Here is a 71,876-nt window from a genome sequence, read left to right as displayed (position 1 = left end):
GTGATTTCAGAATTTTCTAAGCAATCACTGCTGCCAGAGAAGAGAGAGCTGACCCCAGAAGACCCTCCGTTCTACCCTTTTCTCGAAGTATCTCCCATGGAAGCTTCATGGTGAATGAAAGCCTTTCAGCAAGCTGGTTAGAGGATTCAGGTATGCAAGGAGGTTTGTTTCAAGCCAGGGCAGAATGTGTGGTTGTTCTTCATGACCTTCACGTGTAACCTCCAAAAACATGCTACCTACACCATCTCCTGGGTCCCCAAGAACTTCTTTGTCCCTCGTGGGCTCCCCCTCGGTCCTGCCAATGGAGAAGCCAACTCCTGCTCCAAGAAGGATTTTGCACGATGCAAACGTGGTGAGATCACGTAGGGAGGGAAGACGATTTGTCGGACTGAACTAAAACAAATCAAAACAAAAACCTACACGAACGCTCTGGCATTTCGACGCTCCAATAAACTCAACAGCTTTACAGGGCTCTTTGATGTGTCTGCCATCCCTCACATACCCAAATTACCCATTTGCTTTTATTTTCCTTTGAAAGAGAAAAACAGTAACTTCAATCCCTCTGCAACTTCGCATCTAGATCTTAAGGTGATGAGCTTTTGCTCCTCCCCACAATTTTATGATGGCTCAGGAGGAGAATGAGCATGAAAGGGGAGACAAAGGCCAATAAGGATATAAAAATAAGTGACCTGCTTCCTACCGTGTCCCCTCTCTCAGTGGCATCTGCAAACTGCCTTGTAGGTCGTTTTATGGCTGCTTCAAAGCTGTCTAAGCTGAGCCACAGGTAAAAAGCCGAAAGGGACTGGGCTGGAAACCACAGCAATTTCCTGGGAAGAGAGTGCCCCTGGGTGGTCCGCTGAGCTTCATTGTTTCCTACAAGACACGTAGAGCTCTCTACCTCCAATAAAATTTAGCGCCACAAAGGTCTTTTCGGGAGGATGCTTTGTGAGTATTTCTTTATTCCTTTTCAATATTGACTGCCGCTTTTGAGCATATGGGCCAAGATTTTGCAAGCACAGAGAAAGAGCATTCTGGCTCTCCGCCCTCGAGGTCCTGGGGGAAAAAAAAATCTGAGAAACACAAAACATGTTTGCATAAAGCTGAACAGCGCGGAGTAGCTAAACTGGTTGAGTCTCCACATACTTTGTAAAGGGCCGTGCTACTAATTTGACTTAAATGCTCAGCATGATAAACCTAAACCAAATTCTTTTGCACCAAGTATGCTCTCGACAATCAATTAAGCATGGGAAAATTCAATTCTTACCTCTGTGACCATAGCAATCCTGCGTGGTTAGCAAAAACCAAGAGCGCACACAAAGAAATCACAAAGCTGATCATCTCAAAGCCACGGAACAAAGGGGTTCATGGTGTCGTCTAGCATTGCAGGCCACTCTCTTAGAGAGTTGACTTGTTTGTCACTACCTACAGCTGGATTGATTTATCTCTGGGTCTGTCACCCTGTTGGAAATAACCCCATGGGAAGACGTTTGCCAGTACCTGTCTTGAAGTGAGAGATAGCAGATCTGTGGGGCTTGGCACTGGGTGGAGGGTGGAGTTAGCTTCTAGAATCGTCCTAGTAGCTTGTGTGACAGGCTCTAACTTCAGGCTGCCAACAAAGCCAAGGGGGTGGGGGGGGATTGTTGGTGAACTTTGATCATTTGATTATTTTAAAATAAATTTTTTTGATTAGGAAAGTACTGTAACTTCATCTTGGAAAAATTAGAAAATACAGATGAAAACAGAGTAAGAGCTTTTTTAATAATCCCATTATCAAAAATCATGCTGCCGACTTTCTCACATACAGGATATCCATTTAAATCTTCTTTTTTAATGTCAATATGCTGACTAGCAAGTGATTCAAGCTTTACCTCTAAAGTCAGCTTAAAAAGGGGGGAAACTTGCAAATTATCCCTGAGCTGCCCCCAAATCACTCATAAATTAAGACTGTACACGGTTTTAAGTTTCCAAGCCTAGAAAATGCTTCTTAGGCATACTGAAGTCAGAGAATGGCTCAGCTAGACTAAAGAAAGAAAGAAAAGCAGTATCTTAAAATAACCTGGGGAGGGGGGGCGGTAGGTGGAGAATTCTAAAGTTTGCCTGCTTACTGGAAGTTTCTACTCAGTTACATTTTAATACTAAGCAACTGTAACCTTGATACATATTAATAGATTGGCTATTATGTAGATTAAACATGATCATGGAGACACACCTTCCTGGAGATTAAATTCTAAACTTAGTACCCAAGATGAACATATAATGCAAAGCTTCCATGTCTCTCGCTCTGTATTTGAGAAAACTGTCTACGCATCCTGATTTGGAGCCCACTTCTCCCATTTAGCAAGATATTTTAAGCATTTTCCCAAGATAAATATTCTACAACACATTTCCTATTTATAGATATTGTTCAAGGCTTGTTTTATGATAATCATATTTCTGTTGCTTGTTGTGGAGAGGTGTGACCTATTTGAGCTTTGCAGATAATTGGCACCAGAAATTATTGGTGTGGGCTTTCTTGGTACCTGGGAACCTAAAGGAGCTCTGTGCCTCTCTGACAGGGGCCTAGAGAGCTGAGGGGGAAGGACCTCTGTGTTTGAAGATGGAGCTCTCAGCAGTAAATGAGGGGACATCTCCACCCCAGCTTTAGGATGAATGTTTCCATTACCAATTTCTCACCACCATGTAAGACAGCCCAACTTCTCGCCATTTACTTATTATGCTATTTCTCTCTGAAAGCAATATTTTAGTTTTTATAGGTATTGGGCAACAGCTAGATAAACAACAAGCTACAAAAACATGAACTAGAAAGAGAAAAAGTGAAGGCGGAGAAACAAGGCAAGTGATGGAAAGTTCCAGAATGGCATGCAAGACATTAGATTTGACCTTAAAGAAGAGACTGTGTGAAAGCGGCAAATTTGAAGACCGGAGAGAAGAATAATTAGTAGGAATTGGTGATTCACTAGGGGCTAATACAACTCAGACATCAGTCATGAGATCTAATTGTTGCGATTGCCCTGCCCCTCAAATCCACAGCCTGTGAGCTCTCACCATGATTTCTGCTTCTTCTGGAAGGCTGCATTCTCCTGATCTTCCTTGCTTTGTGACCTCTCATGACTGCTTTTGTTCACATCGAATCAATTCCCAGGATGAAACTCATCGCCTTCTTTCACACAGCCAACCTTCACGAGTTCAGCAGAGGAGGCAAATGGTGGAGCTTGGCTGGCCCAGCACCATGCCTTCCCCTTTGCCTGCCTCTGTTATAGAGGATATAAAGGCTAATTATTTCCTTTCTCCCCTTGAGCTCAGGGAGACCACATGTAAGTAGTAAGAGTTTCCACAAAAGACTTCACTTTTTTAAAAGAAGAACGTGGCCAGGGGCGCCTGGGTGGCTCAGTGGGTTGGAACCTCTGCCTTCAACGCGGGTCATGATCTCATGGGTCCTGGGATCGAGCCCCAGGCTCTCTGCCTGGCGGGGAGCCTGCTTTCCCCCCTCTCTCTGCCTGGCTCTCTGCCTACTTGTGATCTCTGTCTGTCAGATAAATAAATAAAATCTTAAAAAGAAGAAGAAGAATGTGGCCATCATTGGTAGCTTTTTCCCTCTTTTTCCTTCTTTCTGCCTTAAATACTAACTCAGAGTGCGAGCCCACAGCAGCTCCCTGAGACCACACCTGGTAAGCAGGAGCAAAAAGCCAACAGGATAAGGATGATAACATGGAAATACAGAAAGCATGTAGATCCCTGTGGGTATCACCGAGCAACTGAATCCACGCCAAGAATTACGTATCTCTGATTTTAAATGAACTCCTATTTATTTAAGCCACCAGGAGTCTGGTCTCATACTACCTGCAGGCTCATAGATCCCTAAGAAGAGAGGAGATTTTTACTTTGGGGAACTAGGGAGGGTGAAAATTGTACAACCTTTTCCCAGCTTGCTTATCCCTCCTCCTTTCTATTTCTCCCTTCCCCTGTCCCTTCTATTTCACTCTCTCCTCCAAAAGGCAAAGCAGAATCATCCCTTTGCTTCACAGAAAGCATTGGTAAACATGATCACCCTTTTCACAAAATGCAGCAAACACTTCTTCCTTCATTCTACGTATCCATCAAATGTTTGTTTTTCCAACATCAGCTCTCCCTAAAAGGAACTCTGATGCCAAATATTCAGATTAAAATATCCTCCACTTTCATACATAAAATATAATGCATTTCCTAAAAGGCTACCAATGCTTACATCCCTAGAGATCGAGAAGAGAACATTGCCAGTGTCAATGAGGTAATTCTCCCTAGTAGCGAGAATCAAACCCCGTGTTGAGCCCGTCTGTCCGGAGAGCACCGCCCATCAAAAGCTGAACAATTTGGTTTGCTCTCTCTACACAGGGAAGGTTATTTCCGTGGGGCTTAGTCACCTGGTGTGTTCCCCATATCTTGCACAGTCGCTTTATTTTATCTATTTATTCTTTTCTTAAGTAATCTCTATGCCCAATATGGGGCTGGAGCTCATGACCCCAAGATCAAGCGTCATATGCTCTGCTGACTGAGTCAGCCAGGCGCTCCTTGCTCATCCACTTGGAGAGAAAGGTGTAAACGCTGGGGAGAGACCATCTGCCCCAACCAGCTTCACCTTAGCCCCTGCCCTGAGATTGGTAAGTCATGAAATACTCATCAGATAAAAGCGTGAGTGTCTGGGGGTGCCTGAGTGGCTCAGTGGGTTAAAGCCTCTGCTTTTGGCTCAGGTCATGATCCCGGGGTCCTGGGATCAAGCCCCACATTGAGCCCCACATCGGGCTCTCTGCTCAGCGGAGAGCCTGCTTCCCCCTCTCTCTCTGCCTGCCTCTCTGCCTACTTGTGATCTCTCTCTGTCAAGTGGACAAATAAAATCTTAAAAAATAAATAAATAAATAAATAAATAAAAAGCGTGAGTGTCTGTCCCAGACTAGGCCCAGAAGGTTCCTGCTCTCAGCCAGCAGAGGTCAGCTGCCAAGAACATCCAAACCTTGGTTTGGAGAGCTCAAGACAGCCGGTGGCTTTTTTCAGAAATAATATTGTGTGTTTTCTACCAGAAAGAGTCAAGACTTCTAGGAATAAATGAGAGCATAATTCCTTGAATAAATGTTTTTAACTGTCTTTATTTCTTTCTTTTCTCACTATGCCAACCCCATACTCTACCAACCACATGTTTAATCCTTTGTTAAACCTATTTAGGACTTCAAAAAATTTTTTATCTAAATTAGGGTTCTCAGGAGGAGTGATTTTTGCCCTCCAGATGTCATTTGCCAAGGTCTGCGACATTTTTGGTTGTCACACTTGGGGGGATGGGGAGGAATGCTATTGACATCCAATAGGTAAAGAACAGAGATGTTGCTAGATAGCTAGAATAGCACAGGACAGCCCTCAACATCAGGGAATTATCCTGCCCCAAATCTCAGTAGCACTGATGTTGAGAAACCCCAGTCAAATGCAAGGACTAGTAAAACCTAAAAGAGATAAAGAGTTTAATTCCTAGATGTATTGATGTATTTTTAATTTATTTCTTTTATTATATGTTGTCAGTGCCTCTGGTTATACCTATTGTATCCTAATGTAATAAATACATTTTTATAATCCAGTGGCAATAACCGGATATTTAGAATCGCTTGCCAATATTGATTTTCTTGCCTTACCTTCTTTTGTATTATGTTTCTGCTTTTTTTTTTAAGATTTTTTAAAATTTATTTATTTACTTGACAGAGAGAGAGAGGGTGAGAAAGAGATCACAAGTAGGCAGAGAGGCAGGCAGACAGAGAGGGAGAAGCAGGTTCCCCGCTGAGCAGAAAGCCAGATGTGGGGCCCGATCCCAGCACCCTAGGATCATGACCTGAGCCAAAGGCAGAGGCTTAACCCACTGAGCCACCCAGGTGCCCCCATGTTTCTGCTTTGTAGTGTTGAAGCAAAACTATCCCTTAACATCCTTGCCAAAGTGAAATCATTTATCCGGCTTTTTCCCCTTCATCACGCCCTGAGCATTTCACCTAGGGAAGTCTACAGACAAGCAATTGGTGCATATAATTGCTTGGCCTGCAACAGAAGGCCCGCCATTGTGCTACCACAGGTGAAGTTGTTTCCATGGGGCTAAGTAGTTACCAGTTCCATGCTTGCCGGAGAAATCAAGTTGGTGGGGGGGTGGTCTGTAACAATTCTCCAGGAACCTTCCCTCCCATCATTTCCTCCCCTGAACCTTGTTATTTCAAATTCTACCAATCTCATCTCCTTCTCCTTTCTAGAAGCTTCTCTGAATTATCTTCAGTCAGCTCTCTTCCTTCAGAATTCTAAATGTATATTCTCTCTTCCACTCAAATCGCACCTAAATGTTCCTTGCGATGGCTGCCGTATTTGGGTCTGTAGAATTATTCAACATTTGGTTTCTCTCCAACTACAAAAGCTTTTTGGAGGGATGGACCATGTCTCACCTTTTATTAAATCCCTGAAATACCAGACTATTTCGGAGCCTGATTAAAAAACAATCCCATAAACAGTGAATTCATGAATAAAATATAGATCACAGATGTATATGCTTACCACAACATGGATATCCTATTTTATATCCTCAGGCTCCTAATTTGGCCATAATGAGGCAAAAGAAAAGCATCTTGTCTCCCTGAGAACATTTTTCCTACAATAAAAGCCATAGGTAGGAGCACCTGGGTAGCCCAGTGAGTTGAGCATCCAACTTCGGCTCAGGTCATGATCTTGGGGTCCTGGCATGGAGCCCTAAGTCTGCTTCTCCCTCTCCCCCTCCCCTCACTCGTGCATGCTTTTCTCTCTCTCAAATAAATTAATAAAACCTTTTTTTTTAAGATTTTATTTATTTGACAGACAGAGATCACAAGTAGGCAGAGAGGCAGGGAGAAAGAGAGAGGGGGCAAGCAGGCTCCCTGCCGAGCAGAGAGCCCGATGCAGGGCTTGATCCCAGGACCCTGGGATCATGACCTGAGCTGAAGGCAGAGGCTTTAACCCACTGAGCCACCCAGGCACCCAAATTAATAAAATCTTAAAAAAAAAAGTCATAGGTAAACTTGGCCAAAGTTCATGTGACTAAGTCATGACAGAAAAGAAACTTGGTCCATGACCTTCAATGAAATGCTCGAAGTAGAAAATGCAAATAAGCTTAATGATTAGTGATGCTTGTTAAAAATTAATGCTTTTAAAAAATCTATTTATCTGAATTTTAAGCCTGCACATACCTGGAGGTAATAGGTGATTCCCTTCTGACCAAATTTCTGTTTCTAATGTTTCTTTAAACAGTCTTCATTCAAAGCAAACAGAACAACTTCACCAATCGGAAAAGCGACAGGAACATATTTTCCATATACCTATTGTCTAATTTCCTTTTAGATGAATCCTTGGTCCTCAGACAAAGGGTTTGCTCCAAAACAGCTCGATTTAAAATACCTCCTTCCTCTAAGTTCCATAATAAAACTATGTCTACTATTCTTAAGGTCTGAGGGTTTATAACTTCCTTAAAAAGTTTTTCTTTTGCCAGGAAATGCATATCCTATTATTATGCACTATTTGTGTTTAAAATATTTTTCTGAACCCAAAATGGAAAAAACAAACCAAGACATCATATGAAACAGTACCCCACTAAGGAAAGAAGTACGACAGAGTCTAGAGTACATCCCTGCTACGGTCCATGGGAACCCCCCATCAGGCTCCCACTCAGCGGGGAGCCTGCTTCTCCCTCTCCCTCTGCCCTCTCCTAATGCCCCCTGCTCCTACTCTCCCTCTCTCTCAAATAAATAAATAAAATACAATATTTTTTAAAATGCCTATTTTACTACAGCGAAAGAGCTAGTGAGGATAAAAGGTCAAGGAAATGTAAGATGAGGAGTTCCAGCCACTTGGGCATTGGCGAAAGCCCTTGACCTGGTGAAGGGCTTCAGAATCAGCACCACAGCCTTGTAAGGCTGACCTACGCCAGAGGACGAGGTGGCCACAGGCAAGGAGTGACCTCAAGGGAGGAGAGCAAGTGCCAGCGCATGAGGAAGGATGGCTCTTAAGGACAGGGGTGCCATGCGCTCGTGAAGAACTGACCGGCCCTTTTAGCTCGACCCTTCATTTCCAGGAGGGAGTTTCATTGTCCCAAGGGCAAATTAAGAATATCAAAGCCTGGGGCGCCTGAGTGGCTCAGTGGGTTAAAGCCTCTGCCTTCTGCTCAGGTCGTGGTCCCAGGGTCCTGGGATCAAGCCCTGCATCGGGCTCTCCGCTCAGCGGGGAGCCTGCTTCCCCCTCTCTCTCTGCCTGCCTCTCTGCCTTCTTGTGATCTCTCTCTCTGTCAAATAAATAAATAAAATCTTAAAAAAAAAAAAAAGAATATCAAAGCCTAATGTGTTTTTCCTCACATTTAAATGCAAGCATCTTTGGGGCGCCTGGGTGGCTCAGTCCACTGAGCATCTGACTCTTGATTTCAGCTGGGGTCACAACCTCAGGGTTGTGAGATCAAGCCCCATGTGGGATTCCATGCTGGGTGTGGAGCCTGCTTGGGATTCTCTCTCTCCCTCTCCCCCTCCCCTGCCCCTTGCATGCTCTCTCTCTCTCTCTCTGTCTCTCTCTCTCAAAAAAAATTAATTAAATAAATAAATGCAAGCATCTTTGTTCTCCATATTTCTGTGTTCAACTAACATCTGTTTAAAGTGTCCTTTGCTGAGCACTAAGGGTGTAAAGGCAATAAGATTTCTCATAAGAAGCTCACAGCCTTACGGGGCCAGGGACTGAATCTTCTCCTTTGCACCTGGAGATCCACACTCTACCCTGCCCAGTACCCCTGTGGGCTGACTTTTATGGACCTTTTTACGACTAGGCTCCTTTGCTCCCTGGCTCAGATAGGCTTAGTCAATGGGAGGTACAGTAGGAAAAGGGTGGGGGAGACAAGAGTAAAGTTTTGTTTTGCTTTTTTATTGGCCCTGGCTCCATGGGCCACGCCGTGGCTTGACAGGGGTTGCACTCCCTTCCAGCCGCAGCTAGAGAGGGGCCGCCTTCTCCCCGAGCCCCAGCTGGCACCAGATTCCAGTAACCGTCCCATCTCATTGGCTCTGGCAGGCCCAGGGCCCACAGTGGCTTCCCCCTGAGGCAGAGTGGGAGTGTCTCATTACCCCCTGGGGCTCTCCTTGACCTGGAAACATCCTGCCTAAACTCTCTTTCATCTATTTCCTCTAGGCCCATAGAGCAGGCAAGCTGAACAACAAGAAAATGTCACAGAGCGTGCAGTGTGTGGTGAGGGTTCAAAGGAAGGGTCATCAGTCCAGACCAGGAGATCGGGTGAGGCTGTGGTTTATAAAATCCTCTTCCTATATACCCTTTCAATTACCCATTGACGTTTCCTAGGAAGATGGTATCAGCCACATTATTTTCCAGCCACTGCGGTGGAAAAATGTAATGACAACACCAGGAAAAAGTTCATCGGTCATGTGATTGATTACATAATGAAATTCAATTTAGCTAAAGAGGGTATTTAATCACATAGGTGTGTCTGATGGTTATGTAAGTTGACCTAAGAGTTACACACGTAGGGCAAGGGAAATTACTTTTAAAATCGATTCCATTTTCTAGTTGGCTAATAACAAAAAAGGCTAACAGTTCTTCTCACTAATTACTCTACTAATTCATATAATGTAGTATAATATAGTAATTACACATGGAATGGCATGTATAGACATTACCCATAGTGATTCCTTACCACATTGGGACAGGATTGTTATTAGGCCCATTTCACAGCAGACGAAACTGAGCACTAGTGACTCACTCCAAGTCAGACAGCCTGTAAGTGGCCAAGCAGGATTCCAAGACCATCTATCTCCATTTTTTTTTTTTTAAGATTTTATTCATTCATTTGACAGAGAGCAAGAGAGAAAGTGAGAGAAAGCACAAGCAGGGGGAGCAGCAGAGGGACAGGGAGGAGCAGCCTCCCCACGGAGCAGGGAGCCTGCCCTGGGGCTCCATCTCAGGAACCCCGGGATCGCAACCCAAGCGGAAGGCAGAAGGCAGATGCTTAACCAGCTGAGCTACCCAGGAGTCCCCATCTACCTCCATTGCTAACCACTATCCTCCCAAATAGAAAATTCTCTTAGGTTAAACATTAGTTCATGTAGCATTAAAGGCTATAATAAACTCCTAGATCTCAGGGGCTGTCCAGAAGAGCTTACCTCTCACTCATCTCAAATCCAATCGGCAGAGCTCTGCGTGAAAAGGGTCTGCCCCACAGTCAAGGGGCCAGACAGGGGGAGGCTCTGATGGCTTCAAAATCTACTCCTAGAGTTGCCCCAAATGTTAAAGTCCAGTCAGCAGAAAGGGCAAGACAAAGAGCAGGAAGAATTTTCTGGCCAGGCCCAGAAAAGTAGATATAAATTCCATCCATATTCCATTTGCTAGCAATCCATCGTATGGTTGGGAAATGGAAGCTGGCTGAGTGTCTGGGAGGAAAGAGAAAGGATTTGATGGATGGTTAGGTTCTCTAGCTTCGGGATATAACTCCCCATTTGAACAGAAGTGTTCTCAGGGGACAGGAAGCTCTGTCTGAGTCTGATGGCTTTAGACTTCACCTGAAGATGAAGTAAATTTCACAATATTTTGTTTTCTCTATGAATATTAGATCAGCAGGATCCTGTCAGAACAGAAAACACTTCAGGGCTTTCAAGCAAGGAGAATTTCAAACGGTAAATTTATAAAAATTTAAAATTTAATTTAAATTAAATTTAATTTAATTTAAATTTTAAAAAATTTATAAAAAGAACTTGAGAAGCCAAATAGGAACAGTGAGACCACCCAAATATTAGAGACGTGGGAAGTCTCTACCACCCCCGGGACAAGAGGGTCAATAGGACGAAATGGTTTCATCAGAGTCCCCAAGCTGGGGCCTTCCAGTGGGAGGTACCCAGAAGGAGAGAGGGGGCTAATGGACAGGAGGTGAAGTCAAAAGACTTCACCAGAGAGAGAAACATGGTGGCAGGAGGGAGAGAGGGAGGAAGAAAGAGAGGAAAAGAAGGGGCTGGGGAGAAGGAAGACTGAAGGGAGGCGTGCACAGACCCACAGAGAGAAGTACTCTGGCCTCTCTCCACTTCCTGGCCCTAAATCTGCCTTTAGGCCTTTAGCTGACTTTATCAAGAAGCCAGTAGATGAGGGACCCTGAGAAATGTAGGTCCGGATAGTAGAGAGCAGATAGGGAGAAGTCAGAGAATGACTCTAAGAGCAGACAGGCAAGGGGTCCACAATAATATCTAACCCAGCCAAACAGACCCTTTAAACCAGAGAGCCTACAGATGTACTGAAAATGTTTAGCTTGTATCTATACACATGAAGCAATGAGAACACCTAGTTAATGAAGCAAAAATCTAGTAAGGCTGGGATATAGGTCCTTGTAAATCAGGTAGAAAATCAGATTAAGTCGTTATCAGGGCAGATAGTAAGCACAATTTTCTTTTTTTTAAATAAACCAGAAATATAGAAAACTCCGCAGAAGGAAAAAACCTATTTGACATTCATTGACTTATGTATTAAGAGCTACCCTCTCTGCTACGAGCTGGGACAGGTCTGTCACACTGAGCATCACCTCTGTCCCAGTCCTGGCATTCTCCATTCCACATTTTCTTTCAGTTGGCTTTGATGTATAACTGCATAGTATCCATGCCTAGAAATCTTGCGTGCTCGTCCTTTTACTTTTAACCCCTGATGTCCTATTGACAGCCTCCTATCTTCCCAGCATTCTCATTCCTGACATTCAAACATCTTCAAAATCTCCAGTCCCATTATCTCCCTTTTCTCCAAATTTTTTCAGCTACCATCTTTTCCTCTCATCCCAGAACCAAGGGTCCAATACTCAACCACTCTTTCACGACAGTGAATAACAGGGTTGTGTTGTTTGTTTTCCTCTTCAGGGTCTTAACCCCCTTCTTCATGGGAGAGGGGATTCCCATGGTGAGAATCTGCTGGGAGGTAGAGACTCTTTTCCAGAGTGGAAGCTGAAGGGGCCAGACACTTCTCCCTTCCTCCTAGAAGCAGAGATTGGACACATGACCAAGGGTTAGCCAGTTGGATGCTCCCACCTGAGGTCAACTCGACTACAGAGGACAAATGGCTAGTTGAGTATGTATTCACGGCTGCAGAATCTGGGAAAGGTGGATCCAGATATAGAGGGAAGGAGGCCCCAAGGTGCAGTGGGCCACCTTGCCAACAGTGGTAGCCATTCCAGCAGGAAGCCCTGGTCATTCCTTCCTGTGTAAGCTGTCTGATCTCCCTTGGTTCACACCTGTTTTTTAAGCCTGAGTCTCTAACCTTCCCTTTCATCTATGAGCTGTTCATTACTTACTTAAGTCAATGTTTCACTTCCGCTACTTTCGATGAAATGACCAATGTACTGACGGATACTTCAACTCACCCGTTCCATTGTCATTCTTTTCACCTCTCTGCAAACTCTTAACTTCTATTTATTGACTCTGTCCCCATTTTTTGCTCCCACGTTCTGACTTGGGATCACTGCCAGGAAAAAAAAAAATCACTCTTCAGACTTCAACAAAGTCATGATCTGTAACTTCAGCCATCAGTCCTTCCAAGAATACTTGTTCTTTATCCCATGCCCGAAAGCAGCCACTTCAGTTCTTAGACAGCCTTCTCTGGTTTCTGCCTCCCTCATCTCCTGCCCTCCTCATTCCCAAGTGCTTTCCACGAACAACTCAGTCATCTGATTCACGGAGGAAACAGAGACCATGAGACCTAAACTCAGCTGAATAATCATCACATGAATGGGTTCAGGGGCATTCAGTATATAATTACGATCTGGTGCTTCTCCTTTTCACCTTAAGATTATTTTCATACAAACAATTCCAAGTACTCACACTTCACACAGACGACATTAACTTTTGCTGCCTAGAGAATACATCAATGGATGTATAATATTATGTATACTAAGTACACACATACATACATATATGTACATACATACATATACATACACATGTGTACACAAGTTCCATATTTTTTTCTTTTTGGTAAAATAAACTCTCTTTCCCTTTCTATTACTTTGTACTATAAATGGAGAAGCTATATTTGTGCCCTTTTTAAAAGATTTTATTTATTTATTTGACAGACAGCAGAGATCACAAGTAGGCAGAGAGGCAGGCAGAGAGAGAGGGGGAAGCGGGCTCCCTGGTTGCTCACCGAATGTGAGGCTCGGTCCCAGGACCCTGAGACCATGACCCGAGCCAAAGGCAGAGGCTTAACCCACTGAGCCACCCAGGCACCCCAATTTTATCACTGTTTTTTTAACCCCTTTTATCACTGTTTTTCCCTCTGTGTTTATTTCCTTAGGGTATATTTCCAAAATAGAATTAAGGGGTTAGAGGGTACGAGTAGTTTTTAGTAAAAGGCGAAAGATTTATGCAATCTGAAGAGAAACCAGAGTATACTGGTATAGGTAGTTTTTAAAGAGCCTGCTACATAATGGAAACTTAATCTCTAAGATGTAAACTAAATCTTAAGATGTAACTCTTCTGTAGTGAGAAAGCACATTTTGTTTCCTCATGGTGACCATGTAGCTCAGGCTCGGTTGAACATTATTATTTTCATTAATTTTTGCGACCTTACTTTGTATGCCTTCTTTCCATAGGCTCGTGGACACTTTCCATGAGATGTTGCACTCTTGCTCCGGGTCACCTTCAGTGCCTCCTAGATAGACCACACCTCCTGCTTTTTGCATTGATGTGCCTGTTGTATTTGAACAGTAAAGCTGTTATCCGATGTTCGTTTATTCTATCCTGTTAGTTTCTTTCAATATTCATTTCAGTACAGTTAGTGTGCCCGCAAATGTTAGTCCGACTTCCCATATTGCATCTCTGACCTTAGCCAATACTTGTGAAGCGTCAGAGATTTATCTCTCCTCCGCAGCTGGATTAAATCTGGCATTCTATTTTTTTTCCAAGGACTTTTTTTGTGTCTTTAATAGATTGGTATTAAATATTGAACTTCTGGGTCCCCCTGAAATTGACTTCGGTAAATAATATGAAGTACGGATCCAAGTGAATTTTTCTCCCTACTCTTCTGCTTGCCTGATAGCATTTATGAAACAGTGATGTACCCCATCATCATTTTTTTAAAACTCCTGACAATGATTTTCAATCCAATTATTTTTTAATGGGTTCCACACCCATCATGGGGCTTGAACTCACTCCCAGATCAAGAGTCCCATGCTCTACCAACTGAGCCAGCCAGCGCCCTTCCATCCAAAATTTTTCATTACGCATTTAGAGGAGTGAATTATTGTGGGAAGCTGATGTAGACCATTCTGACCTGAAAACCTTCTGAAAAGCAGGGATTTGAGGCTTCAAAATACCAACTGGTGAGCACATGGAAAGTTAGGGCTAAGAGGGATTTTTAAACTATTTGGTTCAATTTCTCCTTCCTAGTACAAATAAGGAAACTGAGGCACCAAAGAATTAAATATAATGTATCACTCTGCTACAGACTGTGGGAAAATACAGAGAATTAAGGCACATAACTAGTAATTATGGAGATGGATTTCAGGCGAAAAACATGTAAGCATTAAAAATACCACTAATAAAAAGCAAACAGCTAATACCTAAATATATAGCTAATAATAATAAGTACACAGCTGATAAAAATATATACCTAGTAATGAGGGCAACTTCTATTAATTGAAGATCTACTGTGTTTCAAGCAGTACATGTCTCTTTAAAGCCCCGTGACAACCCTCTAGGGTATATATTATTATTCCCTTTTTAACCCATAGCAATTTCCCCACCATCTGCCACCCAGTGGTGAGAGCCTGCTCCCTGCTCTGTCTCTCAGACTTGGAAGCTCTTTCCCACTATACAACACTGCCTCCCAGCTACCCAATGGTAGAAGACTGGGCATGCCAATTGCCCACTAAGTAACACAGTCCATTAAGATAAAGACCAATCTGCTACTTAAGTCCATTTGAAACTGGTTAAAAGGGTTAACTGAATTACTAAAACTGTGTGATCTGGGACCAATCAAATGAGCACATTAGAATTCCCATTTACTCAGATAAAGGTGGTTGTCCTAGGGAGAGGGCAACAGACAAGATAATCTCTGAAGGGGCTCCTGGTGGCTCCGTGGGTTAAAGCCTCTGCCTTCCGCTCAGGTCAAGATGTCAGGGTCCTGGGATCAAGGCCCACATCAGGCTCTCTGCTCGGCAGGGAGCCTGCTTCCTCCTCTCTCTCTCTGCATGCGCTTCCTCCTCTCTCTCTCTGCATGCCTCTCTGCCTACTTGTGGTCTCTGTCAAGTAAATAAACAAAATCTTAAAAAAAAAAAAAAAAGATAATCTCTCAAATCTATAGGATTCTAATTCCTCTCGTCTGTTTTTCTTTCTTCCATACATAATAAAAATAGTACACAGTTTCAAAAGCAGCACAACCACTTTTTTTACTCAGTTAATATGTTTTGCTGGAAAACAAGTTTACAGCCAATAAAAACCTTCATAGAAATTCAGTTTATGATAGCCATGAAAGAAAGGAAAGATAAGAAATTAAGAAATATGTCGCAATTTTTTCAAACTAACATATAATGTTCAAAAAATGACTTCTTTACAAAGATTCTTTCTCATACACTAGTGGTCTCAGATGATCTGGGAGAAAAAATATTATGATTTAAGGTAAAGATGACAGTAGTCATAAATAACTTTATTTGGTGAGTTAACAAAGGAACAAATATAACTAAATTGTAGTGGCTGGGTAAAAAAAAAAAAAAAAGGATTTATTAGTTCCAATTCACTAAAGCTACAACGTCAAGTGTATTTTTGGTAATTAGTGACCAAACAGTAATTTTTGTTCAGATCTTTTTCAGAAACCGTAGTGTGGTGTTATATAGTAAAGGGAGACCTATGCTAGATATTTGGGCAAGCCAGAGCAGTCCCCACAAGATTTTAGATCTGAATAGATTCTTCCTCTTTGAATCGAATTCTGAAATACTTGCGGAAATAAATAAGCTGTTGTCGGCGACAAGAAACCCTGTCTTTCCCACTTACTGGAGTGATTACAGACCATGGGAGGTATCTCAGGCTAAACACTTCCAGACTTGTACCTTAAGTCTTCCAAGAAAGGGGCCTAAGGGACTTCACAGACTGATAAAGAAGTAGAAATTAAGATATAAAGGAAAGGAGGATTTTAAAAACTAAACCAAGTCGTATGATTAAATGAAAATAGAAAAAAATGCTTCCCTAGAGACTTCTAAAAATAAATGACTTCAGCCTAAGAATAGGCAAAAACAACTGAAAGAGTACCTCTTAGTCATGTCATTTCATGAGTTTCTGGTATTTTAAAAAGTCTGCAAGTTTTGTGTAAGACATGGTTCACAACATTGGACATATCGCCAGAAGAGGGCGCCCTTTCCTACAAAACCAAGATCTGTCTGCTCCATCCCTAATACATAAATCCGTGGAATAAAGCACGGCATTAACGTCAAATCAACAGGAACGATGCTTTTTAAAAAAATTATATTTCTACTAAAGCATACATTCATATGTATATTGTTTATAGATATACAATTTAAAGTGTGAGAAGGAAAGGAACTCCTGTGTGCTCAGCACAGGAATTTAGGAAATAGAAAAATTCCAGTAACTTGGAAGCTCCTATCTGCTTTTCTCTGCTTCTCTCGACTCAGCCTCATCTCTTCTGGTCCCAAGGGAGCCACTGTCTCAAATTATGTGTTAATAATTTCCTGGACTGTCTTTATAGTTTGATCACCTATGTATTACTTAATTTTGCCCCCTCTCTTTTTTTTTTACCCTTCGTGTAACTATCATACTGCATGAATCCTTTTGTGACTTTTTTTTTTTTTATCAATATTAAGTGTTTGGGAGCTATCTATAAGATACATGTAGGGGCGCCTGGGTAACTCAGTGGGTTAAGCCTCTGCCTTCAGCTCAGGTCATGGTCTCAGGGTCCTAGGATCGAACCCTGCATCAGGCTCTCTGCTCAGCAGGGAGCCTGCTTCCCTCTCTCTTTCTGCCTGCTGCTCTGCCTACTTGTGATCTCTCTCACTCTGTGTCACATAAATACATAAAATCTTAAAAAAAAATAGATACATGTAAATGTATTCATGCCTTTTCAGGACTATGTAGAGTTCCATCCTATGGCTACGCCATTGTCTATGCTTCTTTGGTAGACTTGTTATTTTGTTACTATTACAGGCAATACTTCTGGAGCCTTCTAGCAAGAGCTTCTCTTATTTTAGTATTTTATTTAAATACAATTAATATATAATGTATTACTAGTTTCGGAGGTAGAGATCAGTGATTCATCCGTCTTATCTAATACCCAGTGTTCATCACATCACGTGCCCTCCTTAATGTCCATCACCCAGTTACCCCATCCCCACACTCTCCTCCCCTCCAGCAACCCTCAGTGTGTTTCCTAGAATTAAGAGTCTCTTACAGTTTATCTCCCTCTCTGATTTTGTCTTATTTTTTTCCTCCCTTCTTCTATGATCCCCTGATTTGTTTCTTGAATTCCACATATGAGTGAGATTATATGATAATTGGCTTTCTCTGATTGACTTGTTTTGCTTAGCATAATACCCTCTAGTTCTATCCACATCCTTGCAAGAGCCTCTCACAACACATGTACAACAGTTCCTCTAGGAAAGTATGCTGCCTGTTTTGGTTTGGCCCATTAAAATGGGGATCATTTTCACATTTTAAATAGCTGAAAAAAGAAAGAAAGAGGAAAATATTTAGTGACATGTGAAAATTATATGAAAGTCAAATTTCAGTGTCTACAAATAAAGTTTTATTGGAACATAAACACACCGTTCCATTCCATGTTATCTATGGCTGCTTTCCAACTACAGGAGCAGAGCTGTATAGTTGTGACAGCGACCTTCTGGCCCACAAAGCCCAAAACATTTACTACTTAGGTCTTCACAGAAAGTCTGCAGACTTTTGCTCTAGGTTCTATACCTAATTTGGAAGTGCTGAGGTGGAGAGTACATACATTTTCAACTACACTTGTTTTCCAAGATGGCCCTGCCAATATACCAATTTATATCCCCATTGCCAGTGCTTGAGCGTTCTCAAGGTTGTCATGGTGAGGACAGGAAACCTAGATAGGCTACACAGGTACAGATGCTATGTTTCTGTGAACATATGAGTTGGGGTAGCCATTTGTAACACTTCTTATACTAATGAGCTATTAGTAATTATTTTAACTCTATCTTGGGTAGTCTTGGATAAACTTTCTTAGCTTAAGCTTGTCAGTAGACAAGATCCCAGAAGGTTTCTAGAAAACTACCATACCTTGACCCAAGACCCTGTCCTGGGGTTCCCAGCTCCTTCATCTAGAGGGCTATCATCTAGCTAAGACCATTCATGGGCCTCCTACAAAACCAGGAATTGAGTGTAGTTGACGCAACGGCCACGTGCTTGTGCATTTATCCTGTAATCTTCTGCTTGTGAGATCTAGAATAAGCTCTAGACCGCCCAGGGCCAGGCAGTCCGCATTATGACCGCTGTGTCCTCACGCAGCAAATATGTTAACATGAGGCTACCACTGAACACTTGAAATGAGTCTAGTCCAAAGGGAGATATAATCCACTATAATATACTCACCAGATTTTAAAGAGTTCATGCAATAAAAAGAATGTAAGATATTTGTTGTTTCTAGCTGCTAAACTTGATCTCGAGGTCATGAGTTGAAGTACCATGCTCGGCAGAGTTTACTTTAAAAAAAAAAACGAAGAAGTGCCTGGTAGCTCAGTCAGTTAAGCAACTGACTCGAGTTTAGGCTCAGGTCAAGGTCTTATGTCACAGGTCTTGAGTTTGAGCCCTGTGGCGGCCTGTTGCACACGCAGTGGGGAGTCTGCTTGAAGGTTCTCATTTTCTGCCCCTCCCCCACCTGTGGGCATGCTCTCTCACTCTCTCAAATAAATAAATAAATCTTTTAAAAAGTAAAAAAAAAAAAAAGATAAAAATATGACCTCAGGATTAATAACTGAATTATCAACTGTTTTGTTGGGGGCACCTGGGTGGCTCAATTGGTTAGGCATCTGCCTTCAGCTCAGGTCATGATCTCAGGGTCCTGGGATCCAGACCCACGGTCTGGTTGGGTGCCCTGCGCAGCCAGGAGTCTGCTTCTCCCTCTGCCGCTCTCCACTGCTCCTGCTCTCTCTCTCTCTCTATCAATGAAATAAATTCAATCTTTAAAACAAATACATAAGTGAATAAATTGTTTTGCTTGCTGTTTAAATTGTGCTTTAGAAAAGCCATTAAAAGAGCAGTTTGGCCTCTTTTTCTCAATGCTTAACATTTTTATTAAAAAGAAACAGACTGGGGGTGCCTGCGTGGCTCAGTTGGTAGAGCATGTGAATCTTGATCTCGGGTTTTAAGTTTGGGCCCCACCTTGGGTGTAGAGATTACTTAAAAGTAAAATCTGTTTTTAAAAAATTTTTAAAAAGAAAAGAAACAAACTGTCTGCAATGTCTGAATGACAAGTGTGCTTATGTGTAGGAATAGATATCCCACATAATGAAGCGAAGTTCTGGAAGAAAAATCCCTTCCAAACTGCAGTCCATTGACTTGAAAGCAAAACGGTATTTTAAAACAGGATTCTGAAACACACACTAGATCTGAAGCCGATATTTGACACAAGCTTCATATATGTGAATTATTGCTGAGAACAGAACATCTGAGGTTCGAGGAGGAGTAGGGTTTGTGGGTGTGGCCAGTGCCCACAGACGGGCTATTGTCTGGATACAGTCTAGCCAGGCCTGTGTCCCCCAAGCCCTGTGGACCGCCAGAATCAGAACTTCCACTTCTTGGGATGCCTGGGTGGCTCAGTTGGTTGGGGCCTCTTCCTTCGGCTTGGGTCAAGATCCCGGGGTGCTGGGATCCAGCCCCCGCATCAGGTTCTCTGCTCCGCGGGGAGCCTGCTCCCACCCCCCACCCGGCCTGCCTCTCTGCCTACTTGTGATCTCCCCCCCCTCTCTTCCAAATAAAAAAAAAAAAAATTTTAAAAAAAAAAAAATTCCATTTCCTGACATGCTCAGTCCTAAGCCCCGCCCCGTAAAAACCCAATGGTCTGACTGCGGTCGGAGTTGCGAGTGTGCGTGTCTGTTCTGTGCGTGAATGTAAACTTGTCCGAATAAAGGGGCTTTTCTTTTAAGGTTCCCAGCTAATTTTGGTTTGGGAATCACGGAGTTCAGAGGCCAATGGTTTTCTTCCATCATCCCAAACAAATCCCTGCAACTTGTGTAGTCCTTATCCCAGGGTAACTCGCTGAACTTTCCTTCTGTCCTCGAAGCCACATTTCAGCATTTTCCCGCCTAGAACAGGCCCCTGGCTCACCTTCACGGACCCCCCCTCCCCACCCCGCATTCCAGTAGCATCTTCCCAGGAGTCTCCGAGGACTGGGGAGTCCAGAGCTTTCTCCTTGAAAGAAAACCAAGTGGGCCAAATTCACAAACAGCCTATTCAAAAGTTTCACCTCAAAGCCTCTTCTTTGATACAGACTTTTTGGTTTGTTTATTTATTTATTTAGGGAGCTAGAGGGAATGGCAGGGTTGGTGAGGCGCAGAGGGAGAGGGAGAAAATCCTCAAGCAAACTCCCCATTAAATGCAGAGCTCAATCCCAGGACCCTGAGATCATGACCTGAGCCGAAACAAAGACTGAAACCAACAACCAACAGGGCCACCCAGGCGCCCCAGCTCCCCCAATATTTTTATCAGCATTACCTATGCCTATAGTTTAAAGACTCCTCCGTAATTCTAAAAGGTTTGTTATGAAAAACTGCAGCCTCTACAGCCACCACCGTTTCCAAAATGCAACTTCATTGAACTATTCAACTAGTTCTGTATTTTCCTCCGTAATTCTATATAACATGCTAATATAAACACACATTTGTGTTTTGTGGGATGGTTTTTTGTGTGTTTTGTTTGTTTTTTACTTTAAACATTACATACTGTTTTTCCACCATAGCAGATGAAGATTTTACATTTTCTGCAACACCCACATGCGCAGGGTTCTCGGAGCCTCTCACCCTCCCAATGTGTTGGAAGTTTGGTTAAATCAATAGTCAGAGTTCCCATTTTACAGCCATGTAAAATGGAAGCCCTGTTGACAGCTAATTAATTCATGGATTATTAATTTCTCTTTCCTGTCCAACTTCTCTCTTGAGAGTTTTAAGCGCTTTTTAACATTTCTTTAAATTTTTAATACTTACCACTAATTTAGCCCCAATCACTCCTCCCGTGGAGTAAATCTCTCATCACTTCCAAATACATCAGGTATTTTATCACTTATCATTTTTTTAACTTTAGTTTTTTAGAGCAGTTTTGGGTTTTAGGTTTACAACAAAATGGGGGAGGGGCAGTACAGGGATTTCCCATACACCCCAGCCCTATACGTTTTCAAACCTGTTTCTCCGATCTCATGTCTTCCTCTCATGTTGGCTCATTCCCCCGTCTGGGCAGAGCGTTCTGAAATTTCACTATCCTGTGTCTTAACATGGGTCTATCTAGATGTACTTTATCAGGGACTCAGTGGGCCCTTCAGTCTGGAACTTCATGTTTGGGCAATTTTCCTGAATTATTTCTTTGATGATTTCCTTCCCTCCATTTTCTCTGCTCTCCTTTTCTGGAATTCCTAAAATACTTTAATTCCTTACTTTATATTTTCTCCCCTCCTCTTTGTATTTTTTTCTGCTTTTTGGAAGATTTCCTTAACTTTTTCTTCCAAAAGTCTTTGGGATTTTTTATTTCTACTTATGTTTTTAATTTCCATGATCTGTTTTCTTGTCCCTAAATCCTTTTATTTTTACTCATTCTGTTTCATTATTTATGCAAGGGACTAATTTGGGTTTTTTTTCACATTTTCTTTTCTATACATAATCTCTTTCATATAAGCTATTTCCTTTCTCTTGTTTTGGTCTCTGTCTTTCAAAGTGCAGGATTTACTCAAAATCTGGTGATTCTTAGCTATCTTCTCACACTTAAAAGTAGAGCACAGGGGCATTTGGCTGCCTCAGTCAGTGGTGTGTGCAACTCTTGATCTTGGGGTTGTGAGTTCAAGCCGCACATTGGATACAGAGATTACTTAAAAACAAAATCTTAGAGGCACCTGGGTGGCTCAGTGGATTAAAGCCTCTGCCTTCGGCTCAGGTCATGATCCCAGGCTCCTGGGATCGAGCCCCAAGTTGGGGTCTCTGCTCGGCGGGGGCCTGCTTCTCCCTCTCCCTCTGCCTGCCTCTCTGCCTACTTGTGATCTCTGCCTGTCAAATAAATAAATAAATAAAATCTTTTAAAAAATAAATAAATAAATAAATAAAATCTTAAAAAATAAAATAATAATAATTTTTTTAAAGGAGTAGAGCAACAAAGTATCCATTGGAAGTCCGGTGTGCTGCATGGCTTCAGTGCAAGATGACTTATCTGCCTGTTCCAATGGGCTTCTTTCTTCTTGGCCTGGTTATAAACTCCAGACAAGGCTCTACCCCATTCTGGGATGAGAGATAGGTAAGAAGCCTGGGGTGGTATCAATATTCAGCATAAAAATTTTTACTTACTCTTCCTATCATCACTTTGGTAACCTGATCTTAACCCATATCTGGGGTTCCTCAGTCATGATTCCCCTGATTTAAACACCAGAGTATAAACCTGCATTCCTCTGCTGGCAGAGGAGCAACCGCTATTGGCCTGGAAGGCAAGAAGTCCCCAGAGCTAATCACCTTTTTTTTTTTTTTTTAAGTAGTCACCACACCCAGCATGGAGCCCAAGGCGGGGCTTGGACGCATGACCCTGAGATCAAAGCCTGAGCTGAGATAAAGAGTCGGACTTTAACTGACTGAACCACCCGGGCACCCCCACCTAACTTCTTCCTCAACAGACTTTCAACCAAACTTTCTGATAGTACTTTTACTTCCCTAAGTATCTGGGTTTACCAATTCCTGAGTCTTTGCCAGGGGGCGGGGCGGGGTCTGCCATTGGACTGCCTTGTTCCTGGCTTTCTCCATCCCTTTTGGATTTAGTGGTCTCAAGGCTGCTCTGCCAGTTACATTCTTCCAATGGCCTCCCAGCTTCCAAAATTTGCTGCTGTCTCCCACCTGTTCCCATGCTCTTTGTTCATGTGGCTTTATCTTCTCCTAAAATGTCCCTTCATTTGCATCCTGGTGTGGTTTTAGAAGAAATGAAAGCCAGTATATGTGGCCAACCTGCTATTTTTGGTGTAAAGTCTCAATGCTGGTCTTACCATTAATAAAACTAATATTTTAGTGTTTATCAGATTGATTCTGTGGTTTGAGGCTGTTTCTTTACTGTTGTGAGCCTTTTCTTTAATCCTGTTTTTCTTGTTCATCAAAATAGCTCCTGCATCTAGCCTTTTGTGAAGTAGACACATGCCATCAATGTCACATAAAATTAAACCGTTGTACATTTTAGCACATTCTTGTGAAAAGCAGTAACATTTTAAAATGTAATTTTAAAGCTGAGCGTGGAGCTTTTCCTCCATTACTAAAACAAAATATTATACACACATACATAAGTACATAAAATGTAAGTGAAAGTTAAGACATAAAGCTAAGCAATGGGCCTTTTGACATTCAGAAATGATAAAATTCCCTGAAAACCTTTAATTATTTAGATGTCCAACTATATAATTACCTAAGCCCTTAATTTAAGAAGGAACTTGTGTAGAGCAAATTACAGTTGTCAAACTACACTTTAATAAGATTTCATCAAGTCAAACTATGACACAGTATTTTTCAGAATGTGATAATTACCGGTATTCAAGAACTGTGGAAAAAAATGTTCCTTTGTGTTTTTTTTTCATTTGCAGAAGTCTATCTGTGTGCTAGTCAGAGGCCATTTGGAAAAGCAAAACATGAAAAATATAATAGTAAAAACTTTTCAATTATTTAAGGTACATGGTGCCTGGAGTTGGTTGAGAAACAATTGTGTGGGTTTTTTTGTTCTGTTTTTGGTTTGTTTTGTTTTGCCATTGAGAGGAGGCTGAAAGCCCCGATTGTCTTTCATCAAGCAGGTGACCCAGGGGGAAAGCTCAACTATGATCTGGGAACTTGTACTGAATTCTTTTATCTTCATATGCTACCAGAAAACTTAGAAGGACTGCCTTTTAAAATCCAGCATTCCTTTATTCCAGCAGGTAAAGGCCATTCCAGGATGGGCCAGTCAGCTTTGTTGCAATAAGGAATGATGGCGTAAACCCCTGATGGTTTACAATAGCAAATACGTCTCTCTTGGCCCCATTACACTGCAACGGCGCTGGGTCAGAGCCAGACAGCTCCTTGCTCGTGACTTCTCATCCCTAGATGGAAGCTGAAGGAGAAACACCACCTGGCACATGTTGCTGGGTGACAGAGGGAGAAGTACCTAAAAATGTGACCTTTGTCTCATGTCCTCACATTCCTCTGAGCAAAGCAAGTCACACAGCAAGGCCAGCATTGATGGGGAAAGAAAGTTTCTCCTCCAACAGGAAGTCCCTGTATGTTGCATGGTAAAGGGTGTACATAGAATCCTCTAATAAGGAAGGGGGCAATGCATGAGTCACCAAAAATGATAATATAATCTCTACAGGTAGAGGAGGCATAAAGAGAGAGAGGGCTTAAATCATTTAAGAAAGAAAGTGGATTTAAGAAAAGTTGATACAGCTAGGGGAAAAAAATTGAATAGTGAGGAGTATGGGAAAGTCTATAGCTTTAAAATGTTTTTTTCTTGAGTTAAACACAATGGTACTTTAAAGAATTTAAGCCTGGATTATCTACCTTAAATAATGATTTGTCAGTTATCCCTGCAACATAATTAATGTGACCAGTATTTCTTTTAGGAGTATGCTTTTGGATGCCTTTCTAATACTGTTCAGTTCAAGAAGTACCAGCTAAATTCCACTTTAATGCAGGTAGGATTAACAGACTGAGTTGAGAAGATAGTAAATCAAAATAATTTGGATGAAAAAGCAAATCGCACTGTATCAGTCAGTGTCATTTAGAGCGTAATCATTTACCCGATGGCTACCCAAACAGAAACTACAGGTCCTCTGGGTTCTGGCTTAAAATGTAAGGCTCAATATGCAGTTGACAAAACAGTGCTGTCTCAGGAAAACCAGGAATTAGGTGATGCTCAGAAAAAGAGAAAAGAAAGAAAAAAAGAAAAAAAAATCCCTTCCAGTAAGTCTCTTAAATTCAACACTTTGTAGGAATACAATTTTTTTTAATTTTTTTAAAAGATTATTTATTTATTTGACAGAGAGAGATCACAAGTAGGCAGAGACGCAGGCAGAGAGAGAGGAGGAAGCAGGCTCCCCGCTGAGCAGAGAGCCCGATACAGGGCTCAATCCCAGGACCCTGAGATCATGACCTAAGCCGAAGGCAGAGGCTTAACCCACTGAGCCACCCAGGCACCTGGAATGCATTTTTTAAAAGTAAGGCCTAGCCCCAAGCTGAGATGAGTATACTAACACTTTAGTCCTCAAGTTTCAAGGATGTTGAGTTTTGAAACATTAACCTCCTGGAGAATGTTACCTCACATACTCTGACAGTGTGATCAAGCATATATTTATCTGACCAAAGCAGAAACCAAGACGCATAGTAGTTCAGAGAATGAATGACTCTTTCCCTGAAACCCATCTAGTTGGGACAGGTTGTGGGTGAAGGGTGGGGGAAGGTGTGCTAGACTGAGCACCATGAGAAGGAAAAAGAAATGTGGAAGTTTTGAAAGCAGGAGCTGGGGTAAGGGAACACAAACCAGGCCTGATCATTTCTAATGATCATTTCTAATGATCAGAAGGCCCAGTAGAAATTCAGACTCAAAGAATTATTAAAATAAGTGATGAGAGAAAACTAAGCAAGTTTATGAATTTACTTAATGAAAATAGGCATAAATAATAGATATTTAAATCTTGTCACCAAGAAAGACCATCGAACTCTAGCTGGTCTGCAGAAATGATTGCTGTTGGTATAGTTTGGGTTTATGGCTGGTAATAAATATACTGATGGGGTGCCTGGGTGGTTCAGTGGGTTAAAGCCTCTGCCTTCAGCTCAGGTCATGATCTCAGGGTCCTGGGATCGAGTCCCACATTGGGCTCTCTGCTCAGCGGGGAGCCTGCTTCCTCCTCTCTCTCTGCCTGCCTCTCTGTCTACTTGTGATCTCTCTCTTTCTGTCAAATAAATAAATAAAATCTTAAAAAAAAAAAGAGTATACTGATACAGTCTCCTGACACATTTTTTTTTTAAGGTTTTATTTGACAGAGAGGGAGAGAGCACAGGCAGAGGGAATGGCAGAAAGAGAGGGAGAAACAGACTCCCCACTGAGTAGGGAGCCTGGTGCAGGACTCAATCCCCGGACCAACCTGAGCTGAAGGCAGATGCTTAACCCACTGAGCCACCCTGCTGTCCCCACTGACACATCGTTATTCATTCTTTCATCAACCTTGAAATTGGGGCACTAGAGAATAGTGACAAGCATTTCACTTTTCTTGGTTAAATTCAGAAGTGCTAGCTTATTTTAGAGAAAAGATTTGTTTTGGTGTATCTTATATTATTATTATTATATTCAACCTTTCTTTTTTCTTCATTAATATAAGGGGACCCAGTGATTCATTTTTCAACAAACACCTATTGAACATCCATTATGAACCAAGTACTGTTCTAGGTGCTGGAGACTCAGACAAAAAAGGACTTACATTATAGCAGGGTAGAGAGACAATAATAAAATCCAAATTAAAACATGGCAGGTACTGATAAACACTTTAAGGAAAAAGAAAGTAGGATAGGAGGATGGTGGTGAAGTTCCTATTTCAGAAAAGGCAATGGTGTGCTGGTGACAGCTCACTCCACTGTCAACAGAGCTGCCTACATTTTTAGGAATGTTGCTAGTCATATATTGAACAGCCATTATTATAAATTAAATTACATAAGTTTATGAGTAAACATTATAATAAAAGCAAAAGTAATAAATATGCAAAACTCACCATTCATATTCATTTTTCTACTTGTTACGACCATCACTGCTCTTCATTTACATCCATTATATCTGCATGTTGTAAATTTCACATAATGGTGTGCTACTGCCCTTGTCTTCCCGACTCTGTGTTGAATGAGCTCACGCTGGCAGCTTGTAATCGGCCATGGTGGTTGTACTTACACCATGGAAATTGGCAAACAGTGCAAACCGGGATTTTTTTTTTTTTTTTTTTTTAATTCCAGAGAGCTCGTTAAACATTTGCCAGCACTTTCCAGAGAAGGGTCTTTCTGATTAGGTGATATTTGAGCAGATGCCTGAATTAGATGTGGCCATTGCCATCAGGATATCTGGGGGAGAACAATACAGACACAGGCCTCAGACCAGCCCCTGCTTGACATGGTCAAGGATCAGCCCAGAGGACAGCATGGCTGTTAATTGCAGTCAGTGAAACCTGTGGCAGGAAATCAGGGCAAGGGACAGATTCCGTAGAACTCTGAAGTTCATGGTGAAAGGTATTTTTTATAAGTACATTATGAAGCCATGGAAGGAATGAAAACAGGAGAGGGTCACGATCTGATCTCTATCACAAAGCATCACTCTATTGCATAGAGGAAAACAGATGGTTCTATCAAGTGATTTGTTCTAAATTTCAAATGAGTGGTATCTAAGAATTCTTAGATTACCACTCCTCACCTGTTGGAAATGTACCAGAACTAGTGAGATGTGCAATCATCCTAACAGTGAATCACAGACAAGACCAAGTCTATGGAAGTGACTGTGAAGGCTCATTCCTATCCACTTCTCTTCTCCTTCCCCCCAACATGAGTGGTCTACACTTCCCAACACTCTTGCAATTAAGTGGGTTCCTATGATGGGTTTGGGTAATGAGATGCGAGTGGAAGAACAAGATGAAAGCCTGATCCCTGGGTGACTGTGTGGAGTATACTGGCCACCGACTTGCCCTTGACATGTAACAAGAACAATGAAAGAAAAAAAAGATCTTTGTTTCACTAAGTCCTGACATTTCAGGATTAATTTCTTACTTCAGCTTGACCTAGCCTATTGTGACTAACACAGAATTTCAAGCGAGCAGTGTTTTCAGAACAATAGCTAATATTTATGGAGTGCTTACCCTAGGCGGGGCACTACGCCAAGCATTTTACATGTATTTCCTCATTTAAGACCCAAGTCACCCCACGGAGGGGGACACTGTTATTGCTTCATTTTAAGAAATGAGGAAAAGAGGCCAAGAGAGGCTAAGTGGCTTGTCCAGAACAAAGGGTAGAACTAAGATCAAGTCCTGACTTGGTGCCTTCCCTTTTCCTAATCAGGAAAGAATACACAGCCTCCTGACTTCATTAGTTCCTTTACCCATTTATCGGGCACTTAGAGTGATAGGCTCTTGGTAGGCCAAGATAAACAAAACACCCCAAGGAGCTCACATAGTCAAGCAAGGGAGAGATCCTGAAGAGCCGATTATAATGAAATGAATTTACAGGAAATACAGTAGACAGAGGAACGTGCCAGAAACTTCAATCACCAAAAGCCAGATTGTAGGAAACCCTACAAGACAGATAACCTGGTTTCTTTGACAAATAAATTGCAAGGAAACTGACGCAGAACCTACAGATTAAGAGAGATATAAAAGACTTACCAACCAATGGTAAGATATTCTGGCTCCTGGTTAAGCAAACTGTGAACAAACAAATGAACAAAAAATGAAGACTCTTACTAGATATTTTGAAAATTTGAGCACTGAGTGGACACTTAATGATATGAAGAAATTTTTAACTTTAAAAAGTTGGGGTGAGATAATGGTTTTGAGGTTATTTTGAGTGTGTCCTTACCTTTTAAGATACGTGCTAAAATATTTATAGATGAATGATATGATGTCTGGAATCTTCTTCGAAGCATTACAGGAGGGAGAAGTAGACAGATGGAACAAGCCCGGCCAAGGATGACCACGGTTAGCCTGGGTGATAGTTCCATGGGGATCGATTTTAGTAAATATTTAGAACTTCCCAAAATAAAAAGTTTTAGAATAACTATTCCTGGGCTGGATACAAAGGAACTGATAGAAATGCTGACAAGGTGTTTGGGGAAGTTGGGAAAGCTTCCAAGGAAAATGGGACATCCATGTGTGAAACAGTCCTCAGGCAGCAGGGAAGCACACACAAACAAATGGAATTATTTTAAGCATCACCCAACATTATTGGTGCCAGAGATGGTTAATATTTGTTTTTCAACCACAGCCGCTGCTATCACATGGAAACAGGCTACCAGAGTTCATGAAACTTCCTTCTCTGGACAGGCCTAGAAATGGGTTGAGAGAACAGGAGACTGAGTATTCGATTAGAAAGTCAGGAGACCAGGCATGAGAAGCCTGGCTCTGTTGTCGACCAGCTGTGTGTCTTGGATAAGGACTCTTAGATTTTGTGTCCCTGTTCGCTCTTCTGCAAAACAAGGAGGTCCAGGAGCACCCAGGTGGCTCATTTGGTTAAGCATTTGCCTTTGGCTCAGGTCATGATCCCAGGGTCTTGGGATCTAGCCCCACTTGGGGTTCCCTGCACAATGGGGAGTCCTACCAACTCGTGTTTTCTCTTGCTATCTCTCTTTCTCTCTCTCTGTCTCTCTTTCAAATAAATAGATAAAATCTTAAACACACACACACACACACACACACACACACACACACACACAGAGAGGTCCGAACAGTTCCCAAAGAACCCTTCCTGTTCCCACTATTCTACACAGGCTTCCACAGACATGAGCTGTGATCTGGGGTCCTGTGTGAGAATCAGCTACTTCTGGTTCATTCCAGAACCAGAGAGACTCCCAGGGCAGGCATCTTAGTTATAGGAGACCTTGGGAAAATTCCTTGCACAGAAAGACCCCCTGATGCAACCTTAGACTGTTTTCAACTTCACAAGGGAAGCAGATGGGAGCATTGCCATAAGACCAATGCCATGAGCCCATTGTTCCTTGTTTCCAGCACAGTACGCCAGATACTGGTGCCCTTTGCAGGGGAAGGGAGGAGAATTTACTTACAATTTGACAACTTCCTTGTTAAAAATTCCTCTCAGTTTAAAAATCCTATTGCTTTCTCTCCTTGAATGTTGAATATTGAGAAATCTGCGTCCTGGATGTCCCAAATAGAGGTTAAAATGGTACTGACTGAACGATACAATGGACCCATAATCCCATGCTGAGGAAAATAATGAAAAGTGTCAACGTATCCCCTGACCACCCCTCTCCCCGAACCTTCTGAACCGCAGCAGAGACTCACCTGCAGTCATTCCCGTCATGGAGGAAGTGATAAGACCTGAGGTCCAGGACCCCACTACCTTCCCATCCCACCCACCCTACCTGGCAGAAGCTGAAGCCACACAGAGTGGTCTGGGAGAGTTCTGGTGTGTGAGAGGGACACAAAGGGCAAGTGAGACCCGCCTGGTCTCTGCCTTTCTGGGTCCTGCAGTTTCTGTCCTGGCATGATTGCAAAGAAGGTTGGTCTGTCCGGTTGACAGAACAAGATAGCCCAAGTGGGGTTGGCCCGCACATAGCCTGACAGATGGCAGACTGAACCTTCTCCTCCTTCTTCACTTCTTCTTGACTGTGCTCCAGTCTCTCCCGCCTTTTGGTTCAGGAGAGGGACCACACTCGGAGGAGTCTGTCGATCTGGAAAGCGTTTCCCAGGCTGTCTCCTCCGCCATTAACGGTGTCCTTCCCTCATGTCTCCACATAAGCTTTGAGTGTGAAGGGAAGCTTCCCAGACTAGGACAGCCGCCTAATGAATAAGATTCCCCTCCTGGAATCTCCTTGCTTCCCTCCTAATGTTTTTATCAGTCTGTAATTATATCTGGTGTCATTATAGGATCAATCTGCCTCTATAAACAGATAAAACAAATCCTGGGTATATATTGTTCTCTCTCTCCCTTTTTTTTAAAGATTGATTGATTGATTGATTGATTGAGAGAGAGAGAGAGAGCACAAGCAAAGAAAGGAGGGGCAGAGGGAGAGGGAGAATCCCAAGAAGACCCCCCACTGAGGGCAAGCCCCCCCCCACCCCCTCAGGGCTGGATCTCCTGACCCTGAGATCGTGACCTGAGCCAAAATTAAGAGTCAGACTCAACCAATTGAGACACCCAGGCACCCTGTTCTCTTTTTAAAAGTGAAATAGAACATATAGAAAATAAACAATTCATAAGGGCAGCCCAGTGAATTATTACAAAATGAGCCCACTTAAGCACCCATTACATGGGACAATAAAACAGTCCCAGCATCCCAGAAGGCACTGTCCTCCTTCCCAAAGTAAGACTCTCCTGACATCAATAGATTAGTCTTGCCTCCTTTTTAAAGTTTTAAATCTTGAGGTGCCTGGGTGGCTCAGTTGGTTAAGCATCTGCCTTCAGCTCATCTCATGATCTCAGGGTCCTGGGATCAAGCCCCTTGTCCCATCATTCCATCAAGACCCTCTGCTCATGGGACGCCTGGGTGGCTCAGTGGGATGCCTGGGTGGCTCAGTTGGTTAAGCAGCTGCCTTCGGCTCAGGTCATGATCCCAGCGTCCTGGGATCGAGTCCCGAATCGGGCTCCTTGCTCGGCAGGGAGCCTGCTTCTCCCTCTGCCTCTGCCTGCCATTCTGTCTGCCTGTGCTTGCTCTCTCTCCCTCTCTCTCTCTGACAAATAAATAAAATCTTTAAAAAAAAAAAAATCCTCTGCTCAGTGGGGAGTCTGCTTCTCCCTCTCCCTCTGACTGCCACTTCCCCTGCTTGTGCTCTCTCTCTGTCAAATATATAAATAAAATCTTTAAAGTTTTAAATCTTAAGACTTAAACATAGAGATATGTACTGTGAATTTATGTACAGTGAAATTTATCTTTTCTGAGTATGCAGTTCTAGGATTTTTCTTAAACAGAGTTTTATTTATCATACTTTAATCAAGATACAGAACAGTTCCCTCACCCCCCAAATTCCCTTGAATCCTTTGTAATCAATCCCTCTCTCCATCCCCAGGTCTTGGGACCTACTGATCTGTTTTCTTTCCCTATAGTTTTACCTATGGTAGAATGTCATTTATCTGGAATGGTCTAATATGGGGGGGGGCAGGAGGGAAGGTCTGGTTTCTTTCACTCAACTTAATGTTTACAAGAGTTATCCATGATATATATAACAACTGTTCATTTTCATTGCTATATAAATATACCATAATTCATTTACATCATTTTATGATCATACCATGATATTAGCCATTGTAATGTTGACAGACATAAAGTTGTTTTCACCTTGGGGCTCTCACAGATAATGCTGCTAGGAACGTACTCGCACACACCTTTTTAGGCTCACTGCATTAATCTTTGTGGTTTAGTGATCCCAAAGTCGTGAAAATGTACTCCTATCTTAGTTTCTAGTATTTTCACTCTACCTTTCACACTTAGATCTACAACTGACCTAGAACGCTTATTTGTATGTGATATGAGGTGGGGGCTCAAGCTTCTATTCCCTTCGCGCCACCTGGATACCAGCTGAACCATCACCATTAATTGAAAAACAAAAGTCCTTTCACCCTGCTCTACCGTGCCCTCTCTGAAATAAGCTGTCCATACACCTGTAATTTTGTTTCCAGGCTCTCCATTCTGTTCCACCGTCTCTTTATATTAATCCTGCCCCCCCCTTTTTTTTCGAGATTTTCCTGTTATTCGTGACCCTCAGAATTTCCACATAATTTTTAGGCTCCTACCTGGGTTTACTCATCCGTGGCCCCAGCACTGACAAGGTGCCTGGCACACATTAGGAACTCAGTGAATCGCTGTTGTGTGGATGGAGGTGACCTCAGGACCTTTCAGAGACGATGATAAAGACCTTCTCAGCCACACCCTCCCCACCTCCACTACACTGGCCGGCCTTCTGCCCCCCTCTACTAACCCAGCCCCCTTCCCGCTTCCCCTTCCCCTCCACTGACCCAGCCCCCAGCCCTCTTCCCCCTTCCCCTCCCCCTCCACTGACCCCGCCCTCCGTCCCCCCTAGAGGCGCTCGGGTAAACTGCAGGGAGGCGGAGCTCGTCACCTTCCTCCCGGATGCTGCCTTCCAGTGGCCGGTCCTCTCCGCCCCGCCTCCTGTCGTCTCCGCCCCGCCTCCGCCGGCCTCGGCCCCGCCCCCAACTCTCCAAGCCCCGCCTCCGCCTCTCTGTGGCCGGCCGGAAGGGCAGTCCCGCGGCCTCCCCAGCTTGGCTACTGACAGCGCCTGGAAGGCGGAGGCCGCAACCGCGGCTCGGGGAGCGCCCGGCATGGACACCGGGTTGGACCAGGAGACAGCGCGGTGGCTGCGATGGGACAAGGTGAGGGGCGCCAGGTGGAGGGAGCGTCCGGGGGAGCCGTGGGACCCTGCGCACCCCGCAGGCGCCCCGCTGCCTTTCCTGCGGAGAGCGCGGGCGCCTGCGCTTCCTTCCATCCTGCGGCTCGCGCCCGCCGGGCGTACGGCCCCGAGGAAGACCCGAGCTGCGGTACCGAATTTACCAACATGCAGATCCGGAGCTGCTGGATGGGGAAACGCGAGCCGGCCCCGGAAGGCCACGGCTCGCTCCCTCAGCAGCCGGACTCCCGCTTCGGGGAAGTGGAGCCCACCCGGGCGGGTTGACGCTAGGCGCAGTTTCGGCGCATCCACACAGAGGAAGTAGAGTCACAGCTGAATGAGGGATCCAACAGTGGGGAGTGGGTGCAGAGCCGGGGCGAGGTCAGCCCTCCGTCCCCCGGTCACCGGGGAGTCGCAGAGAGAGCAGGGTGGCAAGCACCCTGTGTAGGGTGGTTGGGGGGCGGTCGCTAACTTTTCTCTCCGCTGAACTCTTAAGTGGTTATTTAAATGGCGCTCCCGGAAAAGCAAAGCGAAAACTGAGGGCGGGGATCCCTCTGGGTGTGAGCAAGGTTATAAGGTTGTAAAAGGGCTTGGCAGCAACTCAGAAAATCCAAGTTGTTTTTCTCATCAAACACGGGAAGACAGAGGAGGAGGAAGCAGGGGTGGCCAGGCCTCCTTGCATTTGGACTGCTTGTGGCAGATCCGGAGTTTCCCCGGGGAAAGTTGTCCCGGGACAAATCGAGCCATCTGGCCGTCTGGGGTGCCAGTGGAGGAGTGGGAGAGCAAGCTGGAGCTGTCTGGAGTTGGCTGGTCCCAGAAGTCATGTCGGACTGGGGCGTGCGCGCGTTGATGTCACTCAGACTGCTGGCTCAGCCATCCTTCCGCCGGCCGCGGTGCATCCCCAGAGACACAATCCTTTCGTCCATCCTTTGCCTTTTGCTCCTGGGAACTTTGCAGAACAGTTTTCCCATCCACCTCTCCCAGGTAGTCAGTTGTGAACGTGGGTCCTCCTGATGGGGCCCGCCTGGCTTCCAGCATCTTCTTCCCCTCTCCGACTTTGCTGGAAAGATAGCACTGCTAGCTTTTCCCCTGTTTATTCTTACGTGCTAGAACAAAGAGAGAGAATTAGGGACCCCACTCCAGAAAGCGCCCCTTCTCTTGTCTAACTCTCCTATTTGTTCTTTGGGGCATATAGTTTGTTTTCCCGGAGTGTTCCTTGGCTCCTCTGCTGAACTTGTTTCTCATGCTGTTAACTCCTGTTCTAGGTCTGAACTTCAAGGTGTTTTAGGTAGACAGGCCTTCCCAGGCAACCAGTGGTAAATTATGTCTCCCTAATACTATGTCTAGATTGGTCAAAAAAATGAAAACAAAACAAAACAACAAAACAAAAGAAAACTTTGTTTGTGGGTGTATTTGTTAATGTCTGGCCCCAGGGTTGACTTTGGTGGCACAGCCCCTGTTCAGGAGGGCCCAGCACTTGGTTTAATCCTCTGCTGTCCTGTTTTGAAATTCTTAAAACTTGTTAAACAAGGAGTCCCACATTTTCCTTTTGCCCTGGGCCCAGACAAGTTAAATAGCTATCCCTGTCCACTTCTCATTAACTTCCATGGTTATTAGGGCCTGGCCCGGTGCACAGCTCATACTTGCTCAGCGAAGGAAGGGAAATTGCAAGCTGTCATAGGGGGCCAGGGCTTCCTCTCCACCTCTGGTCCCTGAGCAAGAAATGAGGACACATCCCACACAGGATGCTATTGGCAAGTTCCTGGGTGGTTTTTCTTTTCCTGCAAAGAGGGCCTTGTAATTCTTTAGGGAAGGAAACCATTTCTGATAACTTAATAACTTGAGGTGGGTAGATTTTTTTTTTTTTTTTTTTTTTTTTTTGAAGAGGAGGGGAGAAACAGAGGGAGAGAGAGAGAATCTTAACCAGCCTCCACACCCAGCACGGAGCCCAAGGTGGGGCTCAACCTCGTATCCCTGAGATCATGACCTGAGCTGAAATCAAAAGTCAGGCACTTAACTGACTAAGCCATCTAGTGGCCCCTAGAATCCTTTTAAAATCATAATTGATAATGCATTTTTCGATGAGGCTTTCTCTTTGAAGAAATAAAAACCTAATTTCCACAAAGTGTTGTATCTGTATATGGAGAGAGAGTACCTCCCTTTGTAGAGGTGAAGGGATATTATCCTTTTTATCTATTCGTTTTTTAAGATTTTATTTATTTATTTTAGAGAGCTAGAGAGAGAGAGATCACAAGCAGGGGGAGGGCCAGCGGGAGAGGGAGAGAGAGAATCCCAAGCAGATTCCGCACTGAACACAGAGCCTGTTGCAGGACCTGATCCTAGGACCCCGAGATCGTGACCTGAGTGGAAATCAAGTCAGACGCTCAACCAACTGAGCCACCCAGGCACCCCTCCTTCTTATTTTTAAATTTCTACCACTCCTGTTGCTCTTTCCTTTCTTCCTCGGTTCGAGACAGATGCCAAGTGGGGAGCATCTCCCTAACCAAAAGCACTGGAGCGGTCTGGTCTGATATCCCCCAGGGCCACAAGGCAGGAGCCCTCTGGGTTCCCACTATGCCTTCATCCCCCCCACCCCCGCCCCCATCCCTTGTGGTATCTCTGCTGTCAGCTTTGGTCGCTCTCATGGCTGATCTACTCCGCCCTCCTGACTCTGCAGTTCTGTCTCTGTCTCCTTTGGTTTCTCTCAGGCGATTGGGTCTTTAATGGCTACCAAAGGCCAACTGGTGTCTTCCACATCTACTCCGTGTACAGGAGACTCATCAGATATTGGGTGTGACCTTGAAGTCTGTGTTTCCTCTTTCACTCAACAAATATTTATTATATCTCTTCTGTGTTCCAGATCCAAACCCTTCCTTGAGGGGACCTGACAATCTGATTGGTCAGATTGTGCTCTGTGATCAGTGACTATTGCTTTTAACCCAAAAGGTGGGGGGGATTTACCGGACCCCAAGGTGGAACAATCTGGAAATATGGGCTTGCTTCCAGAAAGCCTAGGTTTTATTGCAATAGCATTTCAAAGTTTAATTACATGGCATATTTTGGCTGCATGTTCAGTAGTTGGATGATGACTGTGAGATAAAGTGTTTACTTGCTGGTTCCTCCAAACTCTTCATTTAAAAGTCTGATGTGGAATTAATGTGATTGTCATTTTCCTCCATTCCTAACATTTTCTGCGACTCTTGAACAAAGAAAATTGGGCAATGTAAAATGAACTTAAATGATTCATGAGTGTCCGTTTGAAACAGCTAATGTAATAGAGAAAGTCACTTAAACTCTGAGGCTTCTCCTCTGTAAACTGGAGTGTCCGTTATTTGTCCCCTTCTTGCAGCCATTGCAAGCTTCACATTTGACCAGGTCTGTGAAAGGATTGTACAAATTAGAAGATACTACCGTCGTAAGATTTTGATTTAAAGTATATAATCTCATAACTCTGTGGGAAAATTTGAAGATACTAGGGAAGAAAATGAATGTTTGAGTACAAATAAGTTCCAGACAGAGAAAGAGGTTTTGCATTAATTTAATGCAAACCACCTCCGAACCAGCTTGTAAAGGAGCTTCTAGACTGTTCCCATTTTACGGATGTGGAAACTGAGAATTCAAGAAGCTAAATTGGTCTTCCCAAGGGCATCCAGTTGGTAGGTGACGGTATGGCTGGCATTCCATCCCCAATCCTATGTGTTCATTCCATTTCTCCAATAGCACTTGCCATGGTGGGAAAGAAAATAATGCATTATAAAGGAGAAAACTACTTCCTTCTAGTCACGACACTTCTGACACCAAATGTACGGTTCCCACACCGAGTTATTTTCCAGTTCTCTATGGATACCAACTGGCATCCTATAGTTTCCCTCAATTCTGACACTCAACCAAGCAAACTGAACACAGACACCACCTTCAGCTTAGGGGCTCAGTCCCACAAAACTACCCCCCACCTCAGATGCCCGTCAAAAGCCCCAGGTTGTCACCTGTACTTCTGACCAGCCAGCGATACATCAGGGGTACCCATGACCCACACTCTTCAGGGGTTTTTTTGTTTTGTTTTGTTTTTTAAGATTTTATTTATTTATTTGACAGGCAGAGATTACAAGTAGGCAGAGAGAGAGAGAGGAGGAAGCGGACTCCCTGTTGAGCAGAGAGCCCAATGCGGGGCTCGATCCCAGGACCCTGGGATCATGACCTGAGCCGAAGGCAGAGGCTTTAACCCACTGAGCCACCCAGGCGCCCCCACACTTCTCAGGTTTGAGAATTTGCTAGAATGGCTCACCGAGCTCAGGGAAGCATTTTACTTAGGATTACCAGCTTTCTTATACAGGATACAGCTCAGGAACAACCAGATGAAAGAGCTGTGTAAGGCAAGGTGTGTGGGAAGGGGTACAGAGCTTCCCTGCTCTGCCAACACCCCAAGTGTTCACCAGCTCCGAAGGTCTCTGACACTAGGGGTTGAGGGTTTGTGGGGACGTTCTGTCACCCTGAGCGGGATCTAGTCATTGACCACTGGTGGGGGAACCCAGCCTCCAGCCCTCTAGTCACTAGTTGGTTTCCCTGGCAACCAGGTCACTCCCTGGGCATAAACTCAGATTTGGCTGAAAGGGGTTTATTATGAATAAGAGAAGTTGTTCTTACCCTGCCACTCTGCAAATTCCACCGGTTTCGGTGAGAAGCTCTATTCCAGGAGCCAGGGACAAAAATGAAATCTGTATTTCATACTGTATCACAGTGTCGCAGATTATAATTAAAAAATTGAATCCCCTGAAACTAATGTAACATTTTGTGTCACTATACTTCAATACACACACACACACACAAACCTTACCTCATATTTCAAATTTTAATGTCATCAGAAAACTGGAAAGCCATAGGTATAGGGCTTTTCAAATATATACATTTTTCCCTATAGGTTAAATTATTGTGGGTCTTTTAAAAATATTTCAGATGTTTAATTCTGTTTTTCAGTTGGCTGTATCTGTTGTACACGTTTCTGTTTCACAGAATCCTTTAACTTTGGAGTCAGCAAAACAACTAATTAAGGATGGAAATAAAGAAGAACTACAGAAATGTTTTGGGGCTCGAATGGAGTTTGGGACAGCTGGCCTTCGAGCAGCTATGGGAACGGGAATTGCTCATATGAATGACTTGACCATCATCCAGACTACACAGGTACCACATTTTTCTATTTCTTGGTTATTCTTTTTTTTTTTTTTTAAGATTTTTTTTTTTAATTTATTTATTTGACAGAGATCACAAGTAGGCAGAGAGGCAGGCAGAGAGAGAGAGAGAAGAAGGGAAGCAGGCCCCCTGCTGAGCAGAGAGGCCGACATTGGGGCTCCATCTCAGGACCCTGGGATCACTACCCAAACCGAAGGCAGAGGCTTTAACCTACTGAGCCACCCAGGCGCCCTTATTTCTTGGTTATTCTTAACATGTTCCCAGCTGTAATGGATAAGCTGAGGCGTGTTAACAATTTTAAGCATTTATTTGAGCAAAAACCCGTTTGAGTCTTGGGCAGTATCAAGCTTAGGAGCACCCCAACTGACAGGAGTGGGGAGAAACTTCCAGAGAAAAAGCAGAAGCGGAGCGAGGAAATTAATAGATTGGCTATAGCTCTTGTGGTTGCCTTTTTCAGGTAAGTCCCTCTGGCTGTTTGTAATTGGCTCTCCTTAGGTTTTAATTTAACCTTCAGGCCTTTACAGGCTCAGGTTTGGGTTTGCTTCTATAGGCTACCAAGACATTAAAGCCTCCACAGTCTAATGGCCTCCTTGTCTAATTAATATAACCCTGGGCTCCTTTTGTATTTGAGGGACCTATATGATTTTAATTATGGCCAGGTCTTGTGGGTTTGCCGAGACCCAGGGAATCATACATTTACTCAGTACAGTAAGGCTTGTGCAGTTGGTTAAAAGGTACGTGTCTCAAAATTCATACAGCCTGCTTTTCTTTCTTTCTTCCTTTTTTTTTCTTCCTCCCTCCCTCCCTCTTTTCCTCTCTCCCTCTCTCCTTCCCTTTCTTTCTTTCTTCCTTTCTTTCTACAGAGATTTATTGAATGTCTACCAAGTGCCAGGCTTTGAAGATACAACAATGACTTAAACAGACAGATTCCCTCGTGGAACTTTCATTCCAGTGCAAATCCACCAGCTAAGCTGGAGACTTTTATGGTCCCGTACTTTGCAATGGTGATACCGATGCACACACTGAGAAGCTTTTCTCACTGCCAGAATAACCAGAAGCTGATTCCGTTTCACGTGAATTGATAGTATAGGTGGAAATTATTGCGGAGTTCCTTTTCCTTCATTTGTCAATTTTACAGTCAAGAGTGTACACCCAACTTTTAGGAATACAGATGGACTCTTTCTGCCACGGAGTAGCTAAAGTTTTGTTTACGAAGGAAATGAAGACTCGATTATTCTGTTTCTTCCTACTTAGATTTGTTAAAAGATGAAGGCAACTTTAATTTGGAGGGGAGAAGAATCCAGAAGGGTTGACTAACGATGATTACGCATAATATGTGTACCTTACATGTAGCTCCCAGCATCAAAGGCAGACCTGGGCATGTTCTAGTGAAACCCTAATAAGGAAGTCTTGTATAAGGGTATGGGGTTGCCATGGAAACGCTGGCTCTGAAGTCCTGTTCAGCACTAGGGCTCCCTGAGATCTTTTTGGAGGGAAGGCTTGGAGAGGAGTGAGCCTGGGAATCTTGTTCCAGTTTATAGCTAGCATGGAATCGTGCCCCTGGCTAAGGTCACCCTCTGCTCTAGATGCTAGGACTGTATAACCCATCACCCAAGCACAGTGGTTTTAAACAGCCACATTTATTTTGCTCACAAATCTTTAGGTGGAGGTCAGTGAGGACGGCTCACCTCTTCGGGGCTTTGCATCACTGGAGCCAGCTCAGAGGCTGGAATCACTGAAAGCTCGTTCACACTCGAGTCTGCAGTTCCTGCTGACTTTTGGCTGAGATCTTAGCTAGGGCTGGAGCCTTCCTACAACGTGGCTCGGAGAGCAGCCCCGGAGAGCACCCACAGAGAGTGTATACAGGTGGCAGCTGGGTTGACTTTTCTTTTAGGACCTAGCCTTGAAAGTCACACAAATTCACTTCCGTCATATTCTCTTTGGTAGCAGTGACCCAAGAAGGTTGTTCCTGTTCAAGGAGAGAGCACATAGACACCCACCTCTCGATGGAGGAATGTCACTGTCCCATTAGAGGAGCACAGGGAATGGGATATATGCACATGGCTCTCTTTGAAAAGACCAGTTGGTTCCATCCCCTGTTAGGCGTAATTGTTGGGGATTCTAAGGGATTCCAGATGAACCCAGAACCTTTTCTTCTGTATTCGCCTGCATCTCATTTGTAGGTATGGTGAAATTGATCCACAGAAAGCTCTTACGCCCTATCTCATACATCTTTTCCCCTAGGGGAATTGGCCTCTTCCGGGAGTAGGCCTTGTGATAGGTAAGAATCCCACAAAACTAAAATGAGTAGATCCTTGAAAGGTCAGCTGATTCAACCAGCCACTCCTTGCGATAATTTCCTCTAGAGTCCCCACCACTTTGAAGTGGTTATCCAGCCTACACGGAATGCTTACAGTAGGCAACAAGGATGCTACAAGTTAGGACAATTTTTGAAGTCTTAGGAGTGGTTAATAATCAGCAAAAGAGGCTCCCAGGAGAGACCAGCCAGACTTCCATCCCCAGCCTGGGGTGGCGTCACCAGGCAGGGTGTGCTGACAGAAAGGATGTGCTGACAGAGAAATGTGGTCCAGGCCCTCCTGCTGCTGGCCTCCAGTGTGAACTCTTCCCCTAACGGTGCCCCAAAATTTATCTGCTTGGATTTAAGAAGCAGGTATATGTGAGTCATAAATGTCCCAGTGGGAAACAGGGTAGAGACTGGAGGGAAATTTCTGTGTTGCTGGCCTCACGATAGCAGTTCTAATTTCCTCAAAGGCTACTTCACCAGACCACCTCGCGTTGATGATGGAGAGCACTCACCGTCTTCTGAAATAACCATTCTGTCTCTGGGTTGTACTCATTAAAGAATGGTTTCCGGGCGCCTGGGTGGCTCAGTCGGTTAAGCAGCTGACTCTTAATTTCTGCTCAGGTCATGATCTTAGGGTGGTGAGATCGAGCCTCCCATTGGGCTCTGCGCTGGGTGTGGAACCTGCTTAAGATTCTCTCTCTCCCTCCGCCCCTCCCTCCTACTCTAAACAAAAAGACCAAAAAAAAAAAAAAAAAAAAAAGAATGGTTTTGTGATTTTGAGCTTAAATCTGTCTTTAGCTTTCACATATTGGTCATGGTTTGAGCTTTTGAAGCTGTACAAAGTTCATTTCATGTCTCCTGTAGTCACATTTCAATTCCGTACACCTCCCTCAGCACATACTGAGTTTTTTCTCTAGAATAAACATCCCCTCTTCTCTTAGCCATTTTCTCAGGCCCTCAGTCCCAGCTGGCCCCAGAGTTTTTTAGAGTGACTTGGTGGTGTGAGGATTCTGGGCTAAGACTGGGTGCTTTTTGTGCCCTCGAACACTGAAGCCACAGCACAGGGATCGATGGGAGCTGGGGGAGAAGGTGCTGTCACTGGTGTAAGCCTTAGAGTCATCTGGGTACCTTCTGGAAAACCCAGAGAACCAATGCACACATGTCCTTCTTATCGCTCAACCTCAGAAGGGCTGCCCAAAGCAATATTTTTGTCTAAGAAAAATGAAAGGCATTTTCCATTGGGACTGCTCTGGCCGCAAAGCTGTGAAGTATCTCCCCTCCCAAACATAAAGGGTTATATTTACTTTTTTAAAAGATGTCCCTTTAAGGGTGGGACCAAAAAAAAGACTTTCTTCAGTCAAAGTGAAATACGTAATATTATGACTCAGTCAGCCTGCCTTCTCTTTGTTCCGTAATAAAAACCTATTTTGTCCCATGAGGTAAACCTATCAAATTCAGGATTCAGTGTTTCTCTAATCTTCCATATTTCCAATTGATGTGATTTACAGTGCCCACTGAGATTCGGGAATTGTGTGTTCCATCAGCAGGTGGGAATCACCCAAAATCCACACAATTCTTAGATGTGTAATTGGCTGAGCCGTGTGACGGGACTGAAAAGACCTCGGCCTGCTAGTCAACAAGATCACAAGTAGAACAGGTTTAGATCAGATAATCATCAAAAACTTATAAAACATACCAAGTTTCCTTCACCTCAGTGGTATCGAGCAGGGAGAAATGTCGTTTCTCCTTTTCCTCAGACATCTTAGAACTCGTGTGAAGGGAGAAATGTAGACCTTGAAGGAAAGTGATAAAAATAATGCTCATAACAGCAAACAGATAGTGCTTGCTGGGTGTCGGATGCCAGCACTCAGGTTTTAATTAATTTAATCCTAGAAACAGCCCTTTGAGGTGGGTACCATTGTTTTCCTGTTTTACAGAACAGGAAAGTGAGGCATCAAGCAGTTAAGGAATTTGTCATTTGTTCTTGAAGGTGGCAGAGGGGAGTAGGAGTCCACAGGTTATGTGTGCTTTTAACCCCTGCCTGTACCACCTCTAACTGGATCCAGGTAGATATCCGGGCTCCGTTCTTCATGTGTCTGGGCAAGCAAGCACGTCTGAACCTTAGCTTTTCCTTCTGTACAATGGGATTCCTTGGCAAAGTTTATCTGGGGGTTACCGAGAACAGATACTAAGTGTCTAGCACAGTGCCTCAGACATACAGGGAGATAATAAATAAAGCTGTTATTTTCTTTTCGTTTGGTTTGTTTAATTATCCATGGGATATTTTTTAGGGGTTTTGCAGATACCTGGAAAAACAGTTCAACGACCTGAAGCAAAGAGGTGTTGTGATCAGCTTTGATGCTCGAGCTCATCCACCAAGTGGAGGCAACAGCAAAAGGTATGGAAAGATACATAAGAAACATTTTTGTAAGTATTGTGTGGTTTTATGTTTAATCACCTCATATACATTTGTCAGCCCCATTGCTTCCCTATGAGAATGATGAGTACGTTCCGTTTGCAACTTTTATGAATTCTGGTTTTACGTTTGGGTTAAAAGAATGAAATTATTCGGACAAAAGAGAATTTAAGATCTGTCTAAAGGGGAGACATATTTTTAAAGGGGCAGCATTATTTTTCCCTCTCCCTTTCTTCCATTTGCCATTTTTTTTTTAAAGATTTTTTTTATTTATTTGACAGAGAGAGACAGCAAGAGAGGGAACACAGCAGAGGGAGTGGGAGAGTGAGAAGCAGGCTCCCCGCAGAGCAAGGAGTCCGATGTGGGGCTCAGTCCCAGTACCCTGGGATCGTGACCTGAGCCGAAGTCAGATGCCTAACGACTGAGCCACCCAGGCGCCCCCATATTTTTTTCTTCCCCCACTATTCATTATGCCCCTTGAGCTCCTTCCCATTTCGTGAGCACCTGTTTTCAGTTTCATGCTTGTATCATTTTCAAACCATTGGGACTCTCACGTAGCCACCAGCAGATGATGACGCAGATGCCGAGGATGGTGACGAAGGTGCTATTAATAGTAATTGGAGTAATTGCTTGAGTGCTGGATATGAACAAGGCCCTTAGCTATTTACTTATTCAATTCTCACAACAGCTGATAAAGTATGTACTTTTTATCTCTGTGCTTTGATGTCAGGAAGCGAGAGAAGGAGTCACAGTTTCAGCATAAAGAAGCTGACAGCAGTGGTCAGCTAACTTTATTTCTAAAGGGTAAAGAGTTAAACATTTTACACAAAATGGGCCATACAGTCTGTCACAACTACTCAACTCTGGCCCCGAGCACAAGAAGCATAACCATAGCTAATGTATACTGAATGGGCATGGTGATGTTCCAATAAAACTTTATTGACAGATGGGCTGAGGTTGCCACCCCCTGCTCTTAATGATGTTACATGACCCTCTTTTCCACTTGAATGCTTCCCCTATTATGATGAATCTTTGTGTCACTCCAGAGTGTATGAATTAGTAGTTTCTTAGAGTGGAAGAACATATAAATATTTAATTTTTTTTTTAAGATTTTATTTATTTATTTGTCAGAGACAGAGGGAGAGAGAGTGAGTGAGCACAGGCAGACAGAGGCAGAGGGAGAAGCAGGCTCCCTGCTGAGCAAGGAGCCCGATGTGGGACTCGATCCCAGGATGCTGGGATCATGACCTGAGCCGAAGGCAGCCGCTTAACCAACTGAGCCACGCAGGCGTCCCTAAATATTTAATATTAATGAAAGTTCTCATTACCTTTACAGCACAGAAGGAGTTCATAGAATCTTTTTTTTTTTTTTAAGATTGTTTTTTAAATTACAGTATGAGTATGAGAAACAGAGTGTGGGCAGTGAGGAGCATCAGGGCCAGAGGGAGAAGCAGGCTCCCCGCTGAGCAGGGAGCCGGATGCAGGACTCGATCCCAAGACCCTGGGGTCATGACCCAAGCCAAAGCAGACGCCCAGCTGACTGAGCCACCCAGGTGCCCCAAGTTCACGGAGTCCTAATATTTGCCCCTGAAGAGCTTCTAATCTAAGAGAGAAGCATTGATAGGAACAAATGTGCACCTCTGAGGGACTATGGCCAGGGCATAAGATTAGATACTGTTAGCTGCTAGACTAAACTCAGAAGGACATAAGATTTTTGCCCTTTTTTCTTTTTTAAAGATTTTATTTACTTATTTATTTATTTATTTATAGAGAAAACACAAGATGGAGGAGAAGGACAGAGAGGGAGAGAAAGAACCTCAAGCAGACTCTGTGCTGAGCGACGAGTCCCAGATGGGACTTGATCTCAGGACTCTGGGATCATGATCTGAGCCAAAATCAAGAGTTGGACGCTCAGTCAACGCAGCCTTCCAGGTGCCCCCATAAGATTTTTGCTCCTATGCTGCAGGCTCAAAAATGTGGTTTATGTCAGTACAGCAAGAGAGAAGCCGTAGCTCTACATTTTCAAGAGAGCGGCGTAGTATAAGCCAGAATATTAGTTCATCAGTTTTTAGTTAGTGAGTCTACAGTTAGAATTAGGTCATACTTGGGGTACCTGGGGGTGGCTCAGTTGGTTAAAAACCTGCCTTCAGCTCAGGTCATGATCCCAGGGTGCTGAGATCGAGTCCCCTGCATGGCACTCCCTGTTCAATGGGGAGTCTGCTTCTCCCTCTCCCTCTGCTGTTCCCTCTGCTTGTGCTCTGTCTCTCTTTGTCAAATAAATAATCTTTAAAAATCTTTAAATAAACTTTTAAAAAAATATTTAAATCTTAAAAAAAAAAACTTAAAAAAATCTTTAAACAATCTTTAAAAAAAAATCTTAAACAAAAAAAAAGAATTAGGTCATAAGCATGCTTTTCTGTCCCCGGGGGCCAGGTCACTGCCTCCAGCCAGAGCATGCGCCATGCACTTACGTGGCCAACTGTGCCTGTGGAGCTTCTGAAATTGCTTCTTTTTGGGCTGATTCTCAGCTTCTGGTTGACACATCCTTTGGATGTGTTCATGTTAGCGATTAAGGTATGGATATTTCTCACTCTGGCCTTAGAGCCATAGCATTTCCAGAAAGTGACCGCTCTGTGAGTTTATGGCTCAAGTCTCCGGGTTTGATGGGGTGGAGTGGAGCCCAGGGTCGCTCTCTTCTCCCCCACAACATGCAAGACGTTCAGAGATAGTCGCCTAAGTACTGAACCAGTACATGGTCAAACATTATGGTGAGTAAATGGACTCTCGTTAAAGAGGCAGAAATGACTGCAGGTGCAGAACTTTATGTAAGGAATTATTTATTAGTCCTTTCATCTCCCAATTTTAAATATCTGGTGGGGAAACATAAACACATAAACAGTAACCATCAAGCATACACAGAGAACACATTGAATCTTTCCTGTGCAGATCTGTTACTTAGTTGGTATATATAATGTGTGTGCTGAGCGTCTCCCTTGCTTCTTTCAAGAAAGCACCTTTAGGGCGCCTGGGTGGCTCAGTGGGTTAAGCCTCTGCCTTCGGTTCAGGTCATGATCTCAGGGTCCTGGGATCGAGGCCTGCATTGGGCTCTCTGCTCAGCAGGGAGCCTGCTTCCCTCTCTCTCTGCCTGCTTCTCTGCCTACTTGTGATCTCTGTCTGTCAAATAAATAAAATCTTTAAGGGAAAAAAAAAACAAAACAAAAAAAAACACCTTTAAGTCACCCAGAACACAAGAGAAACATTCTGTGAGAGGGAAAGTGACATCTGTTTGAAGTTACTTCAGTTCTGATGACTACAGTTTAGACTTACTTCAGATTTTTATTAAAATTGTTTTTGCTGAATTTTGTTATTTTTGTGAGTTTCCCTTTGTAGCGTCTTTTTTTTTCCCCCCACTGTCAAAATCTTGTTTTTATTACTGTGAATCCTAGGAATTTTAATGCTCATGTTGTGAAAACACAGAGATCTCTTTGTGCCCAGCCAGCTTCCAGAATAGTGTTGGCTAAAGCTGGTGCTCAAGAAATATTTGGAAAGAGGGGTTCCTGGGTGGCTCAGTCGTTAAAGCGTCTGCCTTTGGCTTGGGTCATGATCCCAGAATCCTAGGATCGAGCCCCACATTGGGCTCCCTGTTCAGTGGGGAGCCTGCTTCTCCCTCTCCCACTCTCTCTGCTTGTGTTCCCTCTCGCTGTGTCTCTCTCTGTCAAATGGATGCAATCTTAAAAAAAAAAAAAAAATTGGGAAGAGAAGGAATACATATCTGCTTATTTAATCCTATAATGGTATGTGGTTCAATGGAAGTAAACTGCTCAGCTTTTGTGATAAAATAGTCTACCCCAAGGCTGAAGAAAGATTTGATGCCCCGTTCTGTGTCCTGCCCTAAGCTAGTCCTGTGGAAGGTGAGAAAAACGTCAATGTCAGACATTTAAGTCTTGTTTTAAAGGGCTGAATGGAGCTAAGATGTGTCTCTGCCCGATGTATGTATCACATACATACACACTCTCCTACATATGCCAATATGCCTTATATTTCATGAGACGACGTCTAATCAGATGCTAGTCTGTGTGGCTTCTGTTGGACTGTGAGAACTTTAGATGAGGGTTTCTCAGCCTCTGCCCTGTTGACATGGGATGTCCTACTGGGCTGGGTAAGTCTTTGTTGGGGCCTGCTGTGTGCATTGTAAGGTGTTTGGTGGTGTCCCCGGCCTCTAGCCTGCTCTAGCAATCCCCAGTGATAGTCAGAAACATCTTGGGCATTTCAGATGTCCCATAAGAGGGGCAGAATTGCCCTTGGCTGAGAACCCCAGAGACAGAACGAAAAAACATGGGTGAGGCCCTCGGTCAGCTGCTGTGGGACTTGTTTGACATGAGGCAACTCACCTGGCTTTCCTTGGCTTTAGTCCCACCTCTGTAAAACAAAGGCTTGGAACGAGATGACTCCTCAGATGGCTCCAAGGTCAGTGTTCTGTGCCAATGGAAATACAATGAATGACCTGAATGAAGAAGGGGTCGAGCACTCATTTCCTTCTTCACCGGCACCCATGGTCCTGACACCCTCCTCTCCTTTCTCCCCCCATCACACTGCATTTCCAGATTTGCCCGACTTGCTGCAACCACATTTATCACTCAAGGGATTCCTGTGTACCTCTTTTCTGCTATAACCCCAACCCCCTTTGTGGTAAGTAACCCTTTCTGTTTCTAATTTTCCCTCACGGGATCAGGGATGGGACGTGGCTGCATTCCGTGGTCTTTAAGCTGTTGGGATTTGGGTATTTATTTGACAGAAGAGCCCCTTGGCATTTATCAGGCATTCTCTCACCTCTCTGGGTATGTTCTCCCCACATCCTAATAATATTTCTCAGGTGTTCAACCCCTAATGCATCAGAGTTTATTTTTTTCTAAGTGCAGTTTTCCTTCCTAGCATTCAAAAGGTATTTTAACTAGTTAGCAAAATATCTTTTGTTTACTGTCTGTGTTTTCATTTGGTTTGTGTTTCTTTTTCTTGCTGGCACAGGCAGGAAACTCCTTGGGTAGAAATCTGAATTCACCTCAAACCGTGTCTCCCCCTGAATGTTTTTGACAGGTTGATTAACCAGCATTTGCTACACACGTTTTGTTCTAAATACTATTCATGACCAGGACGTGAAGCCTGCTTGGCACATTTTAGGAAGGTTTTTGTTTTTTTTTTATATCAAATCCTTAACAGAGCAGAACTCAAAGAAAAGGACAACAGGGACTATGACAACTGTTGTTTTTAAGTAGATGGAACTTTTTTAAAATGGGCCAGGTGCTGTGAATGTACATTTTTAGAAATTAAGCCAAAAATGTGAGTGGAATGCAGTTTCTTACATCGAGTGGACAAGAGGTGAATAAATAGAGAAGCCAGCTCCACTGGCTCGAGTGCATGGACAGGTAGATGCCGCACCTTCTGGGTTGTAAATAACCCAGTAGACACACAACGGCACAGCCAGATGTAGCTTGGATTTCATTGTTCGATGGAAAAACTGCCATGTGTTCTAGCATCCTTGCTCTTCTGTACAATGTCAGTGTTAACTGCTATTATTTTTCTATCAGACATTAATTGTAAGAGTATCTCCTGACCATTTTCCCATGCTGTGGCGTGGTTCTCCCCTTTTCTTTGCTTGGGGGATATAAAATAACCCCTAAAGGGACAAATGACCACAGAGATCTTGGTGGGAGGCTGAAGGGGGGCTGATGGTTAGAATTTCAGGCTCTCTGTGTGTAGTAAATCTTACCTGCAGCCAAAAAAATCTTTTTTTAAAAAAGATTTTATTTACTTATTTGACAGAGATCACAAGTAGGCAGAGAGGCAGGCAGGCAGGGGAGGGGTGGAAGCAGTCTCCCTGCTGAGCAGAGAGCCTGATGTGGAACTTGATCCCAGGACCCTGAGATCATGACCTGAGCCAAAGGCAGAGGCTTAACCCACTGAGCCACCCAGGGAGCCCAAGGGAGGAGAACCCCGCCCCTCTCCCCATCTAGGGAACTAAAGTCTCCCAAAGATGAGAGCCGAGTAGAAATACAAGAAAGGGATTTCCAACCGTGGAGCGGGCGATGAGTGAGCAGGCCGTAGGAGCACTCCATTTCTTCAACATTACCCTGCCCTGTTCCCTAAAAGCAAATGGGAAAGAAGAGAAAGCAGCTGGAGGGAAGAAACAGAATCCATAAGCTTCTGCCCTGAGCCGAGAGCTGAAAAGAATGTGAGATGAAGGATTAGAACTTCTTTTTGTTTGAACAAATTTCTGGTTCTACCAAGTGGAAGACAGAATGAGAAGAAGGCACCTAGGAAAGTACTCACCTGTCTTATTGGGGTAGGGTGCATGTCCCTCAATTTTGAGCCGTCATCGTAAGGATCGTCCGGGTGTGGCACAAACATACGGAATGACACTTTCTTACGATGTTTTTCTATTATGTGTGTTGAAAGAGAGCAAGTTGGGGCCCCTGGGAGGCTCAGTGGGCTAAAGCCTCTGCCTTCAGCTCAGGTCCTAATCCCAGGGTCCTGGGATTGAGCCCCGCATTGGACTCTCTGCTCAGCAGGGAGCCTGCTTCCTACTTTCTCTCTGCCTGCCTCTGCCTATTTGTGATCTCTATCTGTCAAATACATAAATAAAATCTTTAAAAAAATAAAAGAGAACAAGTTGATACAAACAGTTTACAAGACCCAGGCTGAGGATCTCTGATTTTTCACTTAAAAGTGTTGTTGTTTCTTGCCTTTACAGCCCTACATGGTGTTGCATTTGAAACTTTGTGCTGGAATCATGATAACTGCCTCCCACAACCCAAAGCAGGATAACGGGTACAAGGTATTCTGCTTTTTCTCTCCGTACCCGTGTCCTCTGTCTGCATCCTGTTCCTTTATGGTGCAGGTACTGAGGCTGTATTTCCACGAACCTAAGCCGTCTGGATACGTGCCTGCCTTCTCCAGGTCTACTGGGACAACGGAGCTCAGATCATCTCTCCTCACGACAAGGCGATTTCTCAAGCTATTGAAGAAAATCTGGAGCCCTGGCCTCAAGCTTGGGATGATTCTTTAATTAATGGCAGTCCGCTGCTTCATGACCCGAGTGCTTCCATCCACGAGAGCTACTTTGAAGACCTTAAAAAATACTGTTTTCACAGGTAAGTGGATTGTAAACTCACCTCCTATGAGCTCAAATAAGGTGATTCAGCCAAATGCTCTCCTTTTTCATTCAGTTTTTCTCTCGATGGGTACGTATACTGTGGCTGCATCAGAATTTAGAGGCTGTAGGTCAAGCGTCAGCAGTTTTTTCTTGTAAGGACATGTGATTCATAATTTGGGCTTCGTGAGCCACTATCTTACAACTGCCCTTTTCCCCCCCAGTTCAGTTGTCATGGGCCCCTTCTGGTCCTGACTCTTCCGTTGTCATGCCACACCCCTGTGTGTAACCCAGGGACGCAGACGCAGGACATGCAGTGAGGGCAGAAGCTGTCAAGCAGAGGAACAGTGTTGTCCTGCTGTGACATGCTTGGGGCCCCACCACCCCTGACTGTCCCCCCAGGAAAAGACCACTGATTTTAAAGAGGCACAGTTTCTCAGCTGTCTCTCGGCTGTCTCTAATACTGTTTCTATGGGACCACTGGGAACGGAGGCTGTGGGGTAGAGTGTGGACCCCCGTTGCCTCTGGAGGGAGCGGCCCTCCTCACCGGGTGTTACCATCTGCAGATGGAGGTCCGGAGTCTCCAGATGCCGGATTTGTTCTCCCTGACAGAAATGAGAAACCTACATTTTCTGTGCAAAATCTCTTCATTTTTGAATGTGGGGGACCATTCTGTCAACAGTGTACACACCAAATGGAACACATGTGTGCGCCTTCCCTCTGTCCCTCTGATTGGATGTCATGGAGACAAGGGTTTTGACTTGCTCGCTCCTCTAGGGAGCACCGGTGACAACGTGCTCGATGCCTCGAGGGTGTGCGTGCAGGGTGTCCATAAGCGGCAGGTCCTGTAGCAACATTGCACGGGCATCGACGGAGTTGGCCATGAGTAATAAATCACTCTCCAAACACGTTCTACCAGTTGACGCTCCCACCAGCAGAGTCCCAACTGTATCAAGTTCAGTGATGTAATATCTCGAGTGTATCAGAACAGTATGTGATCCATACATCTTACCCGTACTGAGGATTATCAAATTTCTTATTTTGCTAGATGAAAGCAATATCTTACTTTTTTTGGATTCTTTAAGTATGAATAAATTATTTTTTCCTGTTTATTTCACCTATATTTTTGTATGTATTTATTCATTTTTTTGCATTTGTGAAACCTCTTTGCTCGTAGAGAAAACCGGTCTTCATTTATTTCAAATGTTGTTTTCCCTTCTGTTGTTGTTACCTTTGGACTTTTTTATTGAAACTTTTTGATGCACTCATAAAAAATGGATAATGTCTATCAGTCTTCTAATTTATGAGTTCTGAGTTTTGTGTTGTACTCAGACTTTCTTTATACCAAGATTATTTTTACCCCTTGCTTATTTCTAGGGCTTGCATATTTACATTTTATAATGTTTAAATCTTTTCAGTCATTAGTGATTTTTTAATTCTGTGTGAGACATGAAATAGCAAAGCAGATTGGGTTTTTTTTGTTTGTTTGTTTTTGTTTTTTTAGGTTTTGCTGCTACACCAACACATTAAATTAAAGAATCTATCTTTGTTGATTAATTGGAAATATCACTTTATCAACTAATTCCCCCCTTGGACTGAGTGTTTATATAGATAGTTTCTACAGGCCTTTACTTTTACTGATTAATTTTTTTTTATAAAGATTTTTTTTTTTTTTTTTGACAGAGAAATCACAAGTAGGCAGAGCAGTAGGCAGAGAGAGAGGGGGAAGCAGGCTCCCTGCTGAGCAGAGAGCCCAATGCGGGGCTCGATCCCCGGACCCTGAGATCATGACCTGAGCCAAAGGAGGCTTTAACCCACTGAGCCACCCAGGTGCCCCTTTACTGATTAATTTAATCTCATTTTAATCCTCACAGTAATGCTGAGGGTAGGTTCTGGTATATCACCATTTTATAGATGAGAAAATTGTGACACAGAGAGGTTGAGTAAATAACCAACAGTCACACAGTTTGTAAGTGACAGAACTCTAGGATTTACATTCAGAGTCTGTCTTCAGAGCATGTTAACTGTAAAGCCATTCCTGCTTCTCATATATATTTCCCATTTCAAACTCGATCAACTTCTACTCTCTATTCTGTTCCTTTAATTGCCTTCTTAATCTAATTCTAAACTTAATTATGATAGCTTTATACTTCACTTTAATATCTGAGCAATTTTTTCCAGATTTGTTCTCACTAGTCTTGCATATTTATTTTTCCAGATGCACTTTATTTCCTATTTTAAGAGGAGACCTTGTTCATTTGTTCACTTTTAAAAGAGATGGGTTAGGTTAGTACAATAACCTAAGATTCGAGCAATTAGAACACTGGAATTTTTATAAGTCCTATTTTTACCTTTCTATAACTTTTACTTTGGATATTGATTGTTACTTTATTTTAATATCCGGACCCCGGATAATTTGATAAACAGGATGGTTACTTGACAAAGGAAAAAAAAAATTTTTTTTATCCATCCGTGTATAAGATGTTTCTTCCCATTTTGTGAAAAGGGACATTTTGAAAAGCATTTTGAACTAGTAGAATTAGGAGCTGGGACGTTGACGCCAGCAGACAGCCTTGAGTCTGTCCTGGAACCTGAGCCCCAAGTTCTTTCTTGAATCCCACTCTAGGTATAAAAGCTGTCTCATGAATCAAACTCTGAAAGTAATCAGATTTACTGAAAATAACTACAGAGTAAAATTTAAAACTTGAATATCTTGGGGGTAGGGTGTATATTTGGGAAAGGGTCTGTAAGTTTTGCTTCTTTTTTTTAAATGGAATTAGGAAGATAGTTGGTTTTCTGGTACCTTCTTAATACACTGATTTCTTCCTTTCTTAGGAATTTTCTAGTTTTGCAAGCCAGGTTTGCATCTTTCTTCTCTGTTTTATCCTTTTCCATACTGTGTTTAATCCCAGGAGTGTGAACAGGGAGACGAAGGTCAAGTTCGTGCACACCTCTGTCCACGGCGTGGGTCATGAGTTTGTGCAGTCGGCTTTCAAAGCTTTTGGCTTTGCTCCTCCTGAAGCTGTTCCCGAACAGAAAGATCCCGATCCTGAGTTCCCGACTGTGAAATACCCGAATCCTGAGGAGGGCAAAGGTGTCTTGGTAACGTCATCTTTTTTGTTCTAAAACTGACCTGTTGTATCCAAAATTCTTACTATCCAGTAAAATAACTTTTTCTGTGTTTTCATTGTGCTGAACAAAAAAAACCCAGGTTCATCATGAGAAATATTTATATGTATTAGTCACCCATTTCTTCCAAGAGGCTTCAAAATACGATGTGTTAGCATCGGGATGTGAGAGGTGAAATCTACATCGTATTTTAAATTGAATCGAATTGAGTTTAAATTGACTTTACTGTGCTTGCTAAATGTGAAAAGGGAAGAGTAATAGAATGGCTATTCATCAAATGATTTTTATTCCTTCATTTTTTTCTTCCTTCATTTTTCTAATATGAAGTCATGCTACTTAAATTATGGTTGCTTCAACCTTTTTAAAGGTGAGGGTCGCAACGATATTCAGAGAGTCCATTTATTTTGGTTGGTTTTTGAGATGGATCACTTGGCAAGGCCTAGAAATACCACATACAGTCTGTCAGGTGTGGCGGGAACCCCACGGGCAGGTGTGGGTCGTGTGCTGATGTTCCCGTTACCTGACCTCTGGCTTAGGTAGTATTCGGTGACCCACCAAGACCAGCTCCAGAAATAGAATTCAGCCTTCATTTGGGGAGAATTCCCTCAGTTCTTAAAGATCAAGATATTTTTAAGGACTGCAATTTGCTCGATTCTTGACTGAAGTAGCCCTTTATGTTCCTATTCTTTTTCAGACTTTATCTTTTGCCTTGGCTGACAAAACCAAGGCCGAAGTCATTTTAGCAAATGATCCGGACGCTGATAGACTTGCTGTGGCCGAAAAACAAGACAGGTACAAGTGATTGTGATCACCCATCTCATAGAAAACCTAAGCAATACAATGTGCTTGGGGAGACCGGACCTACTGGGGACTATTTACCGTTTATCACACGAATTGTCACTGTATTGCTCACATACAGTGAAATGCTGTTCTGGGGACCATCAGCGTCATGCAGAGTAAATCAGCCCAGGATGAACTTGGAATCGAAAGCACTATTTATCTTCTCTCGTTTCATCATTGATTTTGTTATAATTAACGGCTCAGTTCCTAATGCCCGCAAGTGCGTTGTTTGGAGCTGGTGTTACAGTGCAGGATTTGCTGAAGGGTTTGGTGAAGGGGCTGGACCTTCAAGGAAATGTTGAATTTAGTTTGAGCAGACCACAGAGGAAGAGCAGTGGGATACCCAGCTCTTAAGACAAGTTTGACCCTAGAGTTTGTCCCGAATTAATAGGACATAAGTGGAGAGAAAAGATGAAAGGCGGGCAGGGTCCGAGCAGTTTTGGGTATCAAACAGCACGTGTGATGTTTTGGGAGTAGTGGGGTGCTACCAAAGGATTGTGGGTTTTATTTATTTAAAGAGAGAGAGAACGAGATCTGTGGGGGGGTCATGATCTGAGCTGAAATCAAAAGTCGAACGTTTAACCTACTGAGCCACCCAGGCGCCCCAAGGGATTAGGGTTTCAGATTATGATCAGACAGATTCAGTTCTAATCCCTTTCTGGGAAGTTCAGGCAGGATGATACACATTGAAACACAAAACGTGCTTGTAGCCACGTGGACTGCGGAAAGGAGAAGTCCCGCATCTGTTGTCTGGTGTCCTGATCATCCTAGCATGAACCTGCTCTTGAGACCTGCTAGGCTGTTGCCTTCCAGAACCCTCAATACTGTCCAGACCAAAAACGGAGACACACAGTCTGTTATCCTGAGGTGGGATCCTGCCAGGATATTTCTTTCACCTTTAAAACCAAAGCTTTTGCCAAAGACGAAAGCGTTGTGGATCGTCACTCTTCCGAAATGGGAGGTTTATCGAAAGAAACCAGCACAGAGGAGCTGCTCGGATGTTGGTGAAGCAGCAGTCATGTTTCCAGCCAGTTCTTTAAACAAGAAGGACAAGAACATTTGCAGAAACCCCTCTGAGCCTTGTTTGACTTAATTGTCCTGCCCCAGTCGTTTGCAGTGTCTCTCTTAAGGTCACAGTAATGCATTGGTTGTTTTTTGTTTTTTGTTTTTTGTTTTCAGTGGTGAATGGAGAGTGTTTTCTGGCAACGAGCTGGGGGCCCTCTTGGGCTGGTGGCTTTTTACTTCTTGGAAAGAAAAGAACCTAGATCACAGCGCCCTCCAAGACTTATACATGTTGTCGAGCACCGTCTCCTCCAAAATCTTGCGAGCCATTGCCTTAAAGGAGGGCTTTCATTTTGAGGTAACATGTTTCCAGGACTTGCTCTTAGATTTGTTTGGCTCTGTAGAAGGTCTAAGGCACGTCTTTCTCTTTTGGGTTATCCCTTTAGGAAACACTAACTGGCTTCAAGTGGATGGGAAGCCGAGCCAAACAGCTCATCGACAAGGGGAAAAATGTCTTATTTGCATTCGAAGAAGCTATCGGTAAGAAGTGATAATAGTGACTGTAGCATTGTTTAGTATATAGAACGCAGATAAATGGGATTTGGATTGGGGTTCAGAAAATGAACAGGAGACCAAGAGTACAGCAGCGCTCGGAGGGTTGAACTGTCCAACCCTAAAACTGGCTTCTCAGATTTTCTTTTAGCTAAAAAGAATATCTTACAAATAACCAAGCCATTAATGTCAGAGAGTGAATCCTTACCCTGGATGAAAACAGTGATGTTCTACACATGGTGCTTGGAGCCCAGAACCCCACATATTTTGGGGAGTAGTGATATTCCCTCAACCGTGGTGGTGATCTCACGTCTGATATGGTTCGCTCCTCTTCCGAAAGTGCTGGGCAGAGGTCTGTCCAGAGGAAAGGGGAGGACTTAGTTGTGGGGCTTTCCTCAAAGTGACTGTCACCTGAAAGGACAGCCCCAAGTCCAACCAGAATGACCGAGAAATACTTGTCTTAAATTGTCAGTGTAGGTGAGGAGGAAGGGGAGCTAGGTAGAGAAACTTGAAATTCAGATGTTAGGGTGGGGGATATTTTAGCTGTTTGTTTTGTAAAAGCTATTACACTAACATAAGAAGATTCAAAGGGGACACCTGGGTGGCTCAGTCTGTTAAGTGTCTGACTCTTGGTTTCAACTCAGATCATGATCTCAGGGTCCTGGGATCGAGTCCCACATTGGGCTCCCTGCTCAGCGGGGAGTCTGCTTAAGATTCTTTCCCTCTGACCTTCCCCCCTATCACTCTGTCTCTGGTTCTCTCCCTCTCTCAAATAAATAAATCTTTAAAAAAAAAAAAAAAAAAGAAGAAGAAGATTCATCTGTATTTCCTGCAGCACAGATACTCCTGTATATCATTTAGTTAATTAATCAAAAGAAGTGTTTAATAACTCAGCTTTTCCTTTTCCTTTTTGCTACAATTACCTTTCTATAGCTTTTTGTTGAAATTTTTTTCCTTCCATTTGTTTATCAACTTCTTATTGTGCATCAATTACATAGTGACTCTGAGAGAAACAGATGATACAGACCTTAGCCTCAAGCAGTGTGCATAGATCCCGTTCGTAACCACATGAGAGTACTGGCTAGGCAGTCAAGGTGAAGGACGTAACTCACAAGAACTGTTGGAATTCAGCAAAGACAAAATAAGCGTTGACGAGAACAACTGGAAACCATTTTGTGTGAGCGGGAGGAGTTTGGGCTGGACGTAGGGATTGAACGGTTTGTCTAGGAGGGAGACTCCTAGGTTATTCAAGCAGGACATCTGGAAGGCCTGCCTCGAGCTGAGGCGTTGGGCTGGATTCTTGCATGTAAAGGTGGTCAGTGAGAAGCATTCACATATTCATACTGTAGAACCTCTCAGGCGATGGGCAAGGTGCACGGAGATAATGTGCATGTCCAGTGTTTTAAAGGAGCCCACCCCCAAGCGTGGATGCATGACCCGTGTTTCCGCAGGATATATGTGCTGCCCGTTTGTTCTGGACAAAGACGGAGTCAGTGCCGCGGTCATCGTCGCAGAGTTGGCTAGCTTTCTAGCAACCAAGAATCTGTCTTTGTCTCAGCAGCTCAAGGCCATCTACGTGGAGTAAGTTTCTATTAACTCTGTTTAATTGAAGTAATAGTTTTCAGTGTTTTAGTATGTTTTTATGTGTCAGACGCTAACATTCTTTCTAATGCTCTTTGGTTGTGGATTCTCTTCTGGAAACGAAGGAAAGGATCCCCTTTTCTTTTGATGCTTACCCGTTTAACGCTTATTATCAGTTATCACTGCGGTCATCCTCAACAAACAGGAACGTCAGTTGCAGAAAGAGCTAACTGAAGAAGGTGGTCTTAAGTGTTTGATGTCAGGAAAGATGCGAGGTGTTCATGAGACATCTACTGAGTTTTTAGAGCCATTAGTCAAGTCTGCCTTTATGGTGCAGAAGCAGCCAGGGGCGGTATACATGGGAATGGGGTGGGTGTGGCCTCCGGGCAATGAAATGTTTACCCCCAGATACAGGCTGAAGGCCAGGTAACAGTTTGGCAATCCCTGGGGCCAGTCATTGTACATTTTTTAGGCTAAATTATTCCTTTGAAGCTAGTTATGGTTACTTGTTTCATTTAGTTTAAAACTGGCTGATACGTGTTCTGGGTACATTGCGTATGGGAGTATTTGTTCCTCATTTTGCATATTTGTATTTTTTCTGTCGAGATGTACTGACATGAGCTTCAGGTATACAATGTAATGTTCGATATTTGTATATATCACAAAATGATCATCGCAGGAAGTCGAGTTAACATCCACACCGCACAGAATTACACATACTTCTTCTTGTGACGAGAACTTCTAAGATCTGTACTCTTAGCCACTCGCAAATACATAGTACGATATCATTAAATAGAGTCACTGTGCTGTATGTTACTTAATTATTTGTGTTTGTTTTCATAGATATGGCTACCATATTACCAAAGCTTCATATTTTATCTGCCATGATCAAGGCACCATTAAGAAATTATTTGAAAACCTCAGGAACTACGATGGGAAGAATAATTATCCAAAAACTTGTGGCAGATTTGAAATCTCTGGCATTAGGGATCTTACAAACGGCTACGATGATAGCCAACCGGATAAAAAAGCTGTAAGTGATACTGTCTTTTACCAACTAAACTCTTGTGTATTTACCTTCTATTATACTTTGAATAGCTTAATTTATCTAATCATGGAATTAACTGAAGCTGATTTTAGGCATTCTGGCATTTATTATAAATACACTATCGAAATAAATAGAAAGTTAAAAATCATGGGCTTGAACTACAAGGATCGTCACTTGTTATCTGAACCAACGTCACCGTGTTACATACAGGAAATCAGTGCTCGGAAATTTAAGACCCGCCCACTGTCCCACAGCTAGTCGGTGATGGTTGTCGTCAAATCTGGGTCTTCTGCCTCCAGATCCGGGTTTTCCTCTGTCTGGGCACCTGCTCAGTACATCAAGAGTGACAGCCTGCCTGCTGTTGTGTTTCTGAATGAGTAGGTCTGGGGTGGGGGCCAAGAATTTGCATTTGTATCAAGTCCTGCTGATGCTGATGTTACTGGTACACCCTTCTAGAAACACTGTTTGCGTCCTAGTTTGTTTCACTCCATTCTCTGAATGTCCGGACACTGTTAGCTGTCAAGCACGAGTTTGCATTCTTGACATCACTTGGATCCTCCACTTGAGTCCAAAGAAGGCTCAAAATGGCAGCCGAGTATTGCAAACTAATGGCAGTGGGTCAGGAAAGGAGAGTGAGACTCTCCTCATGCATTATTAGACATTTTTGTTATTTCCCTTTTTTTTCTTTTTTTAAAATTTTCCTCTGCACACAATATATTTTTAAAGAGAAATATTTTTGGAAGTGTCACGATGAAACATGGCAGCTCCAACCCATCTCTTTGCCATGTCGAGACAACACCCTTCCCTCTCAGGTGGTGATGCTTGGGCTTCTCAGGGGTTGACTTTATTACTTTTCTGTTGCGGAGGTAAGGATTGAGATCTTCCGTTCACTGTTCTCCCTTCTCCCCTGTCTTCCCAAGCACTTCTGCCACAATGTGGGGTGATTTCAGAGCCTGTGCTTGGATCGTTATGACTGGTAACTGTTGTTTCCCACTTAGCTAAATAGTGTACTTTGATTCCATTCCCCCAGATTGTGTAATTATTTTTTCTATAATTAATAGTTCTGTTCTTTCATTTCCTTGGATTTTTATGTAACAATCTCCAGTCTTCCCACGTTCCTTCAGATGCCTCTCGGGGGTTTTCCATGCGGCCCAGTGCCATTTTGTCCATTCTGTTTTGTTTCCACTGGCCTCCCTCCCGGGCCCCTGTCCAGGCAAGGCCTGTTCCTCTCCGTGTCGGGCACACACGTGTCATCCTGGGAAGGCCCTTCGCCAGTTATGGGGTGGGTCCTTGGCTCCTGGACCCCCTGACTTCCTCTTGCTATATTTATTTTCCTAAATCACCTCCTCTAGTAGCTTCCCAAAAAAGAATGAAGAGATGAATTTTTGGAGGCACTGAAGTCTGAAAATGTCTTACTCTGTACTGATGCTTGATTGACGTGCCATTTTGAAAGCAGTGCTCCATTATTGCTTGGTTTCCTGTGCTGCTGCTGAGGGTCCCATCTCTCATTCCTTCAGGAAATGGCTGAGGCCTACTGTGGGCCACATAAAGGGATGTTGTCGCCACACTTATTCAGTCCTGTCCTTGCCTCTTGTTTTCTCTCTACAGGAAGATTTCAGGAATTTTCCGCTAAACTTTTCTTCTAAAATGTCAGTGATATGCTTTGATATGGGGCTTTTTCAGGTTCTCCCTACTAGCAAAAGCAGCCAAATGATCACCTTCACCTTTGCTAATGGGGGCGTGGCCACCATGCGGACCAGTGGGACGGAGCCCAAGATCAAGTACTATTCAGAACTGTGTGCCCCGCCTGGAAATAGGTATGATGTGATGGTAGCACCTGCTATCCTTATTCCCCAAGGTTCCTAACCGGTTCTGTGCAAATGCTAAGTAAAACATTTTGTCTTTCCAGCAGCAGTTTTGTGATGTGAACAGCTGCTTGAAGCATGCAGGGACAGGGACGAGAGAGCTGATTTTCTACATGCTTATTTCTGTCCTGCCTTTCCTTGTAGGGAAAGATCTCATTCTGAATTTCAGTAATAGTAATATAGTTTCCTTTTTCCTGTACTTTTATTTGAGACTAGCACACATGAGTTTTCCTCTTTTTCTCCCTATCTCTGATACATTAAATTAAAATCCATTGCACATGCACTGAACAGATGTCCTCGAGCCCCTGTTGTGCATAGGTCTGTGCTGGGTTCTGGGGAGGAGAAAGTGCCTTAGCAGAGGGAGTCCTTGCCACTGAAGAGCTGATGGTCTGGTAGCTTCAGGGTCGTGTTTCTGTGACCTTGGCAAAGGGTTTGAGTTCACTTGGCAGTCCCATAACATCTTAAACTTTATTTTCATTTAAAGATTTTGTTTATTCATTTGAGAGAGAGAGCGAGGGACAGAGAGCACAAGGAAGGAGAGCAGTAGGCAGAGGGGGAAGGAGAAGCAGACTCCCCTCTGAGTGGGAAGCCAGATATGGGGCTCGATCCCAGGACCTGGAGATCGTGACCTGTGACCTAAGCCGAAGGCAGAGGCTTAACCATCTGAGCCATCCAGGCGCCCCACATCTTAGACTTTAACAGCTGTGGTACATGTAGTCAGCATGTATAAATGTGATACTGCACACTTATTGAACCCTCCGGTAACCAGCGCTCCTCTATTCAGAATAAAGAATCGGGAAAATGGTTTTTAAAGGTCGATTAAGTCACTACTGTCCAACAGAAATAAAATGTGAGGGGCGCCTGCTGGCTCAGTTGAGCTTCCAACTACTGGTTTTCAACTCTTGGTTTTCGGCTCTGGTCATGATCTCAGAATTCTCAGAGTCTGGCTCTGTGCTGAGCACAGAGTCCCCTGGTCCCTCTCCCTCCTCCTCCTCCTCCCCCTGCCACCACCACCTCTCTTACTTGCACCACTGTGCACAGGCTTTCTCTCTCTCTCTCTCATATAAATAAAAGAAAATCTTAAAAATAATTAAGGGATATTATTTTAAAAAGAAAGAAAATGTCAACTACATTTCCTATTAGAAATTAGAAATTTGAAATTTCCTACTAGACACATTTTTTTGAAGATTCTATTTATTTGACAGAGAGAAATACAGCGAGACAGGGAACACCAGCAGGGGGGGTGGGAGAGAGAGAAGCAGGCTTCCTGCCTATGTGGGGCTTGATCCTAGGACCCCAGGATCATGGTGACCTGAGCTGAAGGCAGATGCTTAACAACTGAGCCACCAGGTGTCCCTAGACACATTTTTCAAATAGCAAAAAGAAACAGTTAAAATTAATTTAGTAATTTATTCTACTTTATTTAATATATGAAAATATTGTTATACCATATATAATTTATATAAAAATGATTAATGAGATATTTTACTTTTTTCACACTGTCTTCCAAATCCATTTAGGATTTTATACTTACCACATATCTCAATTAAAATGCTAGATCGTTTTAGAAATACTTGTTCCAGGAGCACCTGGATAGCTCAGTCATTGGGCATCTGCCTTTGGCTCAGGTTATGATCCTGGGGTCCCGGGATCGAGCCCCACATTGGGCTCCCTGCTCAGTGGGAAGCCTGCTTCTCCTTCTCCCACTCCCCCTGCTGGTGTTCTCTCTCTCTCGCTGTGTCTTTCTCTGTCAAATAAAGAAAAAGAATCTTTAACAATATGTAAATAAGTAAATAAATAAATACATATGTACATGCCTAAATACATAAATAAGATCTTTAAAAAGAGAGAGAAATACTTGAACAGCACAGGTTTGAACTGTGTGGGTCCACTTATACACGGATTTTCTTTTTGATAAATACAGTATAATACTACAAATGTATATTCCTTTCCTAATTATTTTCTTAATAACATTTTCTTTAGTTTATTGTAAGAATACATTGTATGATACATGTAAGAAACATAATACATGTCAACTTTTTTTTTTTAAGATTTTATTTACTTGACGGAGATCACAAGTAGGCCCAGAGGCAGGCAGAGAGAGAGGGGGAAGCAGGCTTCCTGCTGAGCAGAGAGCCCGATGCGGGGGCTCAATCCCAGGACCCTGAAATCATGACCTGAGCTGAAAGCAGAGGCTTTAACCCACTGAGCCACCCAGGCGCCTCTCAACTGATTTTTTTTAAAAGATTTTATTTATTTGTCAGAGAGAGAGAGAGAAACAGAGCCAAGCAGGGGGACCTGCAGGCAGAAGGAGAAGCAGTTTCCCCAGGGAGCAAGGAGCCAAATAGGGGACTCCATCCCAGGACCCTGGGATCATGACCTGAGCTGTAGGCAGATGCTTAAACAACAGAGCCACCCAGGCATCCTGTCAATTAACTATTTATGTTACATGAAAAGCAGGGGTTTTGGTCAGTAGAAGGCTATTAATAGCTGACTTTTCGGGGAGTCAAGTTATACATGGATGTTTGACTGCATGGGGGGGGGTGTCATTAACTCCCTAACTCCCATGCTATTGAAGTGTCAATATTTCATAAAATTTACAGTTGAAAAAGGAGATTTTGATACCTAAGTTGTTCAAACATACTCAAATTTTCCAATAACTGAATTAAATGTCAGGGTTTTTAATTTGCATTTCCACTGATTAGACTTACTGATGTTAACAGTTCAGTTCCTGGGTCGCACTAGCCACATTTCCAGCCCTCAGTACTGCAGTGGGGAGGATGGGTCTGAACAGTTGTTAGGACATTTACACATCAAAGCTTTGCTCATTGAAGGGTTGCTGTGGTCTTGGGAAGCAAATTTGCAGTCTTTGGAAATAAACAGGGAAGAAGTTTTAGCAGATTAAATATAGCAAATTTGGGGCTCCTGGGTGGCTAAGTGGGTTAAAGCCTCTGCCTTCGGCTCAGGTCATGATCCCAGAGTCCTGGGATCAAGCCCCGAGTCGGGCTCTCTGCTCAGCGGGAGCCTGCTTCTCCCTCTCTCTCCCTGCCTCTCTGCCTACTTGTGATCTCTGTCAAATAAATAAATAAAATCTTTTTTAAAAAAAATTAAAAATTAAAAAAATAAAATAAAATAAATGTAGCAAATTTGAGAGGCAGGAAAAGAATTGTGAGCCTTACATTTGGTTAAGCCCCTGCCTTCGGCTCCGGTCATGATCCTAGGGTCCTGGGATTGAGTTCCGCATCAGGCTCCTTGCTCAACAGGGAGCCTGCTTCTCTCTGTGCCTCTGCCTGCCACTCTGCCTGCTTGTGCTCTCTCTAGCTTTCTCTCTCTGACAAATAAATAAATAAGTAAATAAATCTTTAAAAAGAAAAAAGAATTGTGAGCCTTAGACTTTCCTTGGGCAGGAAGAAAGGATTGCTGATAGCAAAGAAAGAAATACTAAAATGAAACAAAACTATGAAACATGGACACAGGAACTCAGAATGTTCCCCCACTTTATCATCCACATCCACATGGGCCCTGAATCTTCTTCTAAATAAGAGCTCCAGTCCAACCGTCAGAGTCATGGTTATGGCTTTTAAAAACCACAGCACCCAAGTATATCTAAGAAGCCATAGACTGTGTCCTTTATTTTGTTACCAAGTCCCATTCAAAACCTTTTTGTGGGGGTGCCTGTGTGGCTCAGTTGTTAAGCAGCTGCCTTTGGCTCAGGTCATGATCCTAGGGTTTGGGGATCGAGTCCCACATCGGGCTCCCTGCTTGGCCGGAAGCCTGCTTCTCCCTCTCCTACTCCCCCAGTTTGTGTTCCTTCTGTCTTTGTGTCTCTCTCTGTCAAATAAATAAAATCTTTAAAAACAAACAAGCAAGCAAAAAAATCTTTTTGTGCTGCCAGGACAAAAACTCAGCTGGTAAATCTCTTGAAGAAACACATAAAATAGCTCATTTTCTAAGCATTCTGGATAACCAAGATTTTAGTGTAATATTTGCTGGTGTCAGTGTTCCTGTGTGTGTTACATGTGAAGCTGTTTGCTGCTCTTGAGGTTTCCCGTAGACATTGCTTTGTAACTCTCCTTCTCATTGTTTTCGTATTCCTATGCCTCTTTCTTTTGGAAACAAAGGAACAATGGTCCAACTTAAAGATCCATTTTCTCTCTGTATTTGGCCCTTCCTTGTCATTACTCTGTGAAAATATAATAATTCAGAAACTGTATAATAACAATACTATTTAATACTGTAGAGTATTATTTAGTATTAAATAAATTGTATTAATAATACAATACTGTATTTTACAGTTTTCAGATGGTGTATTAGGTGGCTTTAACTTCAAATATTAGTTTACAAATTCCTGAAAATGTTTTGAAAAATTGTCCTTTTATTATATTCATCGAAATGCTGTTCCAGTTTATAATAGGGCCACTGGGCACTCGGTCAGTCACCAATATGCTTCGGGTCACCAGCATACCCGACACAAAGCAGCAGTAAAGCCACAGCTGTGCTTCCTGATTTTCTGATCACTTTAATAACTTTAATATTCTTAGTATATTTTATATTCTAGAGAATGGGAAATCCTTTCCAAATTTAATTCCTTCTTTTCAGAATCTTTTTTTGTTCCGTAGATGTCTTTTGTCCAACTTTGTATTTTAAGAAAATTTCAATGAATACCCACATCCCTTTCACTTAGACCAAAGGTTGGCAAACTTCTTCTGGAAAGAGCCAGATAGTAAACGTTTGAGAGTTTGTGAGCCCTATGGTCGCACTCCTCCCCTCTGCTGTTGCTCAAAAGCAAAAAGAAGCCGTATACATAATGGAATAGGTGTGACTGTGTTCCAATAAATCTTTATTTACACAATTTGTTTACAAAAATGGGCTGTCAACAGGTCACCAGACAGAGCTAGCCTGCTTTAACCTAGACTCAGCCATTGCTAACGTTTTGCAATATCTACTGTCTCTCACGGTGTATTGTATGAGCTGGTTTGTGGGGGAGGGGGTTCTGTTTGTTTGTTTTCTTTCTTTCTCTGAGCCATCAGAAAATAAGTTGCAAACCTCAATACACACACAATTCCCAAGAACAAGGACACCCTGTTACTGTCTCAGGGTTTAGATACCAATCATATCAGGCAAGGTTCTAACAGAAACAAAACCAGTAGGAGATAAATACATTTCATATATTTGTATTTGTATATTCACTGGTGAGTTTAATTTTAGACATATTGTTAGGAAAAAACCCAACAACAACAAACCAGTAAGGATTAGTTATGTGCCTTCCTGAGAAAGGTTATTATCTTCAAAACACATTTATGGAAAAGGAAATAATGACCTATGTGATTCATATGTATTTATGAAGCCTAATTACTTTATATGTCACCTGTGGGGGTAAAAATAATTTTAAGGATAGCTACGTTTATTGGGTTTTCGGGCCAGGTTCTGTGCTAATTGCTTTATATAATTTATCTCAATCTACACAACACCTCTCTTGAGAAAATAAAGTCTTTATCCCAATTTTACAGATGAGACATCTGGGTCTTGGAGAGGCGAAGCCACTCGCTGGAGGGCATACGGCTGGTGGTAGAGCCAGAATTAATGACTACAATAAAATGGGTTGTTTCAGCTGTACTGGGGAGCAATGGCGATATAAAAATGATCTTAACTCATTCCAAGAATTTCGATTTCCATTAAAATAAACTTGCCTCTATTGAAGACAGCCTATTATGAAGTCATACAAGTTTGAGCTGAAGGATTTGTTTTTTTAAATTCAGCTTTTTGGTTTCAAGTACTTACAGTAAACACCCAGCACTAGTAACCCCACACTAACGTGAACAGCTGGCAACCTGTCTAATCACAAATCCGTTTTATTATTTCCTAGCTTCAGTTGTTTGCATTTATTTTATTATTTTTTTAAAAAGATTTTATTTATTTATTTGACAGAGAGAGAGAGATCACAAGTAGACAGAGAGGCAGGCAGAGAGAGAGGGGGAAGCAGGCTCCCCGCTGAGCAGAAAGCCTGATGCGGGGTTCCATCCCAGGACCCTGAGATCATGACCCAAGCCGAAGGCAGATGCTTAACCCACTGAGCCACCCAGGCGCCCCAGTTGTTTGCACCTAAGTGAATGTTTTCTGTATGCTTGAAAATTTCATTCCTTACAGGGATATAGTTCCCTAGATTTTTGTTCACAACTTTGGTTGTGACCCTTTTGTTCTAGAGGTAGAATAGAAAAGATTAAAAGGGGGGAAGGGTTCTGAGTTCCTGGTGTGTGATCAGCAGGCCCGCCAGGAGGCTCCCATTCTCTGTACCTTCTAGGATGGCCTTGCAGACCCGCTGCTGCTTCGCTTCCAGGAGTTTGAAGGCAAATGGGATGAGGAGCTTTCCTATCCTGGGAGCGTGGGAACAGACATGTCATTTGTAAAAGTTTAACAGGATCAAATGACAGCTGAGGTCATAAAAGTTTTCTTTGCACAATTAGGTACAGACGTTGCAGAGGACGCTAGAGCAAAAAACTCTGTTTCTTAAAAATTCTTATTTGTTTATCCTAGAGGCCTTGGGAAAACCTTGGGGGAAAGAATAGATATTGTCTCATGGGAGTTTTTTTTATTTTTTGTCCAACTCAACATATGCATTCCCATGCTTCAGACACCGGGGTTCTGTTTTGTCTGATTGAGCCCTCCTCTTAAGGGTAGTTTCAATGTTGCTTGACCAATGTGGGGAGAACTTCAAATATGCTTTGGAATAATGCACTGATCTGGAATTTCCCCCTTATTTTCCAGTGATCCTGAGCAGCTGAAGAAGGAACTAAATGAACTAGTCACTGCTATTGAAGAACATTTTTTCCAGCCACAAAAGTACAACCTGCAACCAAAAGCAGAGTGAAATATTTCAGCCTTGGGCATAATTAGAATTCGCTCAGCAGTGTTTTTGAGATCCAAATAACTTAATCAATTGCTACAAGTATTTATATATTTTTAATAGCCCTACATTCCTCATTGTTCTATTTTTGACCTTTAAGATGAATCAATAAAAGATGGCCAGATGTAGCAAACCGAATTCCTATTGAATGGTGGCGACTAGAATTTTCTGAATTCAAAAATGAAGATTTTAAAAATAGCCAACTTTTAAAAATATACTGTAATTAATATGCCTTAATTAGAATAAATAACCAGTGTATCTACTCTGTAATGCCAGAAAGCCTATACGATTTCTAAATTCTGGGCTGTCCATATTATAGGATAACCACTTTTTAGGTATATGTATTTTTACATCTCTGTCAGTTGCTTATAAGGTAAAATATAGAAAGTAAATGTCATGTTCATGTGTAGGGATCCTAAAGTGGAGGAATTTATAAGAACCTATAAGTTGGAGCAAAAGATACTTCACAAAGATGTATTTTTTTGACCTAAAACTTTTTGGTTCTAATACTACATCATTATACATTGTATATGTGCTAGGAAAAAACAGCCTAACCATCTTTGTTCTGTGTATTAAAATTCATCTCTTCAAAACTTGAATTAAAAAATTGGTTTTTTGAAACTGCAAAGTGCTTTACTGTATAGTTGTTTGCTTTGGTTTACATTCATGTAATTTTTGGTACTGAGGCAGCAAAGACTATAAGCACTAACTATTTACCTGATTTGGGTTTTTTGCCTTGTTCATATGTGATTAAAATCTAAAACCATTAGATTGCTTTTTCCAGGTTTGTATAACATGTGCCTTCTCCCCTCCTCATAACCGGTGGCCTTAAAACCATCCACAGTGACTCCCTTTGAGTACCCATGAGTCAGGACCACACTGTTCTTTGTATACTTCATGTATTTTATGTGGTTTTTATATTTTTCAAGCAAATGATTGCCTGTTATTGTGATTAAACAATTATAGTTTTAGAACAATGAAAAATTACAATCTGATGGGCAAGCATCTTTCTAAAGTCAGGGAGAAAAATGTTTTTATGTCTGAGGGATACATAGTTTGTGCCCTTTCAGAGAACTCCTTTTTTAAAGATTTTATTTATTTTGGGGGCACCTGGGTGGCTAAGTTGCTAAGCGTCTGCCTTCAGCTCAGGTCATGTGATCCCAGGACCCTGGGGTGGAGCCCCACATCAGGCTCCTTGCTCAGCGGGGAGCCTGCTTCCCCCTCTGTTTGTGCTCTCTCTCTCTCTGCCAAATAAATAAAATGTTAAGAAAAAAGATTTTATTTATTTGAGAGCGAGCAAGAGCGAGCACAAGCATGGGGAAGCAGGCAGAGGGAAAAGCAGGCTCCCCGCTAAGCAGGGAGCCCAGACACCGGACTCGATCCCAGATGCTCCCCCCCTTCAAAGAACTCTGAAATCTACAATATTTGATATAGTTTGTCAGCTGCTTCATTGGAGAAGCTGTGTGTATTTTTGTTTTATAATGTTGTCTAGTCTCAAACTATACTCTAGAAATAAGCAATGTCAGATCTGTATCCTCTCCGCAGATTTGGGAGCATATAAACTATACCCCAGTTTGTTACTGGAAATACAAAAGTGGTGGAGACCCACCCGGCTGTGGTGATGCTCACAGGCTAACTGGAGGGCTAGTGAGTAACTGGATGCTCACAAGTTCCCTAACAGTTATTTGCCAAGTACTGAGCATTCAGAAGTATGAGACAGGGATCCGTTCTGCAAGAGAAAGCTTCACGGAAGAGAGCTGAATGGCGGCTTTGCCTTTGGGGATGAGCCATTCATAGGAACAGGTGATTCAGTTGGACCTGGAGAAGATCCCCAACTCTGTTTCTCACTTGTACTTCTAAGAAGGAACACATCGTGTACACTCACAGAATAGTCCGTGAGTTTTTGTGTTTTTATGGGATGGCAGGCTGCATAACGTGTAGTGCATAAAGCTTGCAGCATAAGACCCCTGGGATCTAATCATGGTCTTCTATGAGCCATCTTTGTGACCTTGGTGAAGTCACTTACCCTCTCGAAGTCTAAATTTTGTTATTCTTGTAAAAGACTCCTTTTTTTTTTTTTTTTAGTAGTTCTAGGGTCCCAGCAAAAATGAGAGGAAGGTATAGAAATATCCTGGATCCTCCCTGCTTACCACCACCACCGAGGTAGCCTCTCCCATGATCAACATCCCCACTGGAGTGGTACCTTTGTTATAACCAATGAAGCGACATGGACAATTTGTCACCCAGGCTGCAGAGACAAAAGATCATTGCTGCTGGGGTGGGGGGAGGGCAGGGTGGGGAGCGGTGAATTAGGGGGAGCACAGAGGGTTTTTAGGAAAGTGGAAATACGCTGTAGGATACTATAATGGAGAATACATGTCATTATACGTTTGCCCAAGTCCATAGAATGGACGACACCAAGAAGGACCCCTCATGTAGACCATGGACTTTGGGTGGTAATTGTGTCCATTTTTAAACAGAAAGATTTTGCTAAATGATCTCGAGGTCATTTCATTCCTTAAGTCTTCAAGTTATGTGGAAAATACGTAAAGGACAACAGCAACGATAAATCATTGGCAGTTCTCTTTGACAGAATGTGTAACTCGTCCTCTCACAAGATCTAACATTGGAGATGGGGGGCAGGGAACGCTTGGTACTGAAGATGGGGTAGAAAGCCTGGTGTTCATACCCCGCCTGGCCTTGCATCCTGAGGGGTGTGAGCTGGAAACCGTGAAACCCGGGACAAGCAAGGCTGAACCCCATGGCCGGCAGCGCTGGGAAATGTTTTGTAGGAGAGAAAGGGGAAGATCAGGACTGAGCACCGTCCCAGCCATGCTCTCTCTCTCTAAAAGCTACACGTGCCAGGGGAAGGTGGTCCTATGTGAGTGGAGAGGTGGCACCGTCTTCTCTTGGTGTCCCTGAAAGAAGAGATCCCGTTGAGTGTAAGAGACTGCCTTGCAGGAGGAAAAGCCGAGCCAACTTCTTTTCTTTTTCTTTTTTTGTGGTCTATGAAATAACAGCTGTTACTCTTTAAGGAAAAATGGGAGTGCCTTTTGTTTATCTCGTCAGTGTACCTTAATCATCATGCTATCATGGGAAAGTATTGTAATTTCATGACACTGGAAACTCTTGGCTTTAAAAATAACTGCTTGGGGCCACATGGCTGCCTCCCTCAGAAGAACAGGTGAGTCTTGATCCCAATGTCATGCGTTCAAGCCCCACATTGGATGTAGAGAGTACTAAAAAAAAAAAAAAAAAATAGTAATAAATGAACTTAAACAATAAACAAAAATAAATGCTTTAAGTGATGGAATGAACATGTATGTCCTACTTTGGAGGGATTTTGAAAGGACGACATCTAACTCATATTTATAATTTCTACGTTTTCAAAGACCAAATCCTATTTGGTCTTTCATTCATGCGTTCACTCCTATGTTTCCTGAGCGATTTGTACATTCATTCGTATGTTCACGGAGTCCTGTTGGAATCCTGCTCCGAGCCAGCCACTCTCCAGATACTGGGAATCACCCGCCGCCCCGCTCTCAGCCTAGCGGAGGAAATACACTCGCGCAGCTCATGGAGGTTCAGCGTGGTCCTGCCATCACGGACGGCCCCAACCGTGGGCAAGCACATGTTGTTCCAACCGTGATGCCCCCTTTTGGACTCTCCTTTCTCGAGACGACCAAATTCAAATCCCTAACATTTTTGTTCAAAACACTTTGACTCTGGGAGGCTCTTCGCTGGTCATTTCCCTGCATCCTCCCCTCGTTCCATCCTCGCTCCAAGCAGAGTTGTGTAGAGCAGTGACTGAAAGCAAGATGTCACACTCCAAGGCAGGGGAGAGGACGTGGAAGATACATACCATCACTCCCCTCGGCTCCTCCGTGAAGGCTCAGTGCAGTCAGTCCTGAGGTTCACTGGAGGAGAAAGGCAGCTGTCTGGAGAGGTGAGAGCCTCTGGCTGACCGTCCAGCGGGAGCGCGTGACCACCAGGTTGGAGAGCAGTGTTGGGGGGCCAGGTGTCTTCCTTCCTGGCTCCCCTCTGTCAGTCCTTGAAAATACACAAGGAAGCCCATTCCGGGTCTAAGTAGCTCTTGAACCATTTCAAAATAGTGCCCGTGAAACTGCCAGCAGGAAGTCTGGGCTGCAGTTCAGAGATGATGAGCCTGATTGTGTCCTCAAGATACCTTGTTCGGAATTATTTCATTATAACCCCCCCAAAAAAACAACTATTTTAAAGGGCACCTGGGTGGCTCAGTAAGTTAAGCATCTGCCTGCCTTTTGCTCAGGTCATGATCCCAGGGTCCTGGGATCCAGTCCCACCTGGGGCTCCCCGCTCAGCATAAAGTCTGCTTCTCCCTCTGCCTCCGCTGCTCCCCCTGCTTGTGCTTGTTCTTTCTCTGTCAAGTAAGCAAAATCTTTAAAAAACAAAAAACTATTTTAAGGAGAGTGAAACGCAGCTCATCTCTCTGATAAATGGTCCTATCACAGAGTGAAATGAACGTAGGGGTACCTGGGTGGCTCAGTCAGTTAAGCGTCTGCCTTTGGGTCAGGTCATGATCCCAGGATTGTGGGATCAAGCCGCATAT

The 71,876-nt window shown here is 43.3% G+C and overlaps 1 protein-coding gene across 1 annotated transcript; it reads left to right on the top strand.

Annotated features, from left to right (window-relative positions):
- Positions 1 to 33,212: 33,212 nt before the first annotated feature.
- On the top strand, positions 33,213 to 67,912 carry PGM2 (phosphoglucomutase 2). The gene is made up of 14 exons (XM_032853546.1): positions 33,213 to 33,298; positions 38,323 to 38,490; positions 43,096 to 43,202; positions 47,825 to 47,909; positions 49,969 to 50,052; positions 50,175 to 50,368; positions 53,280 to 53,469; positions 54,191 to 54,288; positions 55,516 to 55,696; positions 55,785 to 55,878; positions 57,342 to 57,471; positions 58,315 to 58,504; positions 60,203 to 60,336; positions 67,150 to 67,912. The coding sequence occupies exons 1-14, from the start codon at positions 33,248 to 33,250 to the stop codon at positions 67,250 to 67,252; spliced, it is 1,809 nt and encodes a 602-aa protein (XP_032709437.1). The 5' UTR covers positions 33,213 to 33,247; the 3' UTR covers positions 67,253 to 67,912.
- Positions 67,913 to 71,876: the final 3,964 nt, after the last annotated feature.

This window comes from Lontra canadensis, unplaced genomic scaffold (genome assembly GCF_010015895.1).
Source record: "Lontra canadensis isolate GAN:19392208 unplaced genomic scaffold, GSC_riverotter_1.0 scaffold1, whole genome shotgun sequence".
NCBI classification, from domain to species: domain Eukaryota; kingdom Metazoa; phylum Chordata; class Mammalia; order Carnivora; family Mustelidae; genus Lontra; species Lontra canadensis.
The sequence above is the reverse complement of the archived record's forward strand: the minus strand, read 5'-3'. Positions and strand labels throughout refer to the sequence as shown.

What these genes read in the sequence shown, in the direction of transcription:
- PGM2 (XM_032853546.1), top strand. Translation starts at nt 33,248, where the DNA reads ATGGACACCGGGTTGGACCAGGAGACAGCGCGGTGGCTGCGATGGGAC. An exon ending in AGGAGGGCAAAGGTGTCTTG is followed by an intron (nt 53,470 to 54,190) that starts GTAACGTCATCT and finishes ATTCTTTTTCAG; the next exon opens with ACTTTATCTTTTGCCTTGGC. An exon ending in GCCAACCGGATAAAAAAGCT is followed by an intron (nt 58,505 to 60,202) that starts GTAAGTGATACT and finishes GGGCTTTTTCAG; the next exon opens with GTTCTCCCTACTAGCAAAAG.